This window comes from Arachis hypogaea, chromosome 8 (assembly GCF_003086295.3).
Source record: "Arachis hypogaea cultivar Tifrunner chromosome 8, arahy.Tifrunner.gnm2.J5K5, whole genome shotgun sequence".
NCBI classification, from domain to species: Eukaryota; Viridiplantae; Streptophyta; class Magnoliopsida; order Fabales; family Fabaceae; genus Arachis; species Arachis hypogaea.
Genome location: NC_092043.1, coordinates 49,772,903 through 49,844,991, shown reverse-complemented (window position 1 = coordinate 49,844,991; position 72,089 = coordinate 49,772,903). Strand labels below are relative to the sequence as shown.

Sequence of the window (72,089 nt, the reverse complement as noted above, 5' to 3'; positions counted from 1 at the left end):
TCAGAAAGTATACCCATGTATATCTACTAAAATCATCAATAAAAGTGATAAAGTACCTGCTACCACCATTACTTGGAACTTCTACAGAACAGAGATCTGAATGCACAATTTCAAGTAATCTTCTAGCTCTCCATGACTTTCCTGTAGGGAATGGATCTCTGTGCTTCTTTCCCAGTTGACAAATCTCACAAATACAATTGGGAATATGAATCCGTGGTAGGCCAGAAACAAGTCCTTTTCTTGACAGGTAGTTTAGGCCAGAAAAATGAAAGTGCCCAAACTGCATATGCCACAACCAGTTATCATCAAGTATCACAGAACTCATGCAAGAGGGATTAACATGTTAAATTTTTAACGGAAACATTCTGTTTGAGGTCATCTTTGCTTTATCTATGAACCTTCCATTGTTGTCAAATACAGTACAATATCCATGATAAGTTATCATCTTATATCCCTTCTCAGATAATTGCCCCATACTCAGTAAATTGTAATCAAGTTCAGGAGTATAGAAAATATCAGAAATATAACTCAGAGAACCATCTTTCAATCTAATTGGTATGTGCCATTTTCCTTCAATAGGGATCTTTGTACTATTACCAAACTTCAATAATAGTTTAACTGAATCATCTAATGAAGAAAATAACTCCTTTCTACCAGACATATGATTACTGCAAGCATTATCCAAGTACCATATATTTTCATCTTTAGCACATGAATTACTTGTAAAAAATAAAGTCTGAGTACCCGGATCGTTATCAGTATTTTGATGCTGATTTTCTGCAACGTGTGCTTGATTATTATTCATCACTTTGAATCTGCAATCTGCTGCTTTGTGTCCATACTTTCCACAATGAAAACAGTTGAAATTGGTTCTTTCTTGATGAAAATTTCCTCGACCTCTTCCTCGGTTGACAGGCCTGAAATTCGTTCCACCTCTTCCTTGATTAGGTGGTGTAAAGTTATTATAACTTCCTTGGTTGTAATTGCCACGACCTCTACCTCTAAAACTTCCTCTGCCTCTACTTTGAAAATTAAAACCACGACCTCGTCCTTCTTGTGTACGGTTTGATTCTGCAACGTTGTTGAAATTCACTAGGCTTTTCAGGGCTTCCTCAGTTGATTTTTCTGACTTCTCCAGTATTCTAATGATGTGGCTTTCCATGGTTCCTTGCAACTCTGCAATCGTCATAGTATCCATATCGTGGGACTCTAGTATCGTAGTCACCACATGGTCATACTTCATCGGCATGGTGCGAAGAATTTTCTCCACCACTTTGCTATCGGGCATATCTTCTCCATAAACTCTCATCTTATTGACAAGATCTGTAACACGAGTAAAATATTGCTCAACGGTTTATGAGCTAGACATCTCGTACCTTTCATATTCTCTTCTTAAAGACTGTAGCTTTGCTTTCTGAGCTTTATCTATGCCTTTGTATGACAGCTTCAACGTGTTCCCTGCTTCCTTTGCACTTTTGGCATTTGCTATTTTGCCAAACACCGTATAATCTACTCCTTGATGAATTTGAGATAGCGCCAATTGATCTCTCCTTTGTTGGGCAGCATCTGCTCCTTCTTGCAAACCCGGTTCAATGAAATTCCACAGGTTCTGGGCCTTCAAATGGGTGGACATCAAAGTCTCCCAATAACTATAATCAAGTTTCCCATCTAACTTGGGACCGGACCACACAATATTAAAAGTGTTTGCCATACTGACTCTATGAATAAACAACTATGTGAGAACTCTCCCACACCTCACAAACTCTCAAACACCAGGCGCTGGATTAACCATCTCTGATACCAAATGTAAGTATAATACCCACAACTAATTGGCCCTAGGATCACTCACTCATATAAATGACACTATCATATTTTTTATCTCTCAAACTCACTAACACTCATAAAACAAGGGAGAGAATTTTCACATTTCAAAACATACACATTTCATTATAGAACACACAAAATACATAAGGCATATATGCCTTTATATAGGCAAAGTTTCATACTAAAAGTTCATGATTCTACTAACTTCTTAATACACATACTTATTCAACTTTGCTTCTTACTTTGACTATTCAAATAAGTAATTTCTAGCACATCTTGAAAATTCTTCATTAAGCTTAGTCATCAATCTTGAACCTTTCAATGCACTTCATGATTCTTCTAGTATGGAGGTGATGAGTGCAACTTCCTTTCAATTCCAATTCAATTTGATTTTGAATTTCTTCATTGTTGTAGAATGTTGTAGTTATACTACTCTCTTGAATGTTCTTCAAAAATCTTCAAGCTTCCAACATTAGCTTCTAGCAATATCTAGCCAATTGATGATTATTGTATTCAACTCAAACTTTGCTTCTTCAATTCTTTAACCATGTTTCATGAAGATTCTAGTCCATGCAAGTTGATTTAAAATTTTAATCAACACCACTTTTGTATATTCAGGAGGGTATAGGTTTAAATCCTACTAACTTTTTAATTCTCTCTTTCAGATGGTAAGGTGTGTTCAAATGTTCAATAGACAAAACAATAAAAAACAAAAGCAAATTGGAAGTGGTGTGATCTTCTTTTTTTTTTTGGGTGATGAGGTACAATTCGAGTTTCGAATTTTGGATTTTTTATTTTTTATTTTTTTTATTTTCACTTGGTCTTTAATACATAAAAAAAATACTTCAGAATTTGTTTAGTAGTAACGAGCAATTTTTAGTTTAGTGTTTACTTTATTTTTATCTTTTTTTTCGGACGATAATGTGTGTATAACGAGATCATACAATAAAAAACAAAATTCAATTGCAAGCGGTTTTAAGAAAATACTTCATAATTTGTTTAGTAGAAACGAACAATTTTTAGTGTTAGATAGTATTTACATTACTTCATTTTTATCCTCTTTTTTCGGACAGTAATGTATATACAACGAAATCATACAATAAAAAACAAAATCCAATTGCAAGCAGTTCTAAGAGTTACAATTCAAGTTCCAAATTTTGAATTCCATATTTTTTTATTTTTCCTTATTTTCGTTTGGTGCTATTTATTACATAATTTTTTTTTTACTTGGTGTTATTTATTACATAAAAAAAAGAAAATATTTCATAATTTGTTTGGTAGAAATGAACAAATTATTGGTGTTAATGTTTACATTACTTACTTTATTTTTATCTTCTTTTTTAGGAGGTAAGGTGTGTATAACGAGACAATGTAATAAAAAACAAATACGAATTGTAAGCGGTTCGAAGAATTAAAATTCGAGCTTAAAATTTTGGATTCCATAACTTTTTTTATTTTTTTATTTTTGCTTAACTTTTTTCTATTTTTTCTTTATTTTCGCTTAATTTTTTTCTATTTTTTTATTTTCGCTTGGTGTTGTTTATTACGTAAAAAAATTCAGAATTTGTTTGATAGAAATAAATGTTATTTTGTGTTAATGTTTACATTATTTGCTTTATCTGGATCTTTTTTTTGGATGATGAAGTGTGTATAATAAGATAATACAATGAAAAACAAAAACGAATTGCAAGCTATTTGAATAGTTGCAATTAGAGTTTTTTTGGTGTTTATTACATAAAAAAATATATTTTAGAATTTATTTGGTAGAAACGAACAATTTTTAGTGTTAATATTTATATTACTTACTTCATCTTGATCTTCTTTTTCAGACGGTGAGATGTTTATAACAAAATAATACAATAAAAAACAAAAACAACTTACAAACAGTTTGAAGAGAAATTATTTTTTTTATATAAGTAAAATATTATTTAATGACAATAGAAGTGTTACATAATTAAATATTAGTGTTAAATTAATTTGTATTTATAGTGACCCTCAATTTTAAAAATATAAATATAAATAAGTTATAATTTATTTTATAAAATTAGAATTCTTTATTTTTAAAAAATTATTTTTATTATTAGTAATTGAGCTAATTTTATAATAATTTGAATTTAATCAAAACCATATTATTATTATTATTATTATTATTATTATAAAACATTGGATATAAACATCATGAGTATTATATGTACTATAAACTTATATAGTTTTGCTCCCTAGTATTATAAAATTATTGTTGTTATTATATTACACTACGTTATTATTATTATTATTATTATTATTATTATTATTATTATTATAAAATATGGAAATGAAAGACGGTTTATGTTTTGGTATTAAGTTACATATATATCATTATTATTATCCACTAAAGACTATGCATAGACGTCCACTATAGTTTATCTTTATCATTATATATATATTATATTAATTTACTTCAGATATTATAAATATAATAATAATATCATTCTTATAGTAATGATTATATTGGTACGCTAACAAAAGGATTATGAAAAGCAGTAAGAGTGAGAACAGGAAAAAAAGAAAGAAACGAAGGAGCGTAACCGAGAGAGAGAAAGAGAGAAAACGGAAACTTCCACCAAACTTTTGGCTTCAATTTCTTGCAATCCGTAACTCCAATAAAAAATCTAATCCGGTAAAAGTATTTATATCTTCCTCCTCTACACGTTGGCACCACTTTTGGTCGGTGGAAGTTGACGGTGAACTCCTCTATCCCTTGAGTTCGGCCAACAGGAATTTTAGGAGGCACAGACGATTCTGGACGTTTTCTTCTTCGATAGCTCGATCAGAAAGCTTCTCCGTAGCTTTGAATATTTTGATTACGTACGAAGGTATGGTTTTGGTTTCTCGTAGTTAATGTTTAATGTCACGTGAAAACTTAGGCTAGATGACCTTAAGATAGGAATGAACTGAATGTATAATTGATGGATTGTGTATATGGGATTAAATGTGGGGTTTAGCTGTTGTTAATATTTTGCTGTTGAAGTTGGTCGGTTTGGAAAAATATTTAATATTGGTATTTGTTTGATTTTGAAATAAATTGTTACTGGAAATAATTTGAATAACTGAGAGGTGTTTGGTTTGGTAGTTGGGACCCTTGAAGGGTGGTAGAAATTCGAGTTTTAGAGGAGGTACTGCCAAAGTTTCTGTAAGAACTGAAGTTTTTGATTTAAAGTGATATTTTAAAAGAAAGAGATTATTATGTAGCTTGTGTATTTGAGACTATTTGTTAACCCTCTGTCGCAAGATGTGACCGGGCACTTTAACTCCCCGGATTCCCCCATGGGCATGCATATAAATATGAATATTGAATATTATTGAGCTTGGAGTTCGTCTCCATGGAATACTATATTATTGAGCTTGGAGTTTAACTCCATGGAATACTATATTATTGAGCTTGGAGTATGACTCCATGGAATATTATATTTGAGCTTGGAGTTTAACTCTATGGAATATTATTGAGCTTGGGGATGCGCGCACAGAGGGACTGTCCAATGGTTAACTACCAGGACTTGTCGGGTTGGCTGTATAACCGACAGATGAGACTCATCAGCCATAGGACAGGCATACATCATATGCATTTGTTTGCTTTGTTTGGGTGTGCATTGTTTTAGTTTGCTTAACTGTTAAATTCTGCTTAACTGCTACTTGTTCTACTTGCTGTAAATGCTTCTATATTTGTGTTTTTTTCTTGTCTGTAATGTTAGTCTATGTAATTGAGAGGCCCCTTGTCTGGCGAAGGAATGACGAGGGTTGTTCCACCAGTGATTCGGAGGATTAGAGGAGACAGAACGTGAATTATTAGGTTAAAGTTAGATTCAGAATTAGAATACCTTAGACGACTTACCTAATTTCTGGTTTAGTTGAATTCTTAAGCTGAAATCTGAGTGTCGAAGTTCTAGGAATGCCTCTGGCTTTCCCGAGACCTTTTATATTAACTATGTGGGCACCTTTACCATACTGAGAACCTCCGATTCTCATTCCATACTATGTTGTTGTTTTTCAGATGCAGGTCGAAAGGTATCTCATTAGGCGTCTGGTCACCTGAAGCGAAGTGGTTACTGTGTTATTTTGTTGTGCAGTGATGTATATACACATACTTAGCTTTCTCTCCACATAACTTATTCTTTTGATCCTCTTAGAGGTTTATGGAGAGGCAGGATTTTGTTTATGTACATCTTGGGTTTTGGATATGTATATATATATATGTAAATATTCTCCGGCCAGCCTTGACTTTGCAGACTGAGTTAGGAGCTTGTTATTTTGTACCTGTGGCTTTCGATTCCTACTTTTATTGTCTTACGTTTTATAGTATAGTTTGCCTTACACTAAGTTGTTCCATTCCCGGAGCATGGCGCTTTTCACTTTGCGATTTTGTTTTAACCATTTTTCAAGGCTCCTAATCTATTATATTCTTTCTACTATTATAAGTATGTATTTTAATATTTAGAAGTCGTAATACCTCGCCACCTCTATTTTACGACTTAAGCATAAAGTTTTGGGTGGTCGGGTGTTACAGTATTCATAATATATATTATTTAATTTATTTTTAAAATTTATTTTTTTTTCATTTTATTTGAATTTAAATATAAAAATAGTTATAATAAAATAAATATAAGTTGTTAGATTACAAAATTTTAAATAACAATAAATTATAAATTTATGTGCATGTACTTTTTAAGCATTTTTTTTTTTGCAATTGATATTACTCATAAAAATTATCATTTGCAATTTGTACAATCATGATTATTACAACAAGGCCAATTTTTAAAATTGTTTTGTTACATCCTAACCTTACGTTGGCTACTCAAATTTTAAAAAATAAACATCACTTTTGGAATTCATATAAGCTACATGGTTGATGTTAGAAGATTTTATTTTTTTGGGTTGAAGTGTATACAAGACAATACAAAGAAAAAATGTAAAGTTTGTACAACAAGACAATGCAAAGAAAAATTTTGAAGGAAGATGATCTTTCAGAAGATCATTTACATATTGTTTGGATGGGAAAATTTAATGGAAAGGAAAATAAAAAAAGAAAATAGATTAAAAAAAAGTAAATTTTTTGTTATTTGAACGAGAAGAAAAAATAGTGAAAAGAAAAAAAATAGTGTGGACCTACTAAAATAATTTTACTTTAAAGATGAGATACAAATAGAAAAAAATGTGACAAATATTAATAAATTTACACATTTATTTTTTGTCATTAATAAATTATAATTTACACATAATATAAATAAGGATATAATTGTTGTGAAATAAATAAATAAATAAGATAAATAAGGAAGAGGTAATAAAATAAAGTATAAATAGAAAAATACTATTATCTGTATTTACCAATACTATTATACTACTATAAAGATAATATATTAATATTATATTAGTAGTAAGAGAAAAGTAAATAAGTGCTTAATAATAAGAAAGAGAGAGAGAGAGAATATTTTAGTTTTTATTATTGTTGTACGTAACATTCATAGGATTACTTCTCTATATATAGGCATATGAAGTTCTTCATTCAACATTGAAAACAAAAAAAACCAACCGCCCACATTAATGGGCATTCAATTTAACCTTATCACAACACTCCCGCTTGAATGCCCATTTAGGAATATTGCCTCATTAAAACCTTACTAAAGAAAAATTATGTGGGAAAAATCTTAGTGAAGAAAAAAGAGTACAATATCCTTTGTGATTGAGACTGCCTCATTAAAAACCTTGTCAAGAAAAACCCAATGGAAAAAAAAAACTTGACCAAGGAAAAAAGAGTACAGTCTCCCCCTCTTGCCGACATCATTTAATGTCTCGAAATCGGCACATTCCAATCTCATGTACCAATCTTTCAAAGGAGGATTTTGGGAGTGACTTTGTAAATAAATCTGCCAGATTGTCACTTGAGCGGATCTGTTGGATATCAATTATCCATTGATTTTGAAGATCATGAGTGAAGAAGATTTTGGGATAAATATACTTTGTTCTATCACCTTTGATGTATCCACCCTTAAGTTGAGCAATGCATGCTGTATTATCTTCAAACAGGACAGTTGGAGCTATCTTATGAACAATCAGTCCACATGATGACAGAATATATTGAATCAGACTCCTCAGCCAAAAACACTCACGACTAGCTTCATGAATCGCTAGTATTTCAGCATGATTAGAGGATGTTGCAGCAATCGTTTGTTTTGTGAACCTCCAAGATATAGCTGTACCACCATATGTGAACAGGTATCTTGTTTGAGATCTCCCTTTATGTGGATCAGACAAGTATCCGACATCTGCATAGCCAACTAGTTGTGACTTGGATCCATAGGAATAAAACAATCCCATATCAACCGTTCCATGAGGATATCGAAAGATTTGCTTGATTCTACTCCAATGTCTTCTGGTTGGAGAGGAACTATACCTTGCTAGTAAATTCACAGCAAATGATATATCAGGTCTTGTATTATTAGCAAGATACATTAGCGCTCCAATGGCACTAAGATATGGTACTTCAGGACCAAGGATATCTTCATTTTCTTCTTTAAGATGGAATTGATCCTTCTCCACATCCAAAGATCTTACGATCATTGGGGTACTCAAGGGATGTGACTTATCCATATAAAATCTCTTCAAGATACTTTTTGTGTATGTTGTTTGATGAATAAAGATCCCATTTTTTATATGCTTGATCTGCAGGTCGAGACAAAATTTAGTTCTTCCAATATCTTTTATCTCAAACTCTTCTTTTAGAGTTTTTATTTTTGTTGGAATCTCTTCAGGAGTCCCAATGATATTTAAATCATCAACGTACACAGCAATAATAATGAATCCAGATGTAGTTTTCTTTATGAAAACATATGGACAGATATCATCATTCTTGAATCCATTTTTGGCCAGATACTCAGTAAGACGATTATACCACATTCGTCCAGATTGCATCAGACCATATAAAGATCTTTGCAATTTGACTTAGTATAACCCTTGCGAATATTCAATGGATGGCTTAGATATCTTTAGTCCTTCAGGAACTTTCATATAGGTATCCCGATCTAATGAGCCGTATAAGTAAGTTGTTACCACATCCATTAAATGCATATGCAGTTTATGATATGCAGATAAATTGACCAAATAACGCAATGTTATCGCATCCACTACATGGGAATACGTTTCTTCATAATCTATACCGGGCCTTTGTGAAAAACCTTGTGCCATATGTCGGGCTTTATAGCGCACAACTTCATTTTTCTCATTTCGTTTTCTCACAAATACCCATCGGTATCCAACAGGTTTTACATCTTCAGGTGTACGGACTACAAGTCCAAAAACTTCACGTTTTGCAAGTGAGTCTAATTCAGCTTTCATGACTGCTTCCCATTTTGGCCAATCATTTTTTTTATCGACATTCTTCGACTGATCTTGGCTCAAGATCCTTACGTCATGCATGATATTTAATGCCATATTATATGCAAATATTTCATTGACAATTGTCTTATTTTGGTCCCATTTCTCTTCTGTAAAGACATAATTTATCGAGATCTCATTATTTTCACTATTTTTAGGTACCTGAACGTCTTCTGGCGTTAAAACTATATCAGAATTTTGGACAACTACAGGTGTCTCTACTATGCCTTTTTCAACAGGAATAATATTTACCTCTTTTCTCTTTCGAAGATTTTTGTTTTTGGAACCGATAGGCCTGCCACGCTTCTGGCGTGTATTTGCTTCGGTGGCAATTTGTCCAACTGGGACATCAATTCGTATTGGGGCATTTTCTGCTGGTATATAAGATTTGGTTATCCTCTTTGTATCGGAAAATGCATCAGGCAATTCATTTGCTATTCTTTGCAAATGTATAATCTTTTGAACTTCGAGTTCACATTGCCCTGATCGAGGATCTAAATGCATCAAGGATGATGCATTCCAATTAAGTTCCTTTTCAATAAGCTTATTCTCTCCCCCTAACGTTGAAAATTTTGATTCATCAAAATGACAATCCGCAAACCGGGCTTTAAATACATCTCCAGTTTGTATCTCAAGATACCTCACTATAGAGGGAGAATCATATCCAACATATATCCCCAATTTACTTTGGGGTCCCATTTTAGTGCGATTAGATGGTGCAATGGGAACATATATCGCACACCCAAATATTCTTGAATTGGAAACATTTGGCTACTGGCCAAAGGCTAATTGCATAGGAGAGAACTGATGGTAACTCGTTGGCCTCAAACGAATAAGTGCTGCGGCATGTAAAATAGCATGCTCCAAAACCGAGTTTGGAAGATTTGTTCTCATAAGTAAGGGCCTAGCAATTAATTGAAGGCGTTTAATAAGCGATTCTGCTATCCCATTTTGTGTGTGAACATAAGCTACTGGATGTTCAACGCTTATTCCATTAGCCATACAATAAGAAACAAAAGCTTGGGAAGTAAATTCACCAGCATCATCAAGACGAATTGCTTTGATTGGATTTTCTGGAAATTGTGCTTTTAATCGAATAATTTGAGCTAGTAATCTCGCAAATGCCAGGTTGCGAGAAGATAATAAGCACATATATGACCATCTCGAAGATGCGTCTATTAGAACTATAAAATATCTAAAAGATCCACATGGTGGATGAATAGGTCCACATATATCACCTTGAATCATTTCTAGGAATTCAGGTGACTCAAATCCAACCTTTACTGGTGATGGCCTTAAAATTAACTTTCCCTGAAAACATGCAGCACAACAAAATTCACTAGTTTTAAGAATCTTCTGGTTCTTTAGTGAATGTCCATGAGAGTTTTCAATAATTCTTCTCATCATGGTTGTTCCCGGATGACCCAATCGGTCGCGCCAAGTTATGAATTCATTTAGACTAGTAAACTTCTGGTTTACAGTGGCATGTGATTCAATTGCACTAATTTTGGTATAATATAACCCGGATGAAAGTGAGGGCAATTTTTCTAATATAACCTTTTTATTTGAATCATGAGTTTTGATACATAAATACTCATTACTTCCCTCATTCATAATCTCAATATGATATCCATTTCGGCGAATATCTTTAAAGCTCAACAAGTTTCTTCGAGACTTGGTAGACAATAGTGCATTATTTATTATGAATTTTGTTCCTCCAGAAACAACATTATAGCTCTTCCGAAGCCTTCAATCACATTGCCTGAGTCAATTATAGTATTAACACATTCTTCTTTTGGCACAAAATGGGTAAAATATATATCACTTTTGAGAATAGTGTGCGAACTTGCACTATCCGTAAGGCATACATCTTCATTATATATTCTTGCCATTCTCTTCAAAGACAAATAATAATAAAATGAGTAGCATGTACAATTAAATTGAATACTTGATCGGAATTATTTTTCTAAGAAACACTGTACATAACAATAATATCATATACTAAAGTTTTATTTTAAAACATGACACATTTAATGATTTCAAAATTCATAAACATTAATATTTCATTGTTTATATACATCGTATTTGAAACTTAAATATATAGAAAATAAAACTTAACAAAAAGTTCTTTACATTATTTATTTGCATGAATGCTTAACAATCTCACACATTAAACTATTCCATCATTGATCAAATGACCAATATTTTCTTCAGGATCCTCAAAGAAATCAAATACATCATAATGAGTGATGAAATTTTCAGCATCATTTGAAACGAAATTCGATTCTTTTCCCTTGTTGTCCTTTTTCAATGATGCCTGGTAAAGATCGACTAGGTGCCTTGGGGTACGGCAGGTACGTGACTAATGGCCCTTTCCACCACAACAGAAATACTTATCCTCTGTTGATTTATTCTGCCCAATATTTCTTTCTTTGTCCCACTTCTGGTGAGATCCTCTTTTTTGAATATAATTCATTTTTCTTCCATAATTTTTTTTGTTATTAAAACCTTGCCATTTACCTCTTATGGGGTAATTTGCTGCATTTACTTCAGGAAATAGGACGGCGCCAGCTGGGCGCTCTTCATGATTTTTCAATAGCAATTCATTATTGCGTTCAGCAACAAGAAGACAAGAAATTAACTCATAATATTTTTAAACCCTTTTTTCTCAATACTGCTGCTGCAGTAGCACATTCGAGGCATGGAAGGTTGAGAAAATTTTCTCCAAGATATCATGATCAGTTATCTTTTCTCCACATAATTTCATTCGTGAGGTGATTCGAAACATTGCAGAATTATATTCATTTATAGATTTAAAATCTTGTAGACGCAAGTGCGTCCATTCATATCGAGCTTGAGGAAGTATCACCATTTTCTGATGATTATACCTTTCTTCAAGGTCTTTCCAAAGATCTGCAGGATTTTTTAATGTGAGATATTTATTTTTCAATCCTTCGTCAAGATGACGACGAAGAAAAATTATGGCTTGGCTTTATCCTTCTGGGATGCATTATTTTTAGCCTTAATGGTATCTTCAATATCTATTGAATCAAGATGGATTTCAGCATCTAATATCCATGATAAATAATTATTTTCAGATATATCAAGAGCATTGAATTCAAGATGAGAGAGTTTTAACATAATGAAAATTTGATACTTGAGTCTTTCTAAAAATTTGATCAGAATCTCGTGCTGATAACATATTGTGAAATAAATAAATAAAAAGATAAATAAGAAAGAGGTAATAAAATAAAGTATAAATAGAAAAATACTATTATCTTTATTTACCAATACTATTATACTACTATAAAGATAATATATTAATATTATATTAGCAGTAAGAGGAAAGTAAATAAGTGCTTAATAGTAAGAAAGAGAGAGAGCAAATATTTTAGTTTTTATTATTGCTGTACATAACATTCATAGGATTACTTCTCTATATATATAGGCATATGAAGTTCTTCATTCAGCATTGAAAACAAAAACTAACTGCCCACATTAATGGACATTCAATTTAACCTTATCACAACAATAATGTAATTTTATGCTCTTATAATTTTTTTCTCATTTTTTAATCAAACAAAGGATTTTTTTCTATTTATTTTCATTTTATCCAAATAACACCAAAAAATACTTTTTTATTTATTTATTTTTTTTTTAACATCCAAACAAAGTGTTAACGAGAAAAGAGAGCATTTAATGTTTGTGTTGAAAATTTTAGACAAATTTCTTTTTGAGTATAAAATCAGTTTTATATATTAAAGAGAAAATCTAACGAAAATTACAATTTTATTGCCAAATAAATATTCAATATAGTCAATGAAATTAAATTAACTTAATTTTATTTCCATAATAAAGGAATCGAACAAAATTTGTTTGTTATTATCTTAAAATCAATACTTAGCAAAATATGGATATCATGTTACATTTACATAAGCATTAGTTATCCATTCGTTATTTTTTAAAAAAAAAATTATTATAATACTGTAAACAAAATTTGTTATTCTATTATGATAAATTTAATTATTTTAGTAGTCGATTATTTAGTTTATTTTTAAATTCTATTATGATAAATTAATTTGTATTCATAATATATATTATTTGGTTTATTTTTAAATTCTATTTTTTTTATTTTATTTTAGTTTAGATATGAATATAATAAATATTGGTTGTTAGATTACAAAATTTTAAATAACGATAAATATAAAATATATTTTATAATTAATAAAAGTACTTTTGTTTTTTAATAATCATGTATAATTAAAGATATAATTAATTTAAAAAAATTAGTATAAAAGGAAAATGAAAATTAAATAAATATGATAATTTCTTATTTGAGGATATATATAGAATTATTAGAACATATTATCCTAGTGGGAATGCGATTTTTGTATATTCAGAAGGATGTAGGTCTAAATCGTACTAATTTTTTTATTTTTTCTTTCGAATAATAAAGTGTGTATAATAAGACAATAGAATAAAAAATAAAAACAAATTGAAAGCGGTGGGGTCTCCTTTTTTTCGGGGGTGAGGTGTAATTCGAGTTTTGAATTTTAGATTTTATAATTGTTTTTTTTGCTTGGTATTTATTACATAAAAAAAATTCAGAATTTATTTAGTAAAAATGAACTAGTTTTAGTGTTAATGCTTATATTATTTACTTTATTTTTCTCCTCTTTTTCAGAAGGTGATGTGTGCCCAACCAGATCATACAATAAAAAATAAAAGTCAATTACAGTCTTAAGAGTTAGAATTCAAGCTTCGAATTTTGGATTTATAATTTTTTCATTTTTCTTTATTTTTATTTGGGGTTGTTTATTACATAAAAAAAACTTTTTTTTATTTTCTTTTAATTTTTGCTTGATATTGTTTATTACATAAAAAAGGAGAAAATATTTTAATTTTTTTTTAGTAGAAATAAATAAATTTTTTGTCTTAATAATGTTTATATTATTTGCTTTATTTTTATCCTTTTTCTCAATCAGTGAAGTATGTATAACGAGACAATGCAATAAAAAACAAAAGTGAATTGTAAGAAGTTCGAAGAGTTACAATTCAAGTTTAGAATTTTGGACTCCATAATTTTTTCTATTTTTTTTATTTTTGCTTAATTTTTTTACTATTTTTTTTTATTTTTGCTTGGTGTTGTTTATTACATAAAAAATATTTCAGCATCTGTTTGGTAGAAATAAATATTATTTTTTGTTAATATTTATATTATTTATTTTATTATGGTCTCTTTTTCAGATAATGAAGTGTGTACAACGAGATAATATAATAAAAAATAAAAGCGAATTGCAAGGTTCGAAGGTTGTGATTAGAACTTCGAATTTTGGATTTCATAACTTTTTTTCCTTTTTCCATTATCTTTGTTTGGTGTTTATTACATAAAAAAAGAAAAATATATTGTAAAATTTATTTGATAGAAATTAAAAATTTGTAGTGTTAATATTTATATTATTTGTTTTATCTTGATCTTCTTTTTCAGACAATAAGATGTGTACAATAAAATAATGCAATAAAAAATAAAAATGACTTACAAGCAGTTCAAAAAGTTACAATTTAAGTTTTGAATTTTGAATTTCATAATTAAAAAAAAAACGAACAGAGTTTTTGCAGATATCTCTTGCCTTATATAAATTTTTTAAGATCCTCTTCAAAGATTTAATTCCATTTTTTCTAACCTTGAAGAAAGAGATAAAAAAATTTGTTACTCAGATTAAAATCTCCTTTGTGTTTTTCTTTTTTATACGTTAGATTAGACTCTTCTTGATGAAAAAAAAAATTGTTATACTTTTAGTTTGATCTGTGTATCTTCTGGTTTTTTTTATATTTTATTTTTTATATAAATTTTTTTCACTTCATGTATTCAAATAAAAAAGTATTTATATAAATATAGATAGAAGTTAATTGTTGATAACTGTTAAATAATAATTTAATTAAATATGTAAAATTATTTAATAATTCTTAATTATTAACTTTATATAAAAATAAAGTTTTCATCTTTTTATCTAAATAGAATTTTTTCTACTATTTTTGCATCTGAAAAAATATTTCTTTCAACTGCATAAATAAACATTCAAACAAAGTGTTAATGAAAACAAGAGAGCATTTAATGTTTGTGTTGAAAATTTTAGACAATTTTCTTTTGAGTATAAAATCAGTTTTATATATTTAAGAGAATATCTAACGAAAATTACAATTTTATTGCCAAATAAATATTCAATATAGTCAATGAAATTAAATTAACTTAATTTTATTTCCATAATAAAGGAATCGAACAAAATTTGTTTGTTATTATCTTAAAATCAATACTTAGCAAAATATGGATATTATGTTACATTTGCATAAGCATTAGTTATCCATTCGTTATTTTTTCAAAAAAAATTATTATAATACTGTAAACAAAATTTGTTATTCTATTATGATAAATTTAATTATTTTAGTAGCCGATTATTTAGTTTATTTTTAAATTCTATTATGTATTCAATAATATATATTATTTAGTTTATTTTTTAATTCTATTTTTTTATTTTATTTTAGTTTAAATATGAATATAATATAATAAATATGGGTTGTTAGATTACAAAATTTTAAATAACGATAAATGGAAAAGATATTTTATAATTAATAAAAGTACTTTTATTTTTTAATAATCATGTATAATTAAAGATATAATTAATTTAAAAAAATTAGTATAAAAGGAAAACTAAAATTAAATAAATATTATAATTTCTTATTTGAGGATATATATAGAATCATTAGAACATATTGACCTAGTGGGAATGCGACTTTTACATATTCTGGAGAGTGTAAGTCTGAATCGTACTAATTTTTTGATTTTCTCTTTCGAGTGATAAAGTGTGTATAATGAGACAATAAAATAAAAAATAAAAACAAATTAAAAGCGATGCGTTCTTCCTTTTTTCGGACGGTGAAATGCAGTTCGAACTTTGAATTTTTAGATTTTATAATTTTTTTATTTTTTTATTTTTGTTTGGCGTTTATTACATAAAAAAAATATATTTCAGAATTTATTTAGTAGAAATGAACAATTTTAATATTAATGTTTATATTACTTACTTTATTTTTCTCCTCTTTTTCAGAAGGTGATGTGTACCCAATCAGACCATACAATAAAAAATAAAAACCAATTACAGTCTTAAGAGTTAGAATTCAAGTTTCGAATTTTGGATTCATAATTTTTTTTAATTTTATCTTTATTTTCGTTTGGGGTTGTTTATTACATATTTTTTTTTATTTTTTAAAAATTTTTGCTTGATATTGTTTATTACATAAAAAAGGAGAATATATTTTAAAATTTGTTTGGTAGAAATAAACAAATTTTTTGTCTTAATGTTTATAATATTTACTTTATTTTTATTCTTTTTCTCGATCAGTGAGATATGTATAACGAGACAATGCAATAAAAAGCAAAAATGAGTTAGAAGAGTTACAATTTAAGTTTAGAATTTTGGACTCCATAACTTTTTCAGTTTTTTTTTTTTTTGCTTAACTTTTTTACTATTTTTTCTTATTTTTGCTTGGTGTTGCTTATTACATAAAAAAATATTTCAGCATTTGTTTGGTAGAAATTAATATTATTTTTTATTAATGTTTACATTATTTACTTTATTTTGGTATCTCTTTCAGACGATGAGGTGTGTACAACGAGATAATATAATAAAAATAAAAGCGAATTGCAAGCGGTTTGAAAGTTGCGATTAGATATTCCGATTTTGAATTTTATAACTTTTTTTTTCTTTTTCCATTATTTTCGCTTTATGTTTATTACATAAAAAAGAAAAAAATATTTTAGAATTTATTTGATAGAAACTAACAATTTTTAGTGTTACTGTTTATATTATTTATTTCATCTTGATCCTCTTTTTCAGACAGTAAAGTGTATAAATAATACAATAAAAAACAAAAACGACTTACAAGCAGTTCAAAGAGTTATAATTCAAGTTTTGAATTTTGGATTTCATAATTTAAAAAAAAAAAGCGAACAGAATTTTTGCAGATATCTCTTGCTTTATATAAAATTTTTAAGACCCTCTTCAAAGATTTAATTCCATTTTTTCTGACCTTGAAGAAAGAGATAAAAAAATTTGTTACTCAGATTAAAATCTCCTTTGTGTTTTTCTTTTTTATACGTTAGATTAGACTCTTCTTGATGGAAAAAAAAATTTTGTTATCCTTTTAGTTTGATCTGTGTATGTTCTGGGTTTTTTTATATTTTATTTTTTATATAAATTTTTTCACTTCATGTATTCAAATAAAAAGTATTTATATAAATATAGGTAGAAGTTAATAGCTAATAACTGTTAAATAATAATTCACCAAAAAAAAAACTGTTAAATAATAATTTAATTAAATATGTGAAATTATTTAATAGTTATCGATTATTAACTTTATATAAAAATAAAGTTTTTATCTTTTTATCTAAATAGAATTTTTTTCTACTATTTTTGCATCTGAAAAAAAATATTTCTTTCAACTGTATAAATAAACAAGTCGCTCATCTCTTGTAGTTGTATTTGTATTTTTAAGTTACACTATATATATATATATATATATTACAAGTTACAATGATATAATTCATTACCAAATTATGAAATTTAGTATATTTTTTTGGGATAATATTATTACATTAATCTATACAATGAAATACTAAAATTCAATCACTAGAATAACAAATTTTATAATGCATAACAAAACTAATTAACATAATACCAAGATCATACAAATAAGACTAAAACACATAACCACTTCATTCATACATTCTTAGTGACATTATTACCTAAGGTCTTATCTACAATTTTTGTAAGTTTTACAAGGTACAAAACAATAATTCTACATCTTTTTTATAAAATATCGTCTAAATAATCGGTCTAAATAATTGATAAAAATAAGAATATTCATCTTTAAATTTTAATCGAGAATCACAAGATGTAATAAAATAACACAAGATTTTCTAAAATTATCTTTGTCATCAATAAATTTTTTAAAGATTGCATTATATATACTTATGAGATATTTTTTTAATATTTATCTTCTCTTTGTAATTAAAGTATTATATATCATCATATTTTGGTAAAAAAAAAAAAAAAAAAAACTTAAAAAAAAGCTCTACATCGAAGCAAAATTCTTATCTAACTTTATCCAAGTTGTTATAACTTTATCACGCGCTCCTTCTCTTTCTCCTTTTCCGTTTTTTTTCTCCTTCTCCTCCTCCTCGTATTTCTTCTTCTTCTTCTTAATTCGCGCATGTTCTTCTTCTTCTCCTTCTTCTCCTCCTTCTTCTTCCAAATTTACATACGCAGGTTTTTCTTCTTTCTTTCTTCTTCTTTCCTTCTTCTTCTCCTCATATTTCTTCTCATTCTCTTAGAGATTATCAATTCAATTCAATTCAGAACACCTGCGTCCATTCAATTTAAAACAATTCAATTCAATTCATAATGAACCGAACATGTTATTAAAGTGAAATAATTATGTAGCACTAAACGAACGAAACATTATCCATTATATAAAATCAAATTCAAAACAGTTTTCTGCATAATGAATCGAACATGTTATTAAGGTGAAACAATTGTATAGTACTAAATAAACAAAACATTATCCATTATATAAAATCAAATTCAAAATAGGTTTTTGTATAATAAACCGAACACGTTATTAAGGTAAAACAATTGTATAGTAGTAAATGAACGGAACATTATCCATTATATAAAATCAAAACAAATTCAAAACACATGTGTCTACAATTTAGAGATTATCAATTCAATTCAGAACACATGTATCCGTTCAATTCAATTTAAATCAATTCAATTCAATTCATAATGAACCGAATATGTTATTAGGGTGAAACAATTGTATAGTACTAAATAAACGGAACATTATTCATTATATAAAATCAAATTCAAAACAGCTTTCTGCATAATTAACCGAACACGTTATTAAGGTGAAACAATTGTATAGTACTAAATGAACGGAACATTATCCATTATATAAAATAAAATTCAAAACACTTGTGTCTACAATTTAGAGATTATCAATTCAATTCAATTCAGAACACCTACGTCCATTCAATTCAATTCAATTTAGCAATTACATTCCATTCAATTCGATTGAAAAAATAATTCATTAACAAAATGTTGGTGTTGTTGGTGATGACAATAACGAAAGAGAAGAAGAAGAAAAAGAATAAGACGAGGAGGAGTAAGAGAAGCAGAAGAAAAATTTGCGTGCGCGAAGAAAAAGGAGGAGGTATGTGTGAATTTGAAACAAGAGGAAAAAGACGTATGCGTGTATCTGAAAGAAGAAGAAGAAATGCGGGAGAGAAAAAAAAGCGCGTATAATGATACTCTTTTAATGAGAATGGTTTTTATTGGTGTTGGACTTACTTAGATAAACTTGAATAAAAAAATATTTGGATGTGTAACCATCCTGAAAATTTTATCCAAATTTTTACCAACAAAATATTAATTTGTCTTGATTAAACCCTGTTTATCTATTGGTTTAAAGCAATCTATAGAACATAATGAATGTGTTAAATATGTATAAATGAATCACTTTTTAATACTTGTTTCATTGGTATATAGTCATTGGGCAAGGACATGCACTCAGTAACACAAATATTTATCCTATCAAGATTTGTAAATAAATAATAATTAAAAAAAATTGTGAAAAAATAATAATATTTGTGAAGGAAGATGATCTTTGAGGAGATCTATTGTTTTATATATGCCTTTTAGGACTTTCTCCAAGATTCAGCTACATTTTCTTTGCTTGAAAAAAAAAATGAGAAGAAGAGAGCATTTAATGTTTGTGTTGAAAATTTTAGACAAATTTCTTTTGAGTATAAAATTAGTTTTATATATTTAAGAGAAAATCCAACTAAAATTACAATTTCGCCAAATAAATATTCAATATAGTCAATGAAATTAAATTAACTTAATTCTATTACCATAATAAAGGAATCGAACAAAATTTGTTTGTTATCATCTTAAAATCAATATTGAGCAAAATATGGATATTATGTTACATCTACATAAGCATTAGTTATCCATTCGTTATTTTTTAAAAAAATATTATTATAATACTCTAAACAAATTTTGTTATTCTATTATGATAAATTTAATTATCTTAGTAGTTGATTATTTAGTTTATTTCTAAATTCTATTATGATAAATTAATCTGTATTCATAATATATATATTATTTAGTTTATTTTTAAATTCTATTTCTTATTTTATTTTAGTTTAAATATGAATATAATAAATATGAGTTGTTAGACTGCAAAATTTTAAATAACAATAAATAAAAAGATATTTTATAATTAATAAAAATATTTTTATTTTTTAATAATCATGTATAATTAAAAATATAATTAATTTAAAGAAAAATTAGTATAAAAAGAAAACTAAAATTAAATAAATATTATAATTTCTGATTTGAGGGTATATATAAAATCATTAGAGAACATATTCATCTAGTGAAAATCTCATTTTTATATATTTCGGAGGGTGTAGATTTGAATCGTCCTAACTTTTTGATTTTCTCTTTCGGGTGATAAAGTGTGTATAACAAAACAATGTAATTTAAAAAAAAAACAAATTAGAAGCGGTGCGATTTCCTTTTTTTCGGGCGGTGAGGTGCAATTCGAACTTTGAATTTTAGATTTTTTATTTTTTTATCTTCGCTTAGTGTTTATTACATAAAAAAAAAGAAAATATTTTAAAATTTGTTTAGTAGAAACAAACAATTTTTAGTGTTAAGGTTTACGTTACTTTACTTTATTTTTATCCTTTTTTTCGGGCGGTGATGTACATACAACGAGATTATGAATGAAAAATAAAAGTCAATTGCAAGCTGTCCTAAGAGTTACAATTCAAGCTTCGAATTTCAGATTCATAACTTTTTTTATTTTTCCTTATTTTCATTTGGTGTTGTTTATTATATATAAAAAAACTTTTTTCATTTTTTTTAATTTTTGCTTGGTGTTGTTTATTACATAAAAAAAGAAAATATTTTAGAATTTGTTTGGTAGAAATGAACAAATTTTTTATCTTAATGTTTATATTATTTGCTCTATTTTTATCTTCTTTTTCAATTGGTGAGGCGTGTATAATGAGACAATACAATAAAAAACAAAAGTGAATTATAAGCGATTTAAAGAGTTACAATTCGAGTTTAGAATTTTGGACTCGATAATTTTTTCTTTTTGCTTGACTTTTTTTCTATTTTCTTTTTTTTTTCCGCTTAACTTTTTTCCATTTTTTCTTATTTATGTTTGATGTTTATTACATAAAAAAATATTTCAGCATTTGTTTGATAGAAATGAACATTGTTTTGTGTTAATGTTTACATTATTTACTTTATCTCGTACTTTTTTCGGATAATGAGGTATGTACAATGAGACAATACAATAAAAAATAAAAATAAATTATAAGCGGTTCGAAGAATTATAATTAGAACTTTGAATTTTGGATTTCATAACTTTTTTTCTTTTTCCATTATTTCCGTTTAGTGTTTATTACATAAAAAAGAGGAAAGTATTTCAAAATTTATTTGGTAGAAATCAACAATTTTTAATATTAATATTTATATTACTTATTTCATCTTGATACTTTTTTCGGATGATGAGATGTGTACAAAAAGATAATACAATAAAAAATAAAAACGACTTGGAACTTCAAATTTTGGATTCCATAATTAAAAAAAAAAGCGAAGAGAGTTTTTGTAAAGATCTTTTGCTTTATATAAATTTTGTAGGACCCCTTCAAAGATTCAATTTTATTTTTTCTAACCTTGAAGAAAGAGATAAAAAAATTTGTTACTCAGATTAAAAATTCCTTTGTGTTTTTCTTTTGTATACGTTAGATTAGACTCTTCTTGAGAAAAAAAATTGAATTTGTTATCCTTCGTTTGATCTGCGTATATTCTCAGTCTTTTTTATTTTATTTTTTATCTAAATTTTTTTCACTTAATATATTCAAATAAAAAGTATTTATATAAATATAGATAAGGGTTAGTAATTGATCATCGTTAAATAATAATTTATTTAAATATATAAAATTATTTAATAATTTTTAATTATTAATTTTATATAAAAATAAAGTTTTCATCTTTTTATCCAAATACAATTTTTTTCTACTATTTTTGCATATGAAGAAATATTTCTTTCAACTGCATAAATAAACAAGTCCCATCATCTCTTGTAGTTGTATTTATATTTTTAAGTTACATATATATATATATATATATAGAGAGAGAGAGAGAGAGAGAACAAAGTATTACAATTTACAATGATATAATTCATTACCAAATTATGAAATTTAGTATTTTTTTTGGATAATATTATTACATTATTCTATACAATAAAATTCTAAAATTCAATCACTAGAATAATAAACTTTATAGTGCATAACAAAACCAAGATAATACCAAGATCATACAAATAAGACTAAAATATATAACCATTTCATTCATACATAAGATTTTATCCACAATTTTTGTAAATTTTACAAAGCACAAAAAAAAAATTCTACATTTTTTTATAAAAGATCGCCTAAATAACCGGTCTAAATAATTGATAAAAATAAGAATATTCATCTTTAAATTTTAATGAAGAATCACAAGATGTAATAAAATAACACAAGATTCTCTAAAATTATTTTTAATATTGTCATTAATAAAATTTTTAAAGACTACATTATATGCACTTACGAGAGATTTTTTTAATATTTATCTTCTCTTTGTAATTAAAGTATTATATATCATTATATTTTGGTAAAAAAAAAAAATCTTATCCAATCTTTTACCAACTAAATTTTAATTTGTCATGATTAAACCCTGTTATCTATTGGTTAGAAGCAATCTATCGAACATAATGAATGTGTTAAATTTTTATAAATGAATCACTTTTTAATACTTGTTTCATTGGGCAAGGACATGCACTCAGTAACACAAATATTTATCCTATCAAGATTTGTAAATAAATAAGAATTAATAAATTTGTGAATAAATAATAATATTGTGAAGAAGATGATCTTTGAGGAGATCTATTGTTTTATATATGCCTTTTAGGACTTTCTCCAAGATTCAGCAATATTTTCTTTGCTAGAAAGAAAAAAATGAGAACAAGAGAGCATTTAATGTTTGTGTTGAAAATTGTAGACAAATTTCTTGAGTATGAAATCAGTTTTATATATTTAAGAGAAAATCTATCTAAAATTACAATTTCGCCAAATAAATATTCAATATAGTCAATGAAATTAAATTAACTTAATTCTATTTCCATAATAAAGGAATCGAACAAAATTTGTTTGTTATCATCTTAAAATCAATACTCAGCAAAATATGGATATTATGTTACATCTACATAAGCATTAGTTATCCATTCGTTATTTTTAAAAAAATATTATTATAATACTGTAAACAAATTTTGTTATTCTATTATGATAAATTTAATTATCTTAGTAGTTGATTATTTGGTTTATTTTTAAATTCGATTATGATAAATTAATCTGTATTCATAATATATATTATTTAGTTTATTTTTAAATTCTATTTTTCTTATTTTATTTTAGTTTAAATATGAATATAATAAATATGAGTTGTTAGACTACAAAATTTTAAATAACAATAAATAAAAAAGATATTTTATAATTAATAAAAATATTTTTGTTTTTAATAATCATGTGCAATTAAAAATATAATTAATTTAAAAAAGAATTAGTATAAAAAGAAAACTAAAATTAAATAAATATTATAATTTCTGATTTGAGGGTATATATAGAATTATTAGAAAATATTGATCTAGTGAAAATCTCACTTTTATATATTTCAGAGGGTGTAGGTTTGAATCGTCCTAACTTTTTGATTTTCTCTTTCGAGTGATAAAGTGTGTATAACAAAATAATGCAATAAAAAAAACAAATTAGAAGCGGTGCAATTTCCTTCATTTCGAACGATGAGGTGCAGTTCGAACTTCGAATTTTAGATTTTAGATTTTTTTTTATTTTTCTTTATTTTCGCTTGGTGTTTATTACAAAAAAAGAAATATTTTAAAATTTGTTTAGTAGAAACGAACAATTTTTAGTGTTAAGGTTTATGTTACTTACTTTATTTTTATCCTTTTTTTCGGGCGATGATATGCATATAACGAGATTATGAATGAAAAATAAAAGTCAATTGCAAGCTGTCTTAAGAGTTACAATTTAAGCTTCAAATTTCGGATTCATAACTTTTTTTTTATTTTTTCTTATTTTTGGTCTTAATGTTTATATTATTTACTCTATTTTTATCCCATTTCTCAATTGGTGAGATGTGTATAATGAGACAATGCAACAAAAAACAAAAATAAATTGTAAGCAAAGAGTTATAATTCGAATTTAGGATTTTAGATTCTATAACTTTTTCTTTTTGCTTGACTTTTTTTATTTTTCTTTTTTTTCGCTTCTATGTTTTGTGTTGTTTTTTTTGGTGACTTATGTTTGGTGTTGTTTATTACATAAAAAATATTTCAGTATTTGTTTAGTAGAACGAAATAAATATTATTTTGTGTTAATGTTTACATTATTTATTTTATCTTGTTCTTTCTTTTGGACGATGAGATGTATACAACAAGACAATACAATAAAAAATAAAAACAAATTACAAGTGGTTCGAAGAATTATAATTAGAGCTTTAAATTTTGGGTTTCATAATTTTTTTCCTTTTTCCATTATTTCCGCTTAGTGTTTATTACATAAAAAGGAGAAAAGTATTTCAAAATTTATTTGGTAGAAACTAATAATTTTTAATATTAATATTTATATTACTTATTTCATCTTGATATCTTTTTCGAATGATGAGATGTGTACAAAAAGATAATACAATAAAAAATAAAAACAACTTACAAACAGTTCAAAGAATTATAATTCGAACTTCAAATTTTGAATTCCATAATTTAAAAAAAAAAGCGAAGAGAGTTTTTGCAAAGATCTTTTGCTTTATATAAATTTTGTAGGACCCTCTTCAAAGATTCAATTTTATTTTTTCTAACCTTGAAGAAAGAGATAAAAAAATTTGTTACTCAGATTAAAAATTCCTTTGTGTTTTTCTTTTGTATACGTTAGATTAGACTCTCCTTGAAAAAAAAAATTGAATTTGTTATCCTTCGTTTGATCTGCGTATATTCTCAGTCTTTTTTATTTTATTTTTTATTTAAATTTTTTTCACTTCATATATTCAAATAAAAAGTATTTATATAAATATAAATAAAAGTTAATAATTGACAACCGTTAAATAATTATTTATTTAAATATGTAAAATTATTTAGTAATTTTTAACTATTAATTTTATATAAAAATAAAGTTTTCATCTTTTTATTTAAATACAATTTTTTCTACTATTTTTGCATCTGAAAAAAATATTTCTTTCAACTGCATAAATAAACAAGTCCCATCATCTCTTGTAGTTGTATTTATATTTTTAAGTTTTATATATATATATATATATATATATATATATATATATATATGAACAAAGTATTACAATTTACGATGATATAATTCATTACCAAATTATGAAATTTAGTATATTTTTTTGGATAATATTATTACATTATTCTATACAATAAAATTCTAAAATTCAATCACTAGAATAATAAATTTTATAGTGCATAACAAAACCAACATAATACCAAGATCATACAAATAAGACTAAAATATATAACCATTTCAATCATACATAATATTTTACCCACAATTTTTGTAAAATTTACAAAGCACAAAAAAATAATTCTACATTTTTTTATAAAAGATCGCCTAAATAACCGGTCTAAATAATTGATAAAAATAAGAATATTCATCTTTAAATTTTAATGAAGAATCACAAGATGTAATAAAATAACACAAGATTCTCTAAAATTATTTTTAATATTATCATTAATAAAAATTTTAAAGACTACATTATATGCACTTACGAGAGATTTTTTTAATATTTATCTTCTCTTTGTAATTAAAGTATTATATATCATTATATTTTGGTAAAAAAAAATCTTATCCAAACTTTTACCAACTAAAATTTAATTTATCATGATTAAACCCTGTTTATCTATTGGTTAGAAGCAATCTATAGAACATAATGAATGTGTTGAAGTTTTATAAATGAATCACTTTTTAATACTTGTTTCATTGGTATATAGTCTTTGGGCAAGATTTATCCTATCAAGATTTGTAAATAAATAATAATTAATAAATTTGTGAATAAATAATAATATTTGTGAAGGAATTGAAGATGATATTTGAGGAGATCTATTGTTTTATATATCCCTTTTAGGATTTTCTCCAAGATTCAGCAATATATTTTTTAATTGGAAAAAAAATGAGAACAAGAGAGCATTTAATGTTTGTGTTGAAAATTTTAGACAAATTTCTTTTGAGTATATAATTAGTTTTAGATATTTAAGAGAAAATCTAACAAAAATTACAATTTCGCCAAATAAATATTCAATATAGTCAATGAAATTAAATTAACTTAATTTTATTTCCATAATAAAGGAATCGAACAAAATTTGTTTGTTATTATCTTAAAATCAATACTAGGCAAAATATGGATATTATGGTACATCTACATAAGCATTAGTTACCCATTCGTTATGTTTTTTTAAATTATTGTAGTACTGTAAACAAATTTTGTTATTCTATTATATATGATAAATTTAATTATATTTAATTATCTTAGTAGTTGATTATTTAGTTAAAAATTATGTGAATTAATATATATATATATATATATATATATATATATATATATATATATATATATATATATATATATATATATAACATACACTAATAAATAAGAGTTAATTTAATGACTTATTATCAGTGTATAAATATAAATTAAAAAGATTTATAATTATATTTTTCAAAAATATAACTTAAAAAATTGAATATAATTTTTATTCTATTTTTTTAAAAAATTATATAAATATTTTATAAAACAAGAGACTGGGTGAAACAGTGTTTTTAAAAAAGTTCTTTTTTTAAATAACAAACGAATTTCTTTAGAAAAATCATAAAAGTTTTTTTTATAAAAAAACATAATTCTTTTGAAAAATTCCAAAATTTTTAAAACAAAATGTATTTTTTTATAAGTAGCACATAACATGAAAAAGAAAAGAAAAGAAAAGAGAAAGAGAAAGAGAAAGAAGAATGTGTTTAGGATACTTTTATCTAAATTTATAATACAAATATTTAATTATATTGGTCATATTAAATTCGAGGAATATGTTAAAAAGTAGTAAAAAAATATTAAATTTGAAAAATATGTTAAAAATTAGTAATCGGGTGAATCAGTATTTTTATAACCAAGTTGGAATCAAGTTTTCAAAAATGATCTTTTTTTGTTTTTAAGTAATAGAATTTTCTTTTGGAAAAAATTTTTTTTTATAAGGGATGCGCATTTTTTTTACAAAGCAACAAAATTATAAAACAAAGCACATAAATTCTTATAAATAGCAACACGAAGACTAGAAGAAAAAGAGAGAAAAAAGGGAAATGTGTGTTGGAGTATTTTTATTTTGGAAAAGTATAGGTAACTAATAATATTTTTGAATAATATGTGAATAATGTGAATAAATAAAGTTAAAAGAGTTAATTAATCTTAAATTTAATTAATAACATTAAATTAGAGTATAATTTATTTTTATTTGATTGATAGTTATTCATGTTATTCAAAATAGTTATTATTTACCTAACACTTCCCACTTTACTTTTTATTTTATTTTGTTTGGTTAGAGACTTATTTTATCAAATATGTTTACTCAGATATTAGTATCATTCTAACAAGAAAAGAAAGTTTTATAATTAAGTAATTTATTCAATTAACTTCAATTAAATTATATAACCGTTTTTTATTTTATGCGCATTATTTTTTCTTTTTCTTTACACTGTTGTCAATGCTGTTTTTTCTTCTTCTCCTTCTTCTATTTTTTTTATTCATATTTTTCATTCGTTATTATTATTGTCGTTGTTGTTACTACCATCACCACTACCATCATTGTCATCTTCTCCTCTTCTTCTTTCTTTCTTTTCATTTAATTTTTTCTCTCTTTTTTTTTCTTCTTCCCCATCATCATCCTCATCATTATTGTAAATTCTTGTCATAAATTTGGATTTGAAATCTCTATATAATTGTAGTATTTCTTATGTAATTTAAGTGAGTTTTTTGGTGTCATCGTTTTTAGGTCTCGGTGTTATTATGAGTTAAATTCATTGTAATTTATATTTCTATGCTTGGTTTGAGTTTAGTTTTTTCTGGTGTCACCATTTTAAAATTTTGATGTTATTTTGATTTAAATTTAGTGTGATTCTTATCATAGGTTTGGATTTAGAGTCTCTATTTAGTTGTAGGATTTCTTATGAAATTTAAACCATGTTGATGAGTTTTCTGGTGTCATTATTTTCAAATTTCGGAGTTATTATGAGTTAGATTCAGTGTGATTTATGTTTTTGTGCTTGTTTTGAGTTCAATTTTTTCTGATGTCATTATTTTAAAATTTCAGTGTTATTTTAATTTAGTTTCAGTGTGATTCTTGTCGTAGGCTTGAGTTTGGTGTCTCTATGTAGTATCATTATCCTTCTCTCCCTCTTTCCTCTCATCATCATCGTAAGAAGAAAAAAAATCAAATAAAGAAAAGGAATAAATACATGATATTGCAAAATTACTAAAAAGAGAAAGAGAAAAAATACGGCAACTACGTGTAGAGCAAAAAATATGCAAAGAACAAAAAGGAGGAAAAACACAAAGAAAAAGAAAGAACGCGAAAGAAAAAATGCGCGATATCATTCCTGGAAATTGGAGTATGTCGACACGTTCTCATTAATGAAACGATTTTTGCTAACTTTGAACTAACTTAATTAGAATTGATTATAAAAATACTTAAATATATAGCAAAATTGCTAATAAAATATGAAACAGTATTGGGTATCAAGAGTTAATCTGTCAATTTTTGACAACTCAATTAATAATTAATACTTTTAAATTATTTTAATAAATTTAAATTTCAAATAATGACATTAATGAGAAATTTGAATAATAAGGATTGTGTTGAGTAACCGCTCACAATGTCACTGTGATCAGCATCTGTTTTCCTCTTATCATCGCAACATATCCTTTCTCACCAACAGCACCGCTTCGCTGCCGCTGCAGCGTGCTCCCGTCACAGCTGCACAACCACCATGTCATTGGCTCTTTGGTGCGCGGCTGTTTTACTCCGACAGAAGCTTTTATTGTGTGGGTTGCGATCATCTTCCTCACTAGGTGCCGATTCGGGGCCGCTGCGGTGCACTGCCGTTCCAGCCGCAATAACTGCTGCGTCGCCATTTCGTGACGGTGAAACTTGTTATCGCAAAAACTCGTGTGTTCCATTACCTGATTGCCATCGAACGTGTATCTCTCAACGTCGTCCCGAAGTCGCGAACAAAAATCCCGCATTTTCAGACGACTTCGTCGATAGAACGTAAGTTTGGAGAAGAAGGAACTAATGCATCATCCATTGATGTGGGTTATGAATGTTCTTCTAATGGATGTGTCATTTTATGCATATGATTTTAGGAAGTGTCTTTTTATACACGTGTCTTCTAATGGAGGTGTCTTTTGTGAATGTGTCTTTTAAACAAAGGTGTCTTTTGCGAATGTGTCTTATACAGAAAGTGTCTTCTTATACATGTGTCTTGTACATGAGGTGTCTTGTACAGCAATAACAACATTCAGATACACTTTTGAAGATTAGTGGTTGCTCGCCGATGAAATCATAGGCGTCATTGACCATTGTTGACGCCGGCGATGGAAACGCGTCCAAAGATGGAGGAAGATGATCGGAAAAGAATAGTCATCGGAGTTAGAGGATGAGATTGGGAGTTAATTATGTTTACTAGTGATAATTGAGGATGAATTAGGTTTACCATAAATAATTAAACATATTTTTTGTTATATAAGCTCTGAAATCCCATCCAATAAAAATTAGTAGGAGTTAGCAGAATCCTTCTAAGTTACCTAGTAAAATTAATAAAATATAAGATTGATTCTCATCTTGTTATATACAAAATTAATTATTGTATTCTAACATAAATAATTTAAATGTATTTCAAAAAATATAATGACCTGTTGGTTAAAGTATTTATAAATTGTCAACGAATTATAACTCAAATAACATAGTCTTTTCATATTCATCTAAAAATTATAAATTCGAGTCTTAATTTTATATTTAGTAAAAAAAAAGTGCTTACAAACTGATACAAGATTAGTTATTATATTCGACACAAATAATTTAATCATAGACCAAAAAATATCTAGATAAAGTTGATTGTTTGTTTATATAATTTTTTTATTGCATCATAAATCATATTAAATTCTTAACAATTATAATAATTGACTAATAATTAAAAAAAATTAATTTTAATACATTAATATATAAATTCTTTTATATAATCATTTAATTATACTTATTCTTTCTTTTACATAATTATTTCTGCAAGATAAGTTTTTTATAACATCAATTCAATAAAATTAAAATATCGATAATTATAATTACTATTACAGAAAATCTAAAACACCATCCTATATATCCTGTTGCTAGTTTTTCTCTTCCTAATATATAGTTTCAAAGATTTTTGTCTTTGTTTAATTTAATTTTAATTCAATATTTTTAAAGCCAACTAACACCCTTTTCTTCTCTCTCTTTCTCTGTCAGAAAGACTCAAACTCTGTATTGTTGCGTTGTTTGAGAACAAATTTTTATTATTTTTTCCCCAAAAAACCAGAGAGGGCAACCGGCGAGTGCAAAATCTCGCCGGAATTCCGCTCCGCGGTTGCCGGAATCTCCATTTTTTCCGATTCGAGCTTCGAATTTTGGATTACATCACTTTTTCCATTTTCCTTGTTTTCGCTTGGTGTTGTTATTATTACATAGGAAAGAAAATATTTCAGAATTCGTTCGGCAGAAACGAACAATTTTTGGTGTTAATGTTTACGTTACTTCCTTCATCTTGACCCCGCTTTTTCGGGCGGTGAAGGGGTGTACACCGAGGCAATGCAGTAAACAACAAAAGCGAAGAGGGTTTCTACAGAGATCTCTTGCTCTATATAAGCTTCTAGGACCCTCTCCAAAGATTCAATTCCATTTTCCTGAGCTTGAAGGAAGAGATAAAAAAAAAAGTTGTTTTCTTGGGGTTTGGTGTTTGTGTTGAAAATTTTTATCAAAGGTGAGAATTTTCGTTGAAACTGGTATCTGTTCGTTTAAGTCCGAATAGATTTTGAATTTTTTTGAATTATCCTTGTCTTTGGTGCCAGTGGATATGATTTCTTGCTCAGATGAGAACCTCCTTTGTGTTCTTCTTTTTGATCTGTTAGATTAGACTGTTGTTGAAAAAAATTGAATTTCTTACCCCTCGGTCTTGATCTGCGTTTCTTTCGGGTCTTTTTTATTTTATTTTTCATGTAAATTCTTTTCACTCCTAGCGCTTTTTTTTTTTTCAATTCTGGTGGATGATTTTGTCCATTTTTCATAAATTTTTATCTTTTTTGCAGCCGAATTTCTAGGCTGTGTTAGGTTGTTGGTAGGTGAGCAACGATGTTTCTGATAGTTTTTTTCTTCTAATATATTATTCATCCTTTGCTGTTGTTCCTTCTGGTACTGTTCAGTGGTAGATGCTACTGTTTCTGGTTTGATATCTTTGATTTTCCCTTTTTAAGCTGCAATTCATGTAGCACCTCTAAAAGAGTTTAAAGTAGTCCCCTTTTTGTTATCTTTCTTTGATTCTTCAGTTTTGGGGTTGGTTTTGTTCTTAGAGTTATGATGGATGGTATTTTTTTAGTGGGTTTGAAATGGGGTTAGATTTTTCTATGTGGATTGGTTTTGTATATTCATTGTTATATGTCATTTCCTTTGTGTATAGCAAATGACCTTAAATTTTCTAGCAGATGATAGGGGCTAGTAAGTGAGATTGTGGATTTTCTGGATTCTCAGCTGAAGGATGCCTTTTGAAGTAATGAACCAGAGGGGCGTTTCGACCTTGTCTCACTTTTACGACGACATCTCCTTTCCTCCAGAGGTGAGGATTATCCTCACTCTCTCACTTTGGTGTTCTTAAATTTTATCATATAAATTTAAGAACTTTGGCACTAGTTTCCAAAAGGTTGATAAAATTATGTCTGATCTTGATGATATTGCCCTTTTGAACTATTGTTGGTTTTTCTAAAAGTGTGTGGAATTTTGTATGAGCAGAAGAATCCTGGATTACGGAAGCAAAAATCTATTCACGAGCGATACCCGCAAGGTTAGGTCCTATCAACTCATCATTTGTTAATAGTCCTACACAAGTTATTGTTCTGTTTCGTGTAGTTAAATTCTATCGTTGTTGCCCTGAGTATCTACTAACTAATTTTTTGTACGTAGAGGTTGCATGAACAGTTTTGTATTTGGGTTTAGAATCTTATGCCTTAGATGATGCCATTGGGGTTTTGATTGAAACTCCCTTTTGGGACTTAAAAACTAAAAAGTAACATTTCTCTCACTTTCTGTTTCAAATTCTTATAATTGTTTTGTTGCATTTGGAATACATGATTATAAATGTAGTTGTGAAATATCCTTAACACAAGTAATTGCTCTATACTCTAAAACTAGTATATCTTTCACTTGTTGTTGAATGCTAGTATGCTTGTCTAACCTATATCTGTCTTTCGTTTGCTATGAATTACTGGATAAGACAATGATAACTTTCCAATGTTGCAAGTATGTTTATTGAATATTTGACTCTAGCTTACAATTGATACTATTGTTTCAGTTTGTTGGGAAAACCTAATTGCTGCAACCTTTATTAATGCTTCGTAATGCATGTATAATTTATGATGCCATCCTTTAAACGCTTTAATTGTTGCAAAACTATGATTATTAATTATGATATCTTTATATAGATGTTTCAATTTGTTATATTGAAGCTCATGTATGCGTTTTTGGTATGTTTACTCTTAAGATTTCATTGTTATTTTTTATGCTAATTTTTAAGGCAAATAATGTAATATCCATCTCTACATGCATTTGTTTGTTGAGTGTTGATTTATGTGTTGTGTAAACAACCAGCTCATCTTCCAAACAAATAAATATAGGTTGTTTCAATATAAACTAAAGTTGATGAAATTTTCAGGAAAGAGTGAGATCACAGCATCACCTGGCAGCATTTTGAATGCTTCATCACCCCGTGGAATGAATGCAAAAACAGGCTTGCCGATGTCGCAGACTGGTTTATCTTCCGAAGGCACAGGAAGCACACGATTCGGTGGTAAAGAAGGCATTGCAGATGTGCTGAAGGATTCCAAGGAGTTACTTAACTATCATCCAAGATCATGGACTGATGTGCGTATGCAGCCGACATCTAGCTCGTATGGTTTCATTGGGAACAAGATTGTTGCCAATGCTGCCTCTCGTGAAAGCAGTCTATTCTCAAGTTCATTGTCTGATATGTTTACTCAAAAGTGTAAGAATCTTTTTATCCATGCTAAGATATTTGCATGCTTGTATAATGGTTAATGCAGCATGGTAAAGGAATTAGTACTGATGCCCTTTTATCTTACTAGAACTTGAGATGCAAACTAAGAAAAGTTTTCTATTCATTTTGGTTTTATATGAGTTGAGTTGATATCCTCATGGGCCTCTTTATATGTGTTTCTTGGTGCAGTGAGATTAATGGGGAATGATGTTTTCCGGGATCAGTCTGTTTCCGTTGGTTCCCTTCCTGAGGAAGAACCATATAAATCTCTTCAAGAAATTGAGGCTGACACTATTGGGAATCTTCTTCCTGATGAGGATGACCTGTTTTCTGGTGTTGCTGATGAGTTAGGATCCAATGTTCATGCCAAAGCAAATGATGATTTCGAAGATTTTGATTTGTTTAGCAGTGGGGGAGGCATGGAGTTAGAAGGAGATGAACATCTAGTTTCAGGAAAAAGAGCCAGCGGCTTAGAAGGAGATCTTGGTTATTTCGGAGGTTCCAAAGGAAAAATTCCTCTTGGTGACCAATCTTCTAGGACACTTTTTGTTAGAAACATTAATAGCAATGTAGATGACTCTGAGCTGAAGACTCTCTTCGAGGTGAAACATTTATTTTCTTATGCTGGTAGATGCTGTCTCAGAATTTCTTTAAGTATCATACCACTAATCATAAAGTTTTAATGGACTATTTTTTTCTGGCAGCAATATGGAGATATCCGAACCATGTATACCGCTTGCAAGCCTCGCGGTTTTGTCATGATTTCTTATTATGATATAAGGGCAGCACAAAATGCAATGAAAGCACTCCAACATAAGTCGTTGAGATCTCGAAAGCTTGATATACATTATTCAATTCCAAAGGTAGTTACTGCTATATTCTTCCCTTGTCAGTTACTTTGTATTCCAAGTTCTTTTGCTTTGCTTATGGTTTTATCTTTATTTGATGGCATGTTAGGGCAATGCTCCAGAAAAGGATATTGGTCATGGTGGTGTGATGATATCTGGTCTTGATTCATCTGTTTCAAATGAGGAACTTAAGCATATTTTCGCATTATATGGAGAAATTAAAGAAGTAAGTTTTTATTGTGGGCTTTCACCCTTTTTGCTTCATGTGTCTTAACAAGGATGATTTTGGCATTGATAATTATTGTGTAATTGCAGATATATGAATCTCCTGAAGTGAATCATGTGAAATTCATCGAGTTCTATGATGTGCGAGCTGCAGAAGCTTCTCTTGGTGCTTCGAACAGGATCTGCATTCCTGGGAAGCAGATCAAGCTTGAACCTGGCCATCCTAGAATTGCTATGTATTGGCTCTCCCTTCTACTTTTAGTTTTAATTTATTTTCTTCTTGTTATAGAATATTTTAAAACTTTTTCTTCTGCTTTTTATGTGTCCATTTGTAATTAATGATCTCTAGACGGAATCTTTATTTTGGATCTGCATATTTAACTTTGCTCCATTTGATAGTATTTTTTGTCTTCTTTAGTGATTAAGTCTTTAATCACCATGATGGGAAAATATTATCTCTTTCCTTTTTAACAATTCTGGAAACCTTGCTTTTGTAGTCTAATGCAGCAGTCTCAAAAGGGACAAGAAGAACCAGATTTTGTTCATAATCTTAGTGATAACTTATTAAGACAGAACGGTATGATTTTGTCTGCTTTGGCTTATTTTCACCCTTATGAAGTTGAGATGTTCTTGGTCTCACTACATATGTAATTTACAGCAACATCTTCTGGAGCAGCCATATCTGGTGGCAGCTTGGAGAGTGGATATAATCAGGGGTTTCAATCTGCAAAAAGGATACCTCTGAATGGTTTTGTTGATAATGCTTTATATCCTGTGGGTTCTAGCATACCAAAGATGGCAAGAGGGGCTTCTGGTGGAAAAGTATCCGGAGTTTACGAGTCTGCAAATGTTGTTGATGCAATGAAACTGGGATCTATTACAAGGTTCCATCCTCATTCTTTACCTGAGTTTCATGATGGTTTAGCTAGTGGTAGTCCCTACAACTTTTCAAACCCCATCAGCAATGTTGCTGCCAGTATTGGAACTGGATCGACAGAATTGTCAGACAGCAGGCATATTCAGGGGATTGGCTCACCTGGCAACCTAGCCGAATTTAATGCAGTAGGTAAGTGCATTGTTCATTCTACTACTGTTTTCCTCAAACTGCATCCTTGCAATTTTTATGATGATGCATACTGTTGTCAATATTTTCATAATATTTTTAAATAACTGAAATTTTAACTTATACACAAAAGTCAAATTATCTAATTAAAAAAAAGGCAGTCCGGTGCACAAGCATCCCACATTAACGCAGGTTCCGGGGAAGGGCTGCACCCAAGGGGTGTAATGTACACAACCTAACACCTGATAACTACATTAGTGGCTGTTTCCATGGCTTGAACGCGTGACCTTGAGATCACACGGAGACAACTCAACCGTTGCTCCAAGGCTGTCCTTCAAAAGTCAAATTATTTAATGTTTGTTGAAATTTAGACTTGTCCTTGTCTATCTGAGACTAAGCATTCCGGATCGAATAGTTGTCTTGAATTTGGCTTTTCTATCAGCATGCAAGTGGTATATGCTGAGTGGTTGTAGCATGAAGAGATTTCTGATGTGGATTCAATAGTTTCAGGAAACGGGAGCCGCCCGCCTCAGGGACTTTATCATATGTGGAACAACTCCAACTTGCATCAGCAACCTCCATCAAATGCCATGCTTTGGCATAAAACACCACCATCCTTTATTAATGGTACTGGTGCTCCTGGTGTTCCGCAGATGCCCGGCTTTCCTAGAACACCACCTCATGTGCTGAGATCATCACAGATAGACCATCATGTCGGATCAGCACCGGTCGTTACTGCCTCACCCTGGGAAAGACAGCCTTCTTACTTGGGAGAGTCTCCTGAAGCTTCTAGTTTTCGAATGGGATCTTTAGGAAGTACAGGTTTTCATGGTTCTTGGCAGATGCATCCTCCGGACTTGTCTTCTCGCAACATGTTTTCTCATGTGGGTGGGAACAGTACAGAACTGTCATCCAGTGCTGGGCAGGGATCTCCTAAGTTGTCACATTTTTTCCCAGGGAGACTTCCCATGAATTCAATGCTGAAGTTTGATTCGGCCAATGAACGGATGAGAAGCCTCTATCATCGTAGAAGTGAAGCAAATACTAACAGTGCTGATAAAAAGCAATATGAGCTTGATCTAGGCCGCATATTGCGCGGGGAAGATAACCGAACCACACTTATGATAAAAAATATTCCAAACAAGTATGCCATTTGTCTTCCTAGCTTCTTGACATTTTATTTAAGTACACATTTTACAGTTAATGGTATTGACTATAGCATTTGATTGTTAATTCTTAGCTTTTGCATTTTGACTCATTTTCCGTTACAGATGGAATCACACGTTTTTACATTCCCTTTTTGTATTTAATCAATCAGTTTTTCCCAACAGATTTTACATGGAGTAAATCATGCAAATTTTTGTTGATCTTTTTAGATGTTTTATTATTTTGGCAGGTATACTTCAAAGATGCTTCTTGCTGCCATCGATGAGCAATGTCGGGGAACTTATGATTTTCTGTATTTGCCAATTGACTTTAAGGCAAGCATATATTTGGAGTTTGTTTGTTCTTTCCTTATCTTAAACAATCATAACTGTGTCTAACTCGATTCTATTCATGGTTGCAGAACAAATGTAATGTTGGCTATGCATTCATCAACATGATTGACCCTGGTCAAATTATTCAGTTCCATCAGGTTCTTTGATTGTTCTTATGTTATAGTAATTCAAGTTATTTACGTACGCAATGAGAAATCCTTATTTACTCCATGGAGCACAAAGAATTTACTTCATGGAGTATGAAATAATGTCTTGTATGCAATATGATTTAGTTAATATGTTTGCTTGTGCATAAACTGATGAAGCTAATATTGAAACTGTTTTGCAGGCTTTTAATGGGAAAAAATGGGAGAAGTTTAACAGTGAGAAAGTAGCTGTACTTGCATATGCCCGAATTCAAGGAAAAGCTGCTCTGATTGCTCATTTCCAGAATTCAAGTCTAATGAATGAAGATAAACGTTGTCGCCCCATTCTCTTCCACACGGATGGCCCAAATGCTGGTGATCCGGTAAATTAGCTTGTCCTTTAGTCTATAATTTACCAAGGAACTGATATAGTGATATACCAGTCGAATGTTGATTCAAATTTTCATTAGCTGATACTTAATGAACTGTGTACAGGAGCCTTTCCCCTTGGGAAACAATATTCGAACAAGGCCAGGAAAATCTCGTACGAGTGCTAACGATGAGAATCGCAACCAAGGGAGTTCTTCAGCTGCAGCCGGCGGGGATGAATCTGCTAATGGAGTAGAGTCATCCTTGAGTTCATCGAAAACCTGACCATAGTAGCCTCAGGCACTAACAGTACTATGCTGTATTTCATGCCAACCCAAGTATGTATATTGACATTCTCTTTTTTGATCAGTCGACATGGAGTTGGAGCCGTTAGGACAGGTGGGCTCACAATTTTGGCTTATAGAGGAGCCTTTGCAGGAGTTTTTGGAGGCCGAGGACCGAGGTACATAACCAGAATGAAGTTGCTGATATTTAGTGTTATCTTTATGTTTTCCTTGCATGGCGTCGTCATGCTACACTGGACAACTTTAGAGAGTATGGCTTAACCGAAAAGCTTTAAATTTTGGCTAGCTTTGAATGGACATGACAATTTGAAGTTCCCTTTGAGATTGGTTCACATACATCATTGTGAGTCTCAAACTCTTCAAGGATGTTTTGTTCTCAAGATTATCTTGTTTATATTTGTATTTTTGGTTTATGTTGTTGTATCCCTGGGCATTGGTGTCCTAAAGGGACTTTGTCTTTTTTAACTTTTTTTAATGTCTATATAGAATGTTATTGTTGAAGGAAAGGCTTTAATTTGAACATTTACTTCTATGGTACTAGTTTTGTTCAGATTTTTGCTTATGTTGATTGGTATTTCTGAATTCCTGGCATGAAATGGGTAGAAACACTACCTAATATGATGCTTATACTCATGTAGGTTTTCATAACCATACCATATTATATTTATTCAAATATGATTTTTACTTTGAGGCACTTTAGTGTATAAAAGGTTTCCTACATTTGAGATTTGAGTAAGTGTTGTCATATTGAAATATTTTTTCAAATACAAAAATGTCATTAATTCTTTTACACTATTTAGCATATAGCAATTAAACTTTCTATTTTGGTAACAATTTTTTTTTATTTTTTATTTTCAAGTGGAATGATTGCTAGGATGAATAAAACAAGATTTTATTTTCATACAACTCTGTCATTTAATCATTGTTTGAGTACAACTGAGCTCTAAGCCACTCATTTCTTTTGCCATGTGATCAATTATATTAGGATTTGTTTATATTCTAAGATGATAATGACACAACATTTTCTGTATGGGTAATGGACTTATGGATCCTTATGTGGTCCACTGTTAGTAAGATGTATGGCAATTTATCTTGGCTGCATAAGGAATTTTAAAATTATTTTATAAGATATAGAAATATGTATATAGATAGTATTTTATAGATAAATTATAATATTTTTATCTTTTATTTATATTAAAATATAAATTAATTTATTTTTGCTATTTTTAATATTTTATTTTAATTATGTAAAATATTTAAATAATTTTATTTAATAAATAATAATATATTATTTTTAAATTTATTTTAAGAATACATATTAAAAATAATGTTGGACATACTGACCTAGTATTTAGATATATATAAGTGTGTTTAAAAAAAAATCTTTTATTAAGACATAGTTGAACACTGCGTGTCGAATGAGTCTATGCGACCACGACAATTTAACGTAGTATCTGTGCTTCATAGGAATTTAACCACTCAACTTTTTATTTTGTACTTCATAGGAATTTAACCACTCAACTTTTTATTCTCCAAATTGATCTAGGTTCAATTTACATGTAAATCCCTAATCAACGAAGACTCGCGCCGGTGAAATTGAGAAATTTATTTGGATATTTATAAAATTTAATGTTTTTTTGGTGACATAAAAACAAAAGAAAGAACAAAAGGAAAGACAAACTACCCGTTGAATTTTGGAAACTATTTTGACCATAACCTCTTATTTTATTATAATCTAACTCTCAACGCTATTACTTCAAATTAGATTTTAGGGTTTACTCATTAATTAATTATTTATTAATGAATATCTACCAATCCCATGAAAAGGTAGCAAGTTTATATTTGTAAGTAACTTACTATTTCGGTGCAAAAGTTTTCTTCCTTTTTTTTGCATCCATATGCTGAATGTGAAAAGTTACATGGTTTTACAATCTTTTTCTGTGATTCACTTTATTATGGTCTTATTTTGGAATGCTCTATATTTGTTTCCTTGACAAACTTTAATTCCATTTTGCCAAATATAGTATGTGATAAATAAAATAGCACAACTATGTTTTATAATTATTTTTGTATTGAAATTATTTATTTTGATTTATGTATAGTAAATGATCTAATAGATTTGATCCAATCGAACTACTCCCTAATTTTGCTGACAGAAAAAATGGAAGTGTGGTAATATGTTTGGAATAAAATCTGCTTTGCGTGTTCGATTTGGTGATGAGAACAAATTATGGTTTTTCTTCTTTTGCAAAAGAGAAAGTATAGGAAACCAATGACCTAAGCTAAGCGTACAATGTGTACAATGAAGGTTTAAAAAGTATTAGAGATATGATTATTAGTGTTACATTGTCCTATCATGTTATATTTTTGGGATGAGTGGTTTTAGGACATGGTATTAGAATTCCAGATCTAGAAGGTCAAGAGTTCGAACCTTGGTAAACCCAAAATTAGTTTTTAGTATAAGTGATACCAAAGATTTAGTCCATTATACACATTGTACATTTAGACTATTGGCTCCTTAGCACTACTCTTTGCAAAATACTTTTTTTTATAACTCATTTTATATAATTAAAATTATATTTTAACATAATTTTAAACATGATTGGTGAAAATATTTCAACTCCAAATGGACTATAAGCATATAAGATATCAGGTTTTCTTTTGCTGATCAAACTTGAGAATTTAGATGAAAATGCATGATAAAGATTATACAAATGAAACTATACTAAAACTATAAATGTTTTTAATTAATTAAATATTATTTTTTATATGTTTTTAAAATAACTATTACATAATAAAAAACTTGAATTAGCCAATAATATATAATTAGATGAGATGACATATAAAAACATATTTGACATATATGATTTTTTTTTCATTGATAGAGAAAAAAAAAAGTTATCACCATCCTCATCTTCATCAATACATAGTTAATGGATTTATCTCTCTCTCTCTCTCTCTCTATATATATATATATATATATAATACTGAGTTTTTTTTTTGGAAAAAACAGCTCGCCGACTTCAATTATCTATATTTTTATTTATTAATAATTAATTAATTAATGTAATAATAATACACAAATAAGTATTGATTATTGATTAATATTAATAATTAGGTAACATTTTTCTTGCTCTTAGAAATGTTAGTACTGTTACCTTCTCTTCTTCTCTTCTCAGAGAAATAGCATCGTAGTAATCTCCGAAAATGGATAACGGCGAAGATAACGGCGTTAACGGCGCCGGCGGAACCACTACCAAGGAGGAGCAAGAGGAGGCATTGGTAGCTCTCATCGAACACCGTACTCGCGAAGTCAAAAACCTCCGTCACCGCCTCTCCTATTACAAATCGCAGGTTTTTATTTTTTTCTTTTTAACCTCTCATTTTTCCGTTATTATGCTTCCACATTTCGATTTGTTTATTTATTTATTTATGATATTGAACTGTTTCGAATGATTAACAGTATTTGAGCTAGGAGGGAAAAAAAGGAGCTTGTTCATTATATACGAGTGTTTGTTTCTTTTGTAGCAGAATTGATGTAAAGTTAGAATAACTTTGGATTCATGTTTTCACAGTTATAAAGAACCTATTTGATTTGTTGCTTTATTTTCTTTGTTTTGTTGGTATAAAAGTCGAGAAAATCGTGGTTTGTTGTGTGCCCTTTTTTTGGTTCCTGAAGGTAGAAACATAGATACTTTTGATATACTTTAGTCTTTACTTGCATGAAGTTCATTTCACTCTGCTATATGGCTGGTTCTGCTTTTTGTTGGCAACCATAATGCATTTCTTTCTTTATGGAAAAATTGTAAATTCTTTATATTTTTTTGGGTTCCATAAGCTTCTTAATGAAAGGAAGGAAAAAAGAGAAGTTTTTGTAACCCTAATGCAGCAATTATGAAATTCCTAAGATTATTTTGATTCTCCACTTGTATTTTTACTCTCCTACAAAACTCACTTTAACTGCTGAAGCATGTAGTTTTGTTTCTAGTTAATAGGTTGACATGTGGTCATTGTAATCCTGTGACAACTTATTTTGAATTTTCTGTTGATAGTATTCAACATTTGGTTTTCTCTTTTATTCTTTGAAATGCGCTCTTGTTTCGGTAACATTTTCATATGCATGCATACAAGTTGGTTCACTCTGGTTGGTTCTGACTTCAGTATGAATACACTGCAAATGTGTTTTGTGTCATGTTTTGAAGGCTGTAGTGTGGTTTGGCTCTTGTTTAAACTGTATTCTGTGATGGAATCTTCTATGAATTTTGACAAATTTATTTATGAATAAATTGTTCTTAGGTTTGGAGTAATGCTATCCATGTTGTCAATATTTCAAGTGATAACCTTTTGTCTTCTAATTTTGATATCGTGAAACATTATCATCTGTATTCTGCACAAACTTTTTTTTTTTTTTTGAATATCCTCCCAGAATTATTTGCTGAATGTATGTTTTGGTGCAGCTTGAGGAAGCAGAAAAAAGGCTGCAAGATTCCGAGACAAAATTGGCTCGCCTTCGAGGTCAAACTAATAATGCCGTGTCATCTAGAAGTTCCTTAGACAATGGAATTAAAACTGTGAAGGTAGAACGTAGATCAAGCAGTCCAACAGATAGAAATGAAGATTCTCCCAAAAAACACCATCAATCCAAACCAGAACTTCTTATTCCTGCCGTGCAACCAAAAACTTCGCAACCTACACCGCCAAGATCTTCTACAAAAGCTGCCGTAACTTCTGGTTCTGAAGCAAGTCCATCAGTTCACAGTTCTGGTTCTAGAGTAAAATCTGAAATATCCCAAAGACCTTCTTCTGAGAAGAAGAGTACTGAAGACAAGGACAGAGGGACCAAAAGGAAGTTTGGTAAGACATTCATCTCTAGCACGGACTTCATTTTATGTGGATTTGGCTAGTCCATGGATGATATCAATGGTTATGTGCTTCTATCTGAATTTCATGTTAGATATTGCTGTCCTCTCCATTTCAAGTGTAACTTTAATTTCACAAGATTTCGTTTTGCTTTTCAGAGCAAAAAGAACACAAGGAATTGATTCCTTTAATACGCAAAAGTTCTTCAGCAAAGTTGGTATATTGTCATACAAGCAACCATATCTCAAGTCAACACAAGAGGAAATTGCGGAGTCTTGCTTATTGTCCTGTAAATGATAATCTTTTCGTGACCAGGTAATATATGCATTTCTTTTCTATAAATCTTTCCTTTTAGTATGTTAGAACTACCTTCTTTTTTTCCTCCAAAAAAATAAACTTCTCCCAGCTTTTGGCCACGACAACTCTATTGTAAAATCTTACCAGTTGATACCAAAGAAACTTCTCTCAGCTTTTTGGCCATATTGAAGAATGTAAAAAGTCTACATGTGTGAGACATTTGATTGCCATCTAAGGTCGTGATTTTAAGTTTCTTTAAACTTGCATATGATAGGATGCACGATGAGGCTTTTGGAGTATTACCTTTATTCTTGAGTACATTTTCTTTCCGCGTCTTTTGTTGGAACCATTTTCTAAGATTCAAGTTGCTAGAACTAAAGTGATAAAAAATATATAGTGGCTAGGTTTATTATTATTATCATCATCATCATTATTATTATTATACAAGATTTATCTATCTTCTGAGGCTTATTCTTGCTACTTTTGTGGAATGCTTGCAGTGCTTTGGATGGAGGGCTCAACTTGTGGCAAATTCAGGCTAGGGGGTATACCCTTCATCTTTATCTTTGTTGTTAAATTCCTTAATATTTTTTGAAAATTTTATAGTTTTCCTATTATGTCTTACATACTGGTCCAATGATGGCATCAAAATGTCTGATATGCGAGATATGAACTTAAATGTACAGATCTCCTTTATGGATTTGCAAGCAATTGGACTTTGTGAATCTCACTTTTAATATCATGACATGTCTAACGTTTGGCTCTTGACTCTTTGATCATTTGCTATAATAAGACATTCACTATTAAATGTACAATCTTTCTCAAATGTTTTTTATCAGTGAATGCTGGAAGGTAATACATTTTTTATTTTTTTTTAAATATAATTTTTTTTGCTTCCTTAATAATGCCCAGCTAGGGTATTTCAAGGTTTTGAGTAGCAATGTTATTACATTCGAATTAATATTGGAAAGTAAATAGGTGATATGGATTGTGTGCTAGTTCTACTGCTTTTGAATCTTGCTTTGTTCTTTTGTTTTATTAAATTTCATTAATTTTATACAGTTCTACTTTCATCTTGTTTTGTGTTTGATACTTCAAGAGATACCATGCACAGACTACAGTTTCTTGGTTAATCACAATCTTCCTTTCATGCAGTACTCTTATTGCTGTTGTTGTTTTGGTGAAATGTGAATATGAATATAAATAGAACTAACCAAAGGGCCTATTGGAAGTTTCAAAGAGGATGAAAAGGAGTGGTTGATTATAGAATATTATAACTTAAAACTATTTCAAAAGTTGGTCTTGTTATCTATAACATGTTCTCTTTCTACGTCTTGACTTTTGTAGATCATCAGCCTCCCGACTTAGCTCTACTGATTGTTCATCCTCAAAGCAGCGGAGATGGCCGGAAGATTTAGCCTGGCACCCAGATGGAAACAGGCTATTTGCAGTATACAGCGCCGATGGGGGAGACTCTCAAGTATCAGTTATGAATCTGAATAAAGGTCGTGGGGTAAGGCTCGTGAGACCAAATATCCTGGCGTAAAAGTTAAAAAGTTTTCTACTGGGGTTCTTGTATTGTTGATTGCAGATATATGCAAAATTTGTATGAAATCACAGGGAGATCGAGTAAGATACTTAGAGGACAAGCCGCATGTTAAGGGTATTATCAATGGCATTGTTTTTCCTCCCTGGGAAGATACATGTTTCCTAACTGGCGGAAGTGACCATGCTGTTGTGCTTTGGAGCGAACAAGATGGCGAGAAATGGAAGCCAAAAGCATTGCACAGGAATCTTCATTCTTCTGCTGTCATGGGTGTTGCTGGTCTACATCATAAACAGATTGTGTTGTCTGCTGGTGCCGACAAGAGAATATTCGGGTTTGATGTTCGTGCTGGTAGAGCAGATTACAGGCATCAAGTCGATACTAAATGCATGAGTGTCCTACCCAATCCATGTGACTTCAATTTATTCATGGTTCAAACAGGGTAAGTCATATCCACTTTGGTTTTCTCAAGTTTTTGCTGTGTTATGTTTGCCTTCGTAACATGTCTCAAGTTACATGTTGGATACTTGGTTTATGGGAAATATATATCAAAGCATGTTCATTTGGAATTAGTAATATACTATTAGGTTCAAAACCTTAAAAACCAGATGAAATAGTTTTCCCATCTTGTTTGTTAATAAGAAGTCCTGGCCAAAGGTGCGTTTGTCTCGCATCATTTTGGCAAAAAGATCAGTTCTTTTTACTTCATATATTTTGTTAACTGATTTAATTAGTAGGTTAGGATGCCTACATTACATCCTTTGGGTGCAACATTTTCCAAATCCTCCAGGCTGCCCCCTTGTTTTTTTTTTTTTCAAGGAATAATTGGAAACAAATAGGTTGAAGCTCTGATATCCCTATTTCCAAAATGTGGCTTGTAGTTTTGGTGGTTATTATTTTCTTCATTGAATTCAGAGTACTCTCTTGTTACTTCCAAGTTCACTTGGTATATTAAGTACATTTTCTTTCTTTTAGGACTCATGAGAAGCAGCTTAGGTTATATGATATTCGACTGAGGCAGACAGAACTTCATGCTTTCGGATGGAAGCAAGAAAGTAGCGATTCTCAATCGGCTCTGATAAATCAAGCTTGGTCTCCTGATGGACTATACATATCATCTGGTTCAGTAGATCCTGTTATCCACATATTCGACATCAGGTACAATGCTCACAAGCCTTCACAGTCGATAAGAGCTCATCAGAAGCGCGTCTTCAAAGCAACATGGCTTCAGTCAATGCCTGTTCTCATTTCCATATCTTCGGATCTCAACATTGGATTGCACAAAATTTCATAGGTACAAAGAACATCTCTATAAGACTATACATACGCCCTGCCCCCACGAAAGTTGAGTGTTTCTGTTGCCACTTTTTGTTGGTGATGGATGCTGAATTCTCGTTTTACTTGTAATTTCTGAGGGAAGAACATTAACTTGTGCAACCTTGGAAAGTTTAAGGGTTGCAAAGAGTGAAGAGGGGTAGGAACTTGTTTTGGAACATAGCTTTGACAAATACTAGGGAAGTTTTGGTTGGAAAGGGATGCTCGGATGTTGGATTTGACACCTGTTGGTTGGATACACTGTCAAAATTACTTAATATGGTTAGAAGCCTCAAAATCTTTTGACCAAAAAAATAGAAACTTCAACTTAAAAAAGAAAACCTCATTTAATACTTGAGAAGTGAATGTATATGTCTGAAATAGAATATGTTCTTAAACTTTTCCCCCATAATTAATTAACTATTATGGTGAAAAATCGAAATGGGTAAGGCTATTGTTTAATGGAATGGATAGTTGAATACGTGAGCATTTTTTATACTTGTCGTACGTCTTTTGTGTCTAAATGTCTTAATAAAATATAAAAAATGTTCGTTTTAGAAATAAAATATATTATTATTTATTAAAACAAAAATTTATCTTAAATATTTTTGATAATAAAAAATGTTAAAAATATTAAAAAAATAATTTATATTTTAATATTAATAGAATATTAATTTCTTTACGATTATCTAAAACTACTTGATATATATATATATATATATATATATATATATAATGTAAGCTCATATAAAAACAAATGTTGTATTCTTTATTAAATAAAATTTTAGTTTTTTTATTTAATTCAAATTTAAAAATTTTCAGAGAACACTGAATTTTTTTGTTAGGAACGTCATTCACTCTATAATGTGTCCCCGAATACTCTCAAAAAAAAATTTGAAATGACGTCGTGTGGTATGTGAAATTGTGAATGTCCGTTGATGGTTAGTTTGTTAGGTATGTGAATGTCCCTTGATGGTTAGTTTGTTTGTTAATTTAAGCCTTTGTTCGTTTGTTGAGACATGGATATTAAACACGGTGGTTTATGTCTATCGGTGATTTACTGATTTCTTTAACATTGAAATACGAAAACACGATGTATAAGACACAAAATTTGATTTTTTTTTATTTTCTAATTATTTTTGAAATTATTAATTTTTATCTCTGACTGATTGTGACAATAATAAAATATATTAAAAAAATAAAATTGATATTTAATTTATACCTATGTATTCTATACATTATTAACAAACACGTTACAAAATTTATATACCTCAAGTATCTCAAAGACACTACCAAACGCAGCATAAGAAGGACGTGTGCAGGAGTACCTGGACAGTGGCAATATAAGGTGCCATAGGCCCATAGCAATGACCAAGCAGTGAATAGAATCTTTAAACGTGTGTGTGAGTGCGAAGCGTGCGCGGAACAATTAAAAAAAAATAAAATAAATAAGAACCACGTCACTTCACTACATCTTGACTTGTTGAGAACGAAAGGCTCCTCCTACTCAGGAGGGAGTGATTCTTGAAACTGAAGACAAGCAAAGCAAGCAACTACTCTTTGTCCGTTACACACACTCCATGTATGTAACAATCAACCCCCTTCCCTCTTTCTTTTCTTCCTTCACTTCTCTTGTTATCATTCTTATTAATATTATTGTTTTCTTCTATTACGTAAAAAACCCCAAACAAAATTACAATTTCCCATATTTAACAAATTCAAAAAAAAAAAAAAATTCTGCGAGCTGTTATCTGTTATTCAATGCAATTGCGTACTTGATTCTGCCCTTTTAAGTTCTGTTACTTCTTAGCTATGTGATTAGTTCCTGTACCTCTATGATTATTTATTTCATTTGGAGTTTGATGGAATAACTGTTTCTGAAATATGGATATTAGGGTTCAATACCATATTATTACCCCGCTTTTTGGTACTATACACATCAAATGAGATTTTGACTGAAGAAAGAAACTTCACATTGGGTGAACTTTTAATGGATTGTTTTCTTTTAATAAGCTTCATATAGTTGTAATTTGGAAAGGATGGTGAAATTATTGAACATTTATTGAAGTTGTGGCATTGGTAAGATTGGAGAAACAAAAACAATTATTGAACAAACACTGCAGGGTATTCAATTTCTTCATATTTGCATTTTTTTTTTTACTGTAATTTTAGACTTTGCAGCAGATTCATTACTGACATTGCATAGTGATTTTGATTCTCATTTTCTGAAACTCTGAATCTGCTACTGATCTATGCAGTGATACAATGGAAGAAAAAACAGAGGGCATGAATAGTCAGGAAAATAACCTTGCTGGCTTTATCTTCATGTGCAATCAAACGACAAAGCCGGAGTGTTACCGGTTTCGAGTTTTTGGTCTTCCTGTGGGGAGAAAGGAAGTTGTAGAGAAGATAAAACCTGGTGCTTACCTCTTTCTGTTTGACACTAATCTGAAGCTTCTCTATGGAACATATACAGCCACCTCAAGTGGGAGGTTGAGGATACAACCATTAGCTTTCGGTCAGAAATTCCCTGCTCAGGTGACCTTCCAGATCATTGATATTAACAACTTAATGATCCAAGAGTGGTTAATCGTTAATCCCATACTTTCTCACTTTACACTTGCTCACTTTAGAGAATTGAAATCTGTTATAGAAAGACTTCTAAGGGAGTCTACGTGAGTTAAGATTTTGGATCGAAAGGAAGGAAATGATTCGAAGAGTAAGTCTATGTTACTCTGTAAATCCTTTTGTTCCTTCCTTTTTGCCTTCGAAATCTCAACTCACAAAATCTTTAACCACTAATAGCATCCTCTGGCTTGTTTTGTGGTTCATTGGAATGGTGTTTGTAGCATCACCTATCTGTTTGTGGCATCCATTTTAGCACATTTATTCAAGGTCTATATTCGAGTTAGTGGCAAGAATTCAAGTGAGGAACCATGTTCTTGGTTTGATCATATGGAGTGATTTGATTTGGTTCTGGCAGGTTGCTTTTCTTCTGCATTTGGAAATAATCCCTCTTGTTATCATTTATTATTCTTATTTTCTTTTAACTTCAGAATTAAGAAGTGATAAGGATTTATATATGTTGATTCCTCTAATGACTCCTGTACTTGAAACTGAATAATGACATTGAAAGCACCACAAACTATAAATGCATCCTGTTTTGATTCACAACTATAATAAATTCACAACTCATGTTTTAATTTTATTCAGGTGAGTTTCAAAATTGACACGGACTGTATACCCTTGCCTGAGAATGTCTTTAAACATGCCATCAAAGATAATTACCAGAATGATTCCAGAAAATTTAATCCTGAACTCAATATTACACAAGTAAGTTTCGTTATGATATCTAGCAAATTCATTTTCATTACACTTTTTTTTTTTTGTTAGTTGGAATAGAATTTTTTATTATTGTCTCAGGTAAGAAGTCTATTATCATTGTTTCGGCCATTACCCGGATTTTCAACTCCACCGATGCATCCTGTTTTGGAGACATCTTCTCATCCTCCAGCAAATAATGCTGTTATATCGAGGTCCTCTCTTGAGGAGACAATAATGTCTAAGATTTCACATAAACATAATCAAGTACCAAGGCAGTTGAACCATGAACATGTAAATGAAGTCAAGCAGCCTACAAGTTATTCCTGTCCTGTCATTAGTACAGTGCCAAACTCAGTTGCAGCAGAGTCTGTGCCGTGCCAAGCTTTAGTGAATCAGATTTTGCCTCCAACGAGTTCGCTCCCTTTGGAGGGTACATATGCCACTGGCATTGGTAGTGGCTCTATTTCACCACTTCCAGATCATCAATATACACATCCGAATATTCAGCCTGCGAAAGCTGAATTAAATTCATCCCAGGTGAATAGCAGCAATGGTTATGCTCAGTCTTGGCAAGATCCTCAACATGTATATCATAATATCCAGCATCCACACCCTGAATTTCATTCGTCTGCCATGACTATGGGTAGTAGTCAGGCTTATTCGGCCCAAGGTCCTCAATATCTGCATTACAGTAACCCACAGCCGCCTCCTGATTTTCATTCCCAAGCGGCGAATGCAGGCAATGGTCATGCTACTCAAGTGATGTGGGACCCTCGCTATGCACAACAGAATGTCCCAACCCCCCAAACTGCTGATCCATATTTGACCGCGGTGAATATGAACAGCGGTTATCCTCAACAGACATATCAGTCTGATTTCAGTTCTTCTGCGGTGAACACAGACCATGCAAATGTCATGATGCAGTCGAATCCTTCATCATCATATTATTATCCTTACATTTCTCAAGCAGTTGCCTCTGCCTCATATCAAGGGTACTTTTCAAACCCTTTTTGGATATTCTTGTTTTATTTGTTTCAGCAACCATTGTTGTTAGGGATTTTTATTTATTTTCTTAACTTCAACAAGGAGATGGTTCAGTGACTGAAGCAATGATGTTTAGGGGAGAAAGAATTGCTTCATATCATTGTTAAAGCCTGAATTCAACTAAAAGAAGAACTATAATTGTTTGTTGAATAAGTATACTCTGCTATGAGCTTCACAGATACACGTGCACACATGCACAAAGGGTATATATGTCGAAATTAATTTTTGTTGACGTTGAAATGTGCTGTTTTCTCTCAGGTCTTGGCCAATGCAAGTGCCAGTATCAGGTGATCAACAAATTGGCATGGGAAATCAGTACTATGCTTATCAGCCATCCATGCAGACACACAACAATATTGCTTCTACACAAACACAAGAGAATGGTGTTAGCCATAACATGTATTCAACATATTCATATATTCCTAATGCTCAATCAAATGTCCAAATGTGAGTGTGATCTATCTTGATCTGCCATTTTGATGTGTTCCATTTCTTGCTATATGTATATACATAACATATGGGGCCATATGTACCTACTATACAATCTGGCTTTTACTTTCAAACCTTATAGCATGTTTGGTTTGGGGAGAAATTTTCATAGATGAGTTTGATGTATAAAGTTAATAGAAGGCTTACTTGAGAAAAATTTCATCCTTTTCTCCCCCAACCAAATCAGATATACTATTTAGATAATTTGACTTAGATCTACAAGGCCAAGTACCTCTTCTAATGCATGTTTTGGTATTTGATTAATTGTCCATTTTAAATTTGGTAATTGGTACAATGAAAAACCCTTAAACCAAACCAATGTATCTAGACATAATTTCTATGTACGATATGTTGTTAGAAAACTTGGTAACATAACATGCTACTTTGGTACTAGAATTCGAAAAATATTTAATGCACTTGGTTACGTTGTTATTTTTCTATTAGATAGTCTCATGGACCGTGTGCTTCACTAACTTTAGCATTGGTGTCTAAAATACTCCATTTAGTGTCCAATTATAATTTAATGGCTTTATAGGGAATGACGCCTTTACTTGCCTAATTTGGGAACATAAATGAAGGTTTGTCTGTCATGTATTTTGGTGTCAAAGTGAAGGTACTTTGTCATCCTTGATGGTAGGGTGACGATGAGTAGAGTATAGTAGGTTTGAATCCAACTTTAATTTTATTCACGGATTGAATTTATTATTAAAACTCAATCTTAACTTATCCACGGATTGAGAATTTTATTCACGGTCAACTTGCGAATATCTGGCTCTACCCGCGGGTTTTAAAAGATATGTCATATTATATAATCTAATGAGTATATAAATTAAAAATTCAATACAAACAATACAATCATCCCACAAACAATATAATCGTTTCATAAACAATTTAACCATCAAATATTAAATTTTACATGTAATCTTTACTTAAATTAATAATACAAACACAAATTAAATATTATGATATAATGTTATATTTATATATCACTTAGATAGAATTAGTTTTTATATAAACAAAAGTGTTACCTTATTAATTGATGATTTTAGTTCAATAGTAAAAAATTTTTGCACTAAGTGAGAGGTTCTTAGTTTAACATCTACCTATAATATAATTTTATAACATATACATATACAGGGTCCATACCCTGCCTGTTCCGCACTCAACTCTACTAGTAGCGAATTAGATTTACAATCTTATCCGACTAAATTGAGGAAGATTGGATACTTATGAGTAAATTGTATGTTACCACCCTACTTGCTGATAAATCAATATTGATGTTATAAAAATTTAACAGAATGGTGTCTCTTCTTTAAGTACAAAATCTTTACTTGAAAACTGCAAAAGGATTAAATAATCAGGGTTTATTTCAAAAAGCACTTCCAGAAAGTGATTATTTTAAAAGTAATTTTTGTTCTTTTGTTTCACAACGAATAACATTAAATCGTGTTTTAATTTTTTTCTATAAAAAATAAGAATAAACCGAGAAAGTTCTTTAAGTTTTCGGACTTATAGATAATAAAAGATAATCATTTGATATCCAATTTTATGAAAATTTAAATTCAGAATATAAAAAATTGTTTTGTATTTTGCCTGAGGCGATGTAAATAAAATTGAGTTAAACAAGTTAAGAGTGAGTTTGAAAACAATCATAAGATTTGTTTATATACCGTCTTTAACAATTGTTGATATTTTTATCATGGAAAAGTATAGGTAGACAATAAAAATATTAAACAATGTAAACAATAGATATATTAAATGTTCAACTTGCTAGGTGTGTGGATAGTTATCTTAATATTAAGATTTAGGTGGGTAATTTGGGAGTATTGTGTGTTTTTACTTTTTAGACTAATTTTAGAGCCTATTATTCACATTGTTCATAAAAATTATTGTCTACCTAACAAAATGCATGTATCATATTAAGCAATGTTACATTGTTACATGATAGTCTTTAAAATAGTACTTTTAAACTTTCTCAATCACTAATCTAAAGAGAAAAAAATTTAAACACCTCTGACAATTATTTCGAAAGACAAGATCTTTAATAAAAAATATTATTTTTAATTCTTAATCTTTATTTTTATTAGTCTCTCTGTTAATATTTTTTTCTGTATTAACGAAATTAACCTACGTAGCATATTAAACTGTTAATTTATCCGATAAGAACCAACTAAGATTGATATTCTTTTTTGTAAAGAGTCTCATTGTTTTTTAAGAATAATTATAGGGGTAATTGTTAGGGGATAATTGTTAGGATCATTTAGTTATTTTTTGGTTATTTTTTAAATATATTGACTAAATTTATTGTGTAAAATAAAAAATATTAATAATTTTTAATTATATTTATTTATAAAAATTAAATAAAAGATATATTAATATTAGTGAGTAATATATCACTTAAAAAATTATTAATAAATAGACTAATCAATCTCATAAAATTAAATATTAAAAATAAAAATAGATATTTTCTTTTATTAGAGCCCCGTAATCCTTCCAAAAATTATCCAGAGCGAAGAGAGAGGCATTCACTCCTAATCTAAAACATTTCAATGTTCTTCTCTTAAACTTTCTTAAAGTAAATTTTGACTCAAATTTCAAAAATCTAAAAATTTTAAATATTCTTATCTTAAATCTTATAAATAACAAATTATTTGAATGGATATAATGAAAGATATTTCTTGGAAGAAAATTTTGTATACCAAATTTCTTTAGTTCTCCTTTTTTTTCATTAGTCACCAAAAAAAATTCTTTAGTTCTCACTCTAACATAACTATACAATATATGACATGATTATCCAATCATTCGGTATGATATTATCTATGATATGACTATTAGAGGTGCTATAATCAACAGCTCAAGTCCTTGTTGCCTTGTTGAAGGGTTTTTTGACTTGACTGTCCTAAGAATTAATGACACAATGTTAGGTAAATGACCACATATTTTGCAACAATAAAAAGGATTGAGAAGGAGATAAGCCCCACTTTAATTTTTAAAATCGGTAATTTGCATTGATTTAATTTTTAATTTTTTAATTATTACAATTTAGTGATTTTTCATGTATTTTTTATTATTGGAGTTTAAAGTCATTAGTGAAGTAGTTTAAATTTTATCACATTAGATATATTAAAATAACATCGTATGTATTTTAACGCTAAAGAAAGTATTAAACGATATTGTTTGAGGATTAATTGTTAAAAAGAGAGGAATATGATATTTTAATATTATTCAAATCTTTAAATACTATCATTTAATACTTTTTTTAGCATTAATACACATACAACACTGTTTTAATATATCTAACGTAATAAAACTTGAGTCATGTCATTAGTAGTATTGAGTTTAGAAAGATAGAAAATACACAAAAAATTATATTAATACATTTTTTTAAATTTAAAATACTAAATTGTAGTAATTAAAAAAATCAAAGACTAAAATAATATAACTCATCAATCTAAAAGATTAAAATAGGCTAGTAATAAGGGGATTGGATTTTTCTTAAAGGAATTAGATAATATGCAGCAAAGAATTCTCTACCTTACAAGTAAGATTTATCCATAATTTTGCTTTACTTTCCCTAATTTAGCTTTACTTTCGATGAGTTGAATTGAGGATTATGTCTTTTTCAGATATGTATATTAAAATTTAATTACTAAATCGATTACTAATATAAAATATAAAATAACTGATTTAATAATTAAATTTTATGTATATATAATATTTTTATTTTTTATAAAAAAATCAACTAACTAAATATGTGATCTCTTTTTTCTGTAAATGGAGAAAAACTTTTATTTAAAAAAATAAATTAAATAAAAAACATCAGACTAAGTATATACAAAATAGAAAAGTATAGGGTACTAACATATTATCTGTCAATTTATTATTAACAATGGTTAATTATTATATTTTAAACACATATATAAAGAGACACTTCAAAAAATATATCTATAAAGACACTTCTATTAAACACAGTTATAAAAAATACATTTTTATTAGACACATCCACAAATACACTTCCATTAAACACAATTATAAATAAGAGTTGACAGATGTTGACATAAATGTTGTTGGTAATGTAACGGAATTGATACAAAATATTGGTTATCGACTTATCTTCATAAAATACAAATTAAAAATTAAAAATTAATTATGTGATGTATATATTAAAATTAATTATAAAATTAACCACTTATTTAAAATATATATCAAAAATTTTAAATATATATGAAAAAAGAGATAAATAATACCTATAGTTATGTGTAAATATTTATATGATTTTTTTTAAAGATAAGAATAAGATTTGAATTTGTAATTTTAGGCGAATATAAAAAAATTATGTTATTTAAATTATAATTTATTAACGTAAATATTTATACGATTGTTTTTTTATTTTAATATTTTTTATTTAGTTGCCTACCATATCTTTAGTAGTTAGTACAAGGAGGTATTTTTTTTATTTTTATTTCTTTTCTCTTAGTTGCCTACGGTATCTCTTAGTAGTTAGTAGAATGCGTAACTTTATTTTTTTAGGGTTATACTACGTATACACCAAAATCAATCACTAATATAAAATACATGCTGGACTATAAATACATATTGAAAATAAATTAAATCACATATGTATTTATATATAAATACATTGGTGGCTGATTTTGGTGTACAAATAGTATTTTTTATTTTTTTACATATTAAAAAAATGTTGGTGCAATACTCAATTATTGAATTTTATGGTATTTTTTAAAATTGTGGGAGCAAGACAATATGCCTCCTTGTATTGACAATACGCCCCCTTGTATTGTATATTTTAAAAAAATTATGGGTAGACAATGAAAATATTAAATAATGTGAATAATAGATATATCGGATGTTCATTTCACTAGGTGTATGAATAATTATTTTAATATTAAAATTTAGATAATTAATTTAGATATATAGTGTGTTTTTATTTGATTGGTAGTTATTCATGTTGTTCAAAATAGTCATAATTTATTTAGCACTCTCCTTTTAAAAACATACAATACAAGAGGACGTATTATTTTACTCCTACAATTTTAAAAAACATTATAAAATTCAATAATGGAGTATTATACCAACATTTTTTCAACATACAAAAAAATTAGCCACAAGGGGTAAGTTGGTTTATTTATTTATATTTTGGGAAAGTATAATGAGCCAATGACTTAAGCGTACAATATGGACAATGGAGGTTTAGGAAGTATTAGAAATATGACCATTAGTGTTACATTGTCCTATTAGGTTACGCTTTTGGGATGAGTGGATTCATGATATGGTATTAGAACTCTAGATCCAAAAGGTCAAGAGTTTGAATCCTTGGTGAACCCCAAAATTAGATTAAATTTTTAAGATGAGTGGTTTTATGACATGAGATGTTTATTATCCTGGGTATCTGGTTCTTCTGGATAGTATAAGTGATGTTCATTTTATTCATAGACCAAATATTTAGCCCATTGTACATATTGTACGCTTAAGCCATTGTGTCACGGCCTTAGACACACTCCAATGCTACCGTGCCGGCACTCGGACTTACTCAACCTCTTGAGTTAAGACCAAATCAACTTAACCCTCAATACTTAGCAAGAAAGCTAAGAACACAAGAGAATACAAGAGAAAGGAAGCTTTGGTGGAAAGAACACTTTATTACTCAAGTGGTGGTTACAAATGATTCACACACACATACTCTAACTCTCATCCCTATTTATAGCCATCCACCTCCTCAATGGATGGTTAGGATTAAATCTAATCAATGGTCTAGATTAATCATCCATAACCTTCTTTACAAATATCTATCCTACCACAACTTTTTAAATGTTTCTAGATTATTCCATACCACTCTTTATACTTCTATATACATCTACACTCTTCTAGAATACTCTATGGTCTTCTAGAGTATTTCGGGACCTTCTAGGACATTCTAGAACGTTCCGGAACCATCTAGAGCATTCTCAAATACTCCAGAAAGCTCTACAAACACGTTTAAATTTAACTTTCTAAAATTTACCGTAACATTCTCCCCCACCTAATGCGCAGACGTCCTCGTCGCGTTCTGTTCATGATAGCGCTGTAGGTGTTCTTGGAATTGCCACAGATCTTCATAAGTTTTCCAGCTTGCTTCGGTTATCGGGAGTCCTTTCCACTTGATCAAGTATTGGATACTTGGTGGTACTCCTCTTCGTCGTACGACGCGATTAACTAAGATCTCTTCGATTTCTTTATCAAAGGATCTAATCACCACAGGCGGAGCACGACTCGAGTCACCTCTACTCGGTTCATCTTGGTCTTCATGATATGGTTTAAGCATACTCACATGGAAGACCGGGTGGATCTTCATAGAGGGAGGGAATTGTATTTTGTAAGCAACCTCCCCAACACGTCCAATGATCTCAAATGGCCCTTCGTATTTGCGGATTAAGCCCTTATGAACCTTGCGAAAGGCTTTGAATTGTTGTGGAGGAAGTTTAATCATTACCTTGTCTCCCACTTGATAGCTTGCATGCCTCCTCTTCTTATCTGCCATTTCTTCATCTTCTTTGCAGTTTTGTCGAGGTAAGAATGAGTAACATCTGCTTGTTCTCCCCAAGACTTAATCATATGATAAGCTCCATGGCTCTTTCCTGAGTAAGAGGAAGAAAGAGAGTGAGGCGTAAGTGGCTGTTGTCCAGTCACAATCTCGAACGGACTCTTCCCTGTAGACTCACTCCTTTGCAAATTGTATGAGAACTGAGCAATGTCTAGGAGTTTTGTCCAATCCTTCTGATTAGCGCTTACGAAATGCCTTAAGTAACACTCGAGCAAGGCATTCACTCTCTCAGTCTGCCCATCGATTTGAGGATGGAAGATTGTTGAAAAATGAAGCTCCGACCCAAGGAGTTTGAACAGCTATGTCCATAGTCATCCTGTGAAGCGTGGATCTCGATCACTAATGATGCTCTTAGGCAATCCCCAATATTTCACCACATTCTTGAAGAATTGTCGTGCTACCTCCTCTGCAGTGCAGTCAGTAGGGGCGGGTATAAAGGTAGCATACTTCGAAAATCGATCCGCTACCACGAGAATAGATCCAAACCCCTCAGATTTCGGTAAGGCAGAGATGAAATCCAGAGAGACACTTTTCCACGGTCGCTCTGATGGAGGCAGAGGTTCCAACAACCTGCTTGGTGTCTTATTTTCAATCTTATCTTGTTGGCAAACAAGACAAGTCTTCACATAGCTCTCGACGTCATCTCTCATTTGAGGCCAATAATAAGAAGATTCAATGAGTGCCAAGGTCCTTCGCTGACCTTGGTGACCAGCCCACTTGGTGTCGTGGCATTCTCTTATCAACTTCCTTCTCAGATTTTCCCACTTAGGAACGTATACTCTTCTCCCTTTTATGTAGAGAAGGTCATTTTCTAACCAAAATCTTTTAGTCTTACCTTCTCTAGCCAACTCCACCAACTTCTTGGCTAATGGATCGTGATGCAACCCTTCCTTGATGGTATGCACAATATCTCCTTCAACCATAGAAATGGCCGCCAACTCAGCTTTGCGACTCAGCGCATCTGCTACCACATTAGTCTTGCTTGACTTGTATTCAATCTTGTGGTCCACCTTCCTCCTAGGTGGTAGTTGTTTTGACAACTCGGGATGCATCACATCTTTATTTTCTTCAAGGGCTTCCTTGATTTTAGGGGGAACAACTTCTCCTTTGGACGTTGACTCCTCTTGTAGCAAAGACATCATCTTCCCCTTATTGAAATCTTTCTTGAGTTGCATGGTCGAGAGCATCGGGATTCCTCCAACTTTTGAGATTGTAGGGACCATGCATGGAGACCCTTTCTCCATTACGCATACTATGTTGTAGTATGGCATAGGTATTATATTTGCCTTCCTTTGTAAATCGAGTCTGATGACTATTTTAAAATCATCCATGGGTGCTACAGAAAAATTCACAAGGCCTTTCCAAGAACCAAGAGTCATCTCAACCCTTTTTGCTACTCCCTTGAGGGGTTCACCCTTGGTATTCACGTGTTTGAATCAGCCATTCTTTTCGGTGATCTTCAACCCAAGCCTCTTTGCTTCATCAGGCGTGATGAAGTTGTGTGTAGCACCAGTGTCGATCATAGCCATGACAGGTTTTTCATTGATAAATGCTTTGACATACATCAAGCCTTTCTTTTATGCAGTGCTTGCCTCTTTGCCCTTCACAGTATTTATGTGTTGGATGGATCCAACACACTCAGTTACTTGAGTTTGACTTCTCGTTCCTCGGCGATAGATGCCAGAGTCCCTAACTTGGAACAGTCCTTCATTTGGTGTGGTCACTTGCACACGAAGCATCCTCCTTTGGGCACGAAAGCCTTCTTCTTTTCCTCGTACTCTTTCTTTGAAGAGTATTTTCCTTCCTTCTTGGTTGAGCAACTCTTCCCCTTGTCTCCCCCACCTTTAGTAGAACTAGGCTTGGAAGAAGAATTGGGTTTAGAGTATTCCCTATGATACTCAGTGAGTGATTCGGCCACGACGATGGCCTCATCGACATCCTTAACATTCCTTCTTTGTATTTCTTGCTTTGCCCAAAGTTGGAGTCCATCAATGAAGAAGAACAATGCATCATCTGATGCTAAGTTGGGGATTTGAAGTGTGAGAGTAGTGAACTCCTTTATGTAGTCGCTAATCGTACTCTTGTGCTTCAACTCCCTCAACTTCTTCCTTGCTTCATAAACCACGTTCTCAGGGGAGAATTGTCTTTTCAACTCCCTTTTGAAATCTTTCCATGTGGTTATGTTGCAAGTTTCTACGCACTTTCTCCTCCACCACAAAGTAGCATTATCAGAAAGATAGAGAGCTGCAGTGCGTACCTTTATTGCTTCTTCGACCACCCCTTGGCCTTCAAAGTACCTCTCCATTTGCCATAGGAAGTTCTCCACCTCTCGAGCGTCCCTCACGCCCTTGAACTCCTTTGGCTTTGAAAGATCAATCTTTGTTGTCTCCCTTATAATGGTTGGTTGAGATTTTGCCTCCTCGAACCAAACTCGAAATTCCTCAAATAGTTTCAAGGAATTCTCAAGCTTTTCTTCGATTGGAGCATGCTTTCTTTGAAAGCATCTAGTTCTCCCAACACGTGAGCCTCGAGGGTCTCCTTGTCATGTTCTATCCTTTGGAACCGCTCATCCATAGAGGATAGAACATTTTCCAACATAGAAACTCTTTCATCTAAGAAGTTAGAGTCCTTACCTCTAGGCTCACTTGAAGAACGGACCTTCTTGCCTCCCCATTGAGAAGGAATAGCATTCCTTCCCCTTTGAGACTCGACATGCTCCATGGTTACACTAGAAGTCATACCCACAAACCACTTGTGCTCCCTCTCGAACCTTGCTCTGATGCCAAATTGTCACGGCCTTGGACACACTCCAACGCTACCGTGCCGGCACTCGGATTTACTCAACCTCTTGAGCTAAGACCAAGTCAGCCTAACCCTCAATACTTAGCAAGAAAGCTAAGAACACAGGAGAACACAAGAGAAATGAAGCTTTGGTGGAAAGAACACTTTATTATTCGAGTGGTGGTTACAAATGATTCACACACACATACTCTAATTCTCATCCCTATTTATAGCCATCCATCTCCTCAATGGTCGAGATTAATCATCCAGAACCTTCTTTACAAATATCTATCCTACCACAACTTTCTAAATGTTTTTAGATTATTCCATACCACTCTGTATACTTCTATATATATCTACACTCTTTTAGAATACTCTATGGTCTTATAGAGTATTATAGAACCTTCTAGAATATTCCGGAACCTTCTAGGACATTTTAGAACGTTCCAGAACCATTTAGAACATTCTCAAATACTCTAAAAAACTCTACAAATCCGATTAAATTTAACTTTTTAAAATTTACAATGACAATTGGCTCCTTAGCAACACTCTTTTTTTTTTTTTATTGAAATACAAAATTCACCGAGTCTGTGTAGTGAGTAGTGACTGTAGTCTTCTCCAGTTTCGTTCCCTTTGGTTACGCAGTTTCCGTTTTCGGCTCACATTCTCTTTCCTCATTTTGACGCATAACACTCACTTACTGAGTCAACTCACTTCGTTTCAAACCGCCGCCAATTTCCAATGGGAAACTGCTGCTCTGACGTCGCCGGTGGCCATGCCTCCGTCGGTACCACTGCGGGAGATCTCCGGAATCAGGCTGACACCGCCAACGACGCCGTCGACTACTTCCTCCGCTCCCGAGGCCACCGCGGCCTCTTCTCTCAGATCGAGGTTCTACCTTTTCGACGTCTTCTTTATCTCAGCTTTAGAACTAGCTTCATTCTTCTTCTTCCTGTTCTCGGCTATAGAACTTTTTGCTTCATTTTTTTTTGTTTTTTTTTTTTGTGCAGTTATCGTTCTCCGCTTCGGGATTGCGCGACAGGGATGTGCTCTCAAAGGTTTGTTGGTTAAGCATTTCGGAATCTGAAGCTCATGCTTCTGTTTAGTTAATTAACTTGTTGCGGTTCCGTTCGCTCCGTTATTAATTTTTCTGTGTTTTTGTTCTTGGTTAATTAATGAGTTTACATGATGTTAAGTTGTGAATATCTAGTTTATACCAGAATTATCTCTTGTTTCGATCTGTTCTATTTGATACGCACATGACATCATCATCACATAGATTTGATCATTACAAGTAACGTAATACGAAAATTCATGAAAACTTCAACCTGAATTACTTGTATTTTGCTCATGGTAATGAGTAGCTAGTTGCTTCTGGGATTGGGATCATCGATTCATAAGCTGCTATCTCTGGCAAGAAATTATCAGAATGTATTGTATCTTTCAACGAATCAATCAATAATTTGTACTAGTGGATTTAAAAGTTGACTGTTTAAGTGTGTTGCTTGTGTGGCAGTTAATAATTGATTGAGGTGTAAACATTGTTCAATATTGTCCGACGCCAGCGCATGCAATTGAATCCCAGTGAAAAAGGAAAGAAAATCCAATAATCTAGGCCAAATATAGAGTATGCTAAGTAAAAGCAAAGAAAGTTTATGTGTGCGTATATATATAATGGATTACATTGGAATTGTTTCTCTAATTGTATTTACTAGAATAAAAAAATGATGTCGAACTTCCTTTGTGTTGTAGACGAGAAGAAAATGTATACTATGATAGATCCTCAGACTGACATAAGAGACCAAGGCATACTTAACATATCAATTCTTATTTAACATAGTTCAACAAATAAACCACATGAATCACTGGGGCCATGTCAATTGTTCCTTTGGGTATAGGACTACCATTTATTCATAAGTTAAAATTATGCTTTCAGATTCTGTTAATTAATATTCTTATCATTCAACTGCATGAATATTGCATCCATCACAGAAAATTTACAATATATTACGATTAATTTTTCTTCTTGTAGAGTGACCCAATGTTGGTTCTTTATACGAAAGGAAAAAATGGAGCACTTGAGGAACTTGGGCGTACAGAAGTAGTTCTAAATTCATTGGATCCAACATGGATTACTAAACACACCCTCATTTATCATTTTGAGGTTGTCCAAGTTTTAGTGTAAGTTTGAATACAATATGTATACTCCTAACAAGGCCGATGAGCATTTTTTTGTTTCACCAGGAACTGTTCTATAAAATTCTTTCATCACAGGTTTCGTGTGTATGATGTTGATACTCAGTTTCACAATGTAGATGTGAAGGTATAGTGTTTATGATGGTGTGTGTGCTTGAATTTTTTTCCTGCTTTTTTGATTAAGATATAGTCCCAATAAGTAAGTTTCTCATCAAGTAGCTTCTGGTGTGGTGGTGCCTCACTTTCCTTCCTGAAAATTTTTATATATGCATTAACAAATACTATTTGTTATAAGTTAGCTCCTGAGTGATGTTTCTGTCAATGTTTTCATTGGGGATAAATACGTTTTAGATGTTGCTATTCTAGCTGTTTGAACTTGTAAATTTTAGAAGTAATTAGGGCATGCTATGAGAAACATAAAGTATGTGTACTCAGTAAAAATGGATCATTGCAGTAGAAGATATTGGTTTGCCAAGTGGACCTTTTTGTATGCTTGTTAGTTCATTAGATGCGATAAAACGTTCTTAGAACAGGTGTAAAAAGGACTAGATTAGTAGATTGTAACTATTTATTTGCCTTGTGCAGATGCTTAAGCTGGAAGAGCAGCAATTTCTTGGTGAGGCGACCTGTGCATTATCTGAGGTAACATACTGACTATCAACTTCTTGTTGTACTGTACTACTATCAACTAAGAAGCAAATTCATTATACTAACAATTATATCGATTTTTCTTGGACTGCTCCCCATCTCACATTATATTTTCTAAATATATGATGATTGGACATTTTAAATGCTCCACAGTTCTGTTTGAGTTATTTGTTCATTTGTAATGAGCAAGAATATTTAGAATTTTGTGATCCATTAATTGTTTGTTCAAAGTAATGTGGTCTATACATTAGTCAAATTAAATTAGCATCCCAACAACTATATATACATTAACAAAGTTGCTTGTGCAGATAATTACAAGATTTGATCAATCATTGACGTTAGATCTACACAGAGATGACTTTATCACATCAACCCACTCACAGAACTATGGGAAGCTCTTAGTTCATTGTGAAGAATCTCTTAGCTCAAAGACTGCAATAGAGATGATTTTCAGGTGTTCGGATTTGGAATATAGAGATCTATTCTCAAGAAGTGTATGTATCTTTTTCCTTTTCCCTTAGGACAATATGAGGGGTGCAAGTTATGAGTAACGCTTGTTTTTGTCTGCATTGCAGGATCCTTTTTTACTGTTATCAAAAGTGGTTGAAGGTGGTATGCAAATTCCCATTTGCAAAACAGAAGTTATAAAGAATGATCTCAACCCAATGTGGAAGCCAGTGTTCTTGAATATTCAACAAGTAGGAGGCAAGGTTGATAACTTAAATGTTGTGTTATTTAGTGTGGCCACCCATTACTTGAAAAACTAGCATGGCAATCATACTTTTATCATAGGCATTTCTAGTTTCCATTTCCAATTGAAGCAAAGTGGCATATCATGTTCTTTCTGTTTCAAAGATTTCCTCAAATAGCAGGTCACTAGATCAAGTTGCACTGGGGTCAAAACATGCACCCTGTTTATGAACTAAGGCATATAACATAATTTAAAAATATTATTCTTTCATAGTTTTGTCATTTCATATCAGCATTTGTTATATTTAATAGTGTTGGTGTTAGCATACAGTTTTTTTTTTTCCTTCATATCATAAAAATATGCTTGTACTAGGATGTTGTGCAGATAACAGTGCAGTGAAAGCATACATATCATGTTTCCATGCAAATGAACTATCAGTCTATCACATAGTCTTATCTTCTTTTTTATGTTACATTTTGGCTTTATGTTCTCTGCATCATTGAAGCTGTCTCATTTTAAATTCTAATCATATACAGGACAGTCCTTTGATAATAGAGTGCTATAACTTCAATAGCAATGGCAAACATGATCTGATGGGGTAATAACCAGCTCCTTTTGCTGGCGTGTGGCAATTTTTCCATTAATTCCATTTCTAGCTTAATTAAATGCATATTAGGGCTTTTGTTCTTGATTTATCAGAAAAGTGAAGAGATCTTTGCTGGAGTTGGAGAAGATTCATTCCAGTGGCCAAGGAGAAAAATTATTTCTGCCTAACAAGGTGTTATTAACTTATTATATTAATATAAATTGATTTTTTTTGGTGACTTTCTCTGTCATAACTAAAATTATATTTAACTATAATACAGGTGTTAAACAGCCAGTTATTTGTGGACAAATTCACTGAAAGTGTGCAATATACTTTCCTGGATTATGTGGCTGGGGGATTTGAATTGAACTTTATGGTGGCTGTTGACTTTACAGGTACACCACAAGTTTCCTTAAACTTCTTAAACTGATCTACATTTATATAATGATCAAGTGATCGAGATAAGATGTCAATATTATTATTCTTACAATATTACCAGATGAAATTTGTTGTGTCCAATATATCATGGATTGGATTTCTTTTGGATTTAATTTAGATTTTTTCTCAGATTATACCTAACTTTGTTTGAGTCCTATGTAAGGCTGATTATTCACTGTAGGATATCCAGTTTTGCCATAGAATTTAACCATCCTATCTGAAAGAAATAGAAAATTTTCATATTGTTCATAGTTTTCCCAGTCATGTTATATTTACATCACAGATTCTCAAGTATACATCTGCGAAAACTAGTATAAAATGACAAAATTTTTATTATACAATTTTTCTTTCTGAAACATTTTGCTGACACATGAAGTTTTGTTCTTTGACTTTTCATCTAGGCACTAGATGATCTTTCTTAGTCATCCAATTTACATAAGTGTTTGCAGCATAGAATAGCATTGCAAAATGATTCTTGACACTATAAAGTTTACAATAATGTTAAAAGTTCAATATTATTAAGCTAATGCAACCTTTAGGCTGGTTTGGTTCTGAGAACAGGACAAGACAAGACACTGAAAATAAGACACAAAGGACAGAGACAAAAAAATTAGTGTTTTTGTATTTTGTTTGATGATAAACTAGAATAAATTATGAAAGTCCAATTTATTCTCATTTTTTTCATTCAAAAATTTGGGAAGAAAAATATAATTATAAAAAAATAACAAGAATAATGAAAGAAATAATGAAAAATAAGTTGTGTCTCTTGTTAGTGCCTTTGTGTCTTTCCTATCATGATGGACACAAAATATACTAATTCAGTGTCTCTGGACACAATGTCTCTGTCCATTTCTCATTTGCTAAACACAATTTTGTGTCTCGATGTCCCTGTCTCAGTGTTTCGTGCCTATAAACAAACGCAACCTTAGTTTCATCATCGAATCTATTCCCATGCTAGTGCTTCAATAATTTAAACACTTATTCTCATCACTTAATGCTTAGGTTCGAGTTCCCACTAGGGCGCTTGGTTGGGTGGAGGACTCTGGCTGTGTCCAGTTTACCTTGAGGGAGTGTTTTGGGGTTCTCCAAAATGCCAACCCTCTGGGGCCTGTTTCCAGTCTCAATAGCTGGTATGAGGTTGACATTCCCCATCCTTATTCTCTCTATTTTCCTACCCCATCCGAGCATTATTTTCATTAGGTAGATAAAAGAAGACAAAACTTAATGAATAATATATGTTTCACACTTTCATTAAAGATGCTGGTCATGTGTTGGAATGACAAGAATGAAATATGTTCTTATCCCCTTTCGCTCTCTTATTGACTAGCTTCAAATGGGAATCCACGCCTTCCAGATTCTTTACATTATCTTGATCCTTCCGGGAGGCAAAATGCATACCAGAGGGTAAGAAATGAAGATTGATTTAACTTAATAAGTTTGTGTAATTTTGATCCATGTGCTATGAATGCTTTTTCTTAGGCAATTGTTGAGGTTGGGGAGGTAATACAGTTTTATGACTCAGACAAGCGGTTTCCTGCATGGGGGTTTGGAGCACGACCAATTGATGGCCCTGTCTCCCATTGTTTCAACTTGAATGGAAGCAGTCATTACTGTGAGGTAGAACTGCTAAGCACAATCTTGCTCAGTTGCTTGTGTTGTAATGTTGAAATAGTTATTTAATTAAAAGGTTTCTGTCTGTCGCAGGTGGAAGGGATCCAAGGAATTATGACGGCATACACAAGTGCCTTACTTAATGTGTCTCTTGCAGGGCCGACTCTTTTTGGACCTGTCATAAGCAACGCCGCGCTAATTGCCAGCCATTCTGTAGCAAATGGTGGAAGGAAGTACTTTGTTTTGTTAATAATCACAGTAAGTTAATATATGTAGCAGTCTTCAATTACTTATTAATCCCTGAAAGTAGTTATCATTGTTCCTCAATAAAACATACGTTGCTTCGTATGTAAGCTTTTCCGTGGCATGCTAGTGCTATCATATTATGCATGGTAGAGCATACAATTCTACGATCCTACACCTGATACCTGAGAACTTTTTAAGATATTCCTGTTGCCTAGTTTTTCCACTTCTGCTCTGAGATTTGATTGATATTTCCAAGGATGGAGTAGTGACAGATCTCCAAGAAACAAAAGATGCTCTTGTTAAAGCCTCGGACCTACCGTTATCAATTCTTATTGTTGGAGTAGGAGGAGCTGATTTCAAAGAAATGGAGGTATTACGTCAACTTATGTTCTCTCGGATGCTGACCGAACCACTACAAGAATTATGTGGCTCACACTTTGTTGTTGCACAGGTTTTGGATGCAGACAAGGGAGAACCCCTTGAAAGTTCATCTGGACGCGTTGCTTCCCGTGATATAGTCCAATTTGTTCCGTATCGGGATGTTCAAAGTAAGTATCAGTTTGCAAGGAATTTGGCGAATTTCTCTTGAAATATCAAGCATGATAAGCTTCTTTCTCTTGCAGGTGGAGAGATTTCAGTAGTTCAAGCGCTTCTAGCGGAGTTACCAACGCAATTTTTAACCTACATGCGAAGTAGAAACATCCAACCGAGCCTCTAGTCATGTGAAAACTGTACATATTAAAATGTTCAATTTATTTGATCAATGTGCTACCCTCAACCCTCCGAGGTACCATGAATTGATTAATTCGACTAAAGGGTCAAGAACTCTTGCATTCTGCTAATGCTCAAGAAGGGTTCTCCAGTAAGATCATCTTATCAACCCTTATGATTATCATTTCCTTGTGTTGTGTTCATGTTCTTTTTGTTTTTTCTAGGTGCTTCGTTCGGCCTGAAAAATATTTTTGTTACAAGTCCATGTTTTCTTCTATAGAGCAAAAGTTGGCTCCTATCACACCATGTATTCTTATTATATATTTTCTTTTACGAAATGCACTTTGTGGATGTATTTAGATTGTATTTGGTATTGGAATGAACAAGAAAATGTTGAATTCAGAAAATTCTTCACTGCTAAAGTCTACTATTAGTGAGTTCATCATACCACTTCTTTTGCCGTTAATGGTCTCATGAATATTTGAATTTTGAATTTTAAGGGTATATATTTGAGGGGAAAGTAATGGCACATATGCAACAGGTGAATTCCTCTTTTGCCGACAAACCACTTGTTAAAGTTGGGATGTTCATGCACCGGGAATCGTGTACCAAAATCAAAGCATCAGATTGAAAAGGTATCAAATCCTACATATGAAATGCACCCAAAGAAATAGAAAAGAGAAAAAAAGATTGTTTCTCAAGCATTGAAAGAGAAGCAACCAAGAATACACGCATGGGAGAAAGAATAAGAATTTAATTTTAATATATTAACGTTCTAATATTCGTTAACTTTTTTATTTCCTTTTAAAAGCAAAGGTAATAAAATTTGGAAATACACCTAAGAGGGTATTTAGAGTGAGAGGAAAGAAAGTTTAACCATTGGGTATGAAGATATAAATATAATTTATTGATTAATTTTTAGAAGTCTTGAGAGCCAATATTATATAGTCAACACTTAGCATTAGAAAAAAAATATATGAAATTTTAAAAAATAAAAAAAATATGAAATTCAATTATAAAAAACATCTAAAATTCAAATTCAATAAAAACTTAATTTTTTGCCGGCTTTGCACTGAGCTTTTTGGAAGTCTACTATAATATTGGTTTAAAGTAGCTGCGATAGTATTGGTTCTCTAATATTATTCATTAATTATATCTTGTTAAATGGAGATAGAAATAGTTGTGCTTTCAAGAAAATGCATAAAAATTTTACATCGTAGACATCTTATCTTTGGTGTGTATGGTTATCTGTTTTTCTTTTCTCTCCCTAAGCTTTAAGCTGTTTATTCTCCTATTTATCATGCACAATCATGACAATAAGAGTAGTTCAAATAAAGCAACTTTAATCAATGAGATATTGACACGCGAATTAATTATTGGCGCTCCAAATTTTAATTCTGATTCTCTTCTAGATGAATTGCTCGTGCAGTTAAGATAAAGAGAAATAACATTATAAGGAATTTCGCCTTCGGCATGCTCTTTTTTGTCATGACCTTTTTTGTGTACACTTTTGGTGATCCGAATCCCAAACTGATTGAGCCAAATATTAGATGTGAAACTAATTCTTAATTGATGTTGAAATTCGTTCTCCTTGGAAGAGATCTTGTTAACTCTATTGCTCAGAAAATCATACCGAATGGACCAATTTAATTGGTTGGTCCGGTGATCGATTCTTAGAGCTATTTGGAAAGTGTCGTTGAATATAGAAAATCTTAAAGTTTTGAAAACTGTTCAACACATCAAAGTTTCTATAAATGAGAATTTGTGTTTAATCACTTTAATGGTACATACAATTCCGCTATTTATATATCCTTTATAATAGACATTAATTTGATATTAGTATTTCTTTAAAAACTAACATGCATTCTCTTTTTATTTTATTAATTAAAAAATAATTTAAATATATAATTAATTAATAATAATATTTTTACATAAATAGTGTTATTGATGGTGCATATCCTATTCATAGAACAAAATTAAGGGGAAAAAACCCAAAGCTAAAAAGAATATGTTGCAGTAGGTTTTAAAAGAAATTATTTCATTAATAATAATATTAACAATTTTACCACGATAAAACATATACCCACATTATCGAAGAAAAAAAATTGTCTAAAGTAAGTGTGTTAGTAAAGTTATAAAGTAATGCATGTTATCTTTTAATTTGTAACTTTTATTATTTATAAATTTTATTATCTTAATTTAAAGGTAATTAAAATATTATTTTATTATTTTATTAACTTTTTCACTTTAGTGGAGCTTGATCCATAAGTTTATAGTCTAAATAATGTGAGATGAAATTTTTATCGTAGTATTTAGTAGGGAAAACAAAAAGAATATATAGTGAAATCTACATACTTCGTCATTTAAATTTTCAAATGTATTATATTGTTGTTTTTATATATCTCCCAATATGTATGTGAATAATTTAGTTACATTTTGATTAAACTTTATATTATACTTTTTTTTATAGGTAAACTATATATTTCGAAATTAGAGGGAGATTTAACTAAATCAGCCACACAAAGCTAATATAAAGAGAAATAAATACTATCATAGCACAAGCTAAGACACTTTTAAGATGAACCTCGTTAAAAAAATTTTTATTTGAAAAAACAAAAATATTTTGTAACAAAAAAAATAAAAAATAGTTCGAACTTATTTTATTTAAATAAAACAAGTTCTGATTTTTTTTATCTCTCTAATATTGAAAAAATAAAACGTCCTTTTTATATGAATTAAGTAGACACAAAAACAAACGAAACACCCAACGATATTAAACTATTTAACTTTAAAACCAGTGTTTTGGCCACTTCATTCAACGTGTGATCATCGAGCTTTCAGAACATTTGTTAATTGTAGCAACACGAAATTATGTGACACTTGTTGAACTAGAATCTAGATAGTGCTCCACTTCATTAATTCTTGAACGCGTAAAAATGATTAGGAACGTCATCAGCCATGACTCAAATGATTTAAAGCCTGGAGCAAACTCCACTCTTCACTCACCAATTCATGTAGTTTTTTCGGCCAACCAATATATTTCAAGACAAACATAATTCATTTCCCTCATCTTTGGCAAAAGATTAGATTAGGTATCGGTTTTGATAATGATAAGGAATTTGTATTATTAGTGCACTTGATAGCTTTTATATTCAATTAGGGCAATGCTATATGACCAGTAAAAATTACAGTAGTGCTACGTTACCAACTTTTTATCTGCCAAAATCTGTCAACTTGAGTTGGGCTGGACATGAAACCCATCTACTAAATAAAGCCACATCTAAGTTAATCATGGTTTAATCCTAATTTATCACGTGTTGGTAATAGTTGGCAGACTCTCTCTTGGTAACGTATACTTTTCCTAAAAATTATTATTTTTGGCGAGTAATAATTTATACCTATATTTACAGGAATTTTGTATACAAAAAATATATAATTTGCACCTATATTTATCAAAGTTTATGAATTAATACAATTTGCACTCACATTTTTTTAAATTTATATACATGAATTAGTAAAACTTATTTATTAAAGACAATTTAATATTTATATTAATCAAATAATGACAAAAAATACTAAAGAAGTAAAAATTATTGGCCCCAAAAATTTCTCATTCAGTTATTGTGATACAAAAGTAGATAATAATAGAACTATATAACATCTAGAAGAATATAAAATGGTAGAGACTTCGACGTAAATATAGTTATTTTTATATAAAGTTAATAGTTTATTAGAAGATATGATATGTTTGACTAAATTATTATCCGATAGTTTTTAACTTCTAACTTTAAATAAAGACAACTCTATTTAAGTTACCGTCGTATAAATTATAAAATATGATTGTTAGAGCGGTCTTGTTGCATAGCATGTTTTAATTTGTTTTGTTTTCGAGTCTCATAGGTGCTAATTAACTATTATGTTTATTTGCATTGGTTGTTCTTACCTTGAGTTTTTGAATCTAACGAGTCTAAGATGTAATTAGATGATAATCTTATATATTTACAATGTAATTATTAAGAATAATATTAAATTATTGTTTAATTGTTAAAATTAAATTAAATTTAGTTTGTTAGTGTAAAATTCGGTAAACATTGGTGCATATATGTATTTGAGCACAAAGCATAAATTAGCTCGTTAAAAACTCTTCTTTATCTCAATAGCGTAAATAAATAATTTTAAATAGAGGTCTGATACACATATAAGTCTTTTTGCCTAATAAATCTTACAAGTTAGCACAAGTTCAACAAAATACACACATTATACTCCCATATTTAAGAGTAAGTAAACGCACGTTATTCAACCACTTCCTGTTTCTAAAGCGCGCTACTCACCATGCATTATGAATGACTCTTCTTCTTCTTCCTTCATGAAAACGAGTTTCTTGCCAAATTTGAAGATAATGGAACTACGAGTTTCTTGCCAAATTTGAAGATAATGGAACTTCAGAAATACACCAAAACGATTACAGAAATACACCCAAACGATTATAGAAATACACCCAAA

General features: G+C 30.4%; 4 protein-coding genes across 11 annotated transcripts; all 4 read left to right on the top strand.

The window, feature by feature from the left end:
• The first annotated feature begins 30,857 nt into the window (after nt 1–30,857).
• LOC112708099 (protein MEI2-like 4) lies at nt 30,858–38,756 on the top strand. Of its 4 annotated transcripts, none has more exons than XM_025760234.3 (15): nt 30,858–31,489; nt 32,208–32,338; nt 32,512–32,563; nt 33,431–33,760; nt 33,962–34,374; nt 34,477–34,635; nt 34,730–34,846; nt 34,936–35,081; nt 35,343–35,422; nt 35,504–35,911; nt 36,413–37,052; nt 37,305–37,389; nt 37,476–37,544; nt 37,736–37,915; nt 38,028–38,756. In XM_025760234.3, exons 2-15 carry the CDS (start codon nt 32,261–32,263, stop codon nt 38,184–38,186), a joined length of 2,916 nt encoding a protein of 971 aa, XP_025616019.1. In that variant the 5' UTR covers nt 30,858–31,489; nt 32,208–32,260; the 3' UTR covers nt 38,187–38,756. The 4 variants fall into 4 exon arrangements, with proteins under 4 accessions (XP_025616019.1, XP_025616020.1, XP_025616021.1 ...); XM_025760235.3 differs by having other exon boundaries at nt 30,878–31,489; nt 36,419–37,052; XM_025760236.3 differs by having other exon boundaries at nt 30,878–31,489; nt 32,208–32,422.
• A 2,300-nt stretch (nt 38,757–41,056) lies between these two features.
• Nucleotides 41,057–46,576, top strand: LOC112708098 (uncharacterized). Its single transcript, XM_025760233.2, has 7 exons — nt 41,057–41,560; nt 42,664–43,060; nt 43,225–43,381; nt 43,864–43,908; nt 44,711–44,876; nt 44,984–45,351; nt 45,885–46,576. The coding sequence occupies exons 1-7, from the start codon at nt 41,414–41,416 to the stop codon at nt 46,201–46,203; spliced, it is 1,599 nt and encodes a 532-aa protein (XP_025616018.1). The 5' UTR covers nt 41,057–41,413; the 3' UTR covers nt 46,204–46,576.
• Nucleotides 46,577–47,517: 941 nt separating this feature from the next.
• On the top strand, nt 47,518–51,344 carry LOC112708097 (uncharacterized). Of its 4 annotated transcripts, none has more exons than XM_025760230.3 (5): nt 47,518–47,805; nt 48,482–48,761; nt 49,437–49,556; nt 49,647–50,539; nt 50,850–51,344. In XM_025760230.3, the coding sequence occupies exons 2-5, from the start codon at nt 48,489–48,491 to the stop codon at nt 51,040–51,042; spliced, it is 1,479 nt and encodes a 492-aa protein (XP_025616015.1). In that variant the 5' UTR covers nt 47,518–47,805; nt 48,482–48,488; the 3' UTR covers nt 51,043–51,344. The 4 variants fall into 4 exon arrangements, with proteins under 4 accessions (XP_025616015.1, XP_025616016.1, XP_025616017.1 ...); XM_025760231.3 differs by having other exon boundaries at nt 47,762–48,347; XM_025760232.3 differs by lacking the exon at nt 47,518–47,805 and adding an exon at nt 47,814–47,994.
• A 9,682-nt stretch (nt 51,345–61,026) lies between these two features.
• LOC112708096 (protein BONZAI 1) lies at nt 61,027–68,510 on the top strand. 2 transcript variants are annotated; one of them, XR_003156247.3, is made up of 17 exons: nt 61,027–61,350; nt 61,470–61,517; nt 62,492–62,640; nt 62,734–62,782; nt 63,241–63,297; nt 63,612–63,797; nt 63,879–64,013; nt 64,531–64,592; nt 64,694–64,772; nt 64,861–64,975; nt 66,346–66,422; nt 66,498–66,635; nt 66,723–66,887; nt 67,132–67,245; nt 67,327–67,423; nt 67,499–67,737; nt 68,128–68,510. XR_003156247.3 is itself a non-coding variant. In XM_025760228.3 (16 exons), the coding sequence occupies exons 1-16, from the start codon at nt 61,201–61,203 to the stop codon at nt 67,591–67,593; spliced, it is 1,716 nt and encodes a 571-aa protein (XP_025616013.1). In that variant the 5' UTR covers nt 61,027–61,200; the 3' UTR covers nt 67,594–67,993. The 2 variants fall into 2 exon arrangements, 1 of the variants encoding a protein (XP_025616013.1); XM_025760228.3 differs by lacking the exon at nt 68,128–68,510 and having other exon boundaries at nt 67,499–67,993.
• Nucleotides 68,511–72,089: the final 3,579 nt, after the last annotated feature.

What these genes read in the sequence shown, in the direction of transcription:
- LOC112708099 (XM_025760234.3), top strand. Translation starts at nt 32,261, where the DNA reads ATGCCTTTTGAAGTAATGAACCAGAGGGGCGTTTCGACCTTGTCTCAC. An exon ending in ACATCTCCTTTCCTCCAGAG is followed by an intron (nt 32,339 to 32,511) that starts GTGAGGATTATC and finishes TTGTATGAGCAG; the next exon opens with AAGAATCCTGGATTACGGAA. An exon ending in TACATTATTCAATTCCAAAG is followed by an intron (nt 34,636 to 34,729) that starts GTAGTTACTGCT and finishes ATGGCATGTTAG; the next exon opens with GGCAATGCTCCAGAAAAGGA.
- LOC112708098 (XM_025760233.2), top strand. Translation starts at nt 41,414, where the DNA reads ATGGATAACGGCGAAGATAACGGCGTTAACGGCGCCGGCGGAACCACT. An exon ending in ATCTGAATAAAGGTCGTGGG is followed by an intron (nt 44,877 to 44,983) that starts GTAAGGCTCGTG and finishes ATGAAATCACAG; the next exon opens with GGAGATCGAGTAAGATACTT. An exon ending in TTATTCATGGTTCAAACAGG is followed by an intron (nt 45,352 to 45,884) that starts GTAAGTCATATC and finishes TCTTTCTTTTAG; the next exon opens with GACTCATGAGAAGCAGCTTA.
- LOC112708097 (XM_025760230.3), top strand. Translation starts at nt 48,489, where the DNA reads ATGGAAGAAAAAACAGAGGGCATGAATAGTCAGGAAAATAACCTTGCT. An exon ending in GTCAGAAATTCCCTGCTCAG is followed by an intron (nt 48,762 to 49,436) that starts GTGACCTTCCAG and finishes AATTTTATTCAG; the next exon opens with GTGAGTTTCAAAATTGACAC. An exon ending in GCCTCTGCCTCATATCAAGG is followed by an intron (nt 50,540 to 50,849) that starts GTACTTTTCAAA and finishes GTTTTCTCTCAG; the next exon opens with GTCTTGGCCAATGCAAGTGC.
- LOC112708096 (XM_025760228.3), top strand. Translation starts at nt 61,201, where the DNA reads ATGGGAAACTGCTGCTCTGACGTCGCCGGTGGCCATGCCTCCGTCGGT. An exon ending in TTCACAATGTAGATGTGAAG is followed by an intron (nt 62,783 to 63,240) that starts GTATAGTGTTTA and finishes TGCCTTGTGCAG; the next exon opens with ATGCTTAAGCTGGAAGAGCA. An exon ending in GGTGGCTGTTGACTTTACAG is followed by an intron (nt 64,976 to 66,345) that starts GTACACCACAAG and finishes CTTATTGACTAG; the next exon opens with CTTCAAATGGGAATCCACGC.